The sequence below is a fragment of the Cynocephalus volans genome, chromosome 8 (assembly GCF_027409185.1).
Source record: "Cynocephalus volans isolate mCynVol1 chromosome 8, mCynVol1.pri, whole genome shotgun sequence".
Classification (NCBI taxonomy): Eukaryota; Metazoa; Chordata; class Mammalia; order Dermoptera; family Cynocephalidae; genus Cynocephalus; species Cynocephalus volans.
Genome location: NC_084467.1, coordinates 152,222,271 through 152,294,359, shown reverse-complemented (window position 1 = coordinate 152,294,359; position 72,089 = coordinate 152,222,271). Strand labels below are relative to the sequence as shown.

The 72,089-nt window shown below is 38.5% G+C and overlaps 1 protein-coding gene, 1 long non-coding RNA gene and 1 pseudogene across 2 annotated transcripts in view; 1 reads left to right on the top strand and 2 right to left on the bottom strand.

Annotated features, from left to right (window-relative positions):
* Positions 1–17,493: 17,493 nt before the first annotated feature.
* LOC134384430 (small ribosomal subunit protein uS12-like) lies at positions 17,494–41,161 on the bottom strand (annotated as a pseudogene).
* A 13,654-nt stretch (positions 41,162–54,815) lies between these two features.
* On the bottom strand, positions 54,816–58,113 carry RGS2 (regulator of G protein signaling 2). Its single transcript, XM_063105250.1, has 5 exons — positions 57,983–58,113; positions 56,836–56,937; positions 56,672–56,733; positions 55,932–56,098; positions 54,816–55,694 (listed from the first exon to the last, which is right to left on the bottom strand). The coding sequence occupies exons 1-5, from the start codon at positions 58,093–58,095 to the stop codon at positions 55,500–55,502; spliced, it is 639 nt and encodes a 212-aa protein (XP_062961320.1). The 5' UTR covers positions 58,096–58,113; the 3' UTR covers positions 54,816–55,499.
* Positions 58,114–58,581: 468 nt separating this feature from the next.
* Positions 58,582–72,089, top strand: part of LOC134382986 (uncharacterized) — a 13,824-nt gene continuing 316 nt past the window's right edge. The window contains exons 1-2 of the long non-coding RNA XR_010024167.1: positions 58,582–58,808; positions 71,808–71,999. This is a non-coding gene — a long non-coding RNA (uncharacterized LOC134382986). The remainder of the gene's footprint in view (positions 58,809–71,807; positions 72,000–72,089) is intronic.

The following is a 72,089-nucleotide window of genomic DNA, read 5'->3' as shown; positions in this document are numbered from 1 at the left end:
ATTTTAGCTGGTCTATAGGGTGTGATTCTTCTCACATAATTTCCTTCTAATTTTTCATATTTCATCCTAAGTGGCAAGCTCTACTGATAACACCACGCCCTGTTTCAGAACTGAACGGATCATGGTTCTGCTGCTAATATACAGCTCTTTATCCAGTATATCCCCTCATACATGCACAGCTTCAAAAATGTGATGAATGAGTAAAAGTAAAGATTAAAAAAAAATTCTGGTCAGCATGTTGTTGGCATAATTATTACTTTCAGCAGTTGATAACAGGTACTGATGAGTCGTTTCATCTTGCTGATTGTAGAACTCAAATTCTGAAGAAGAAAAAAGCTTCATCCATCACATTTTATTACATGAGCGATTCTACTTCTCTGCTTTATGTCTGGAAAATCAAATGTCATTTCCTTATTTCTAGCAAGCAGCTCACTTTCTTGACACATGGATCTATACAGCCTAATAATCAGTTTTTGATCCCCTTTCCAGCCTCAATAATAACTCAACAGATAGTGCTTTAACATGGATGAACTTAGAAAAAATTATGTTATATGAAATAAACTAGACACAGAAAGTGAAATATTGCATGTCCTCACTCATAAGTGACAGTCAAAAAAAAAAAAAGAAAAAAGAAAAGAAAGATACAATAAGCTCAATAATGTGTTTGACTTTCAAAAGGAGAGAGCAGAGCTGAGGTTGCCAGATGTGGAAAGCGGAAAGTGGAGTGTGGTTAGCAAAGGAATTGGTAAAGGGCCACAAAAACATGATTACATTGTATAATGTTGAAAATACTAACCATCCTGATTTGAGCATCACATATTGTATACAGGTATTGATATTCAACCCTGTACCCCATAGATATGTACAATCAATTATGTTTCAACAAAAAACAAACACAAAAAACAGATAGTGCTTTGTTTTAAAGTCTGTTAGAATAACAGAAGGATGTTTCATTTTTAATTATTGAAAGCATGTAACAAAATAAAGTTTAAATTATGTAATTAACCATTAACAAAAATCAAGTAAACAAATAATCTTACTGTAATCACATCTCCATTCTATGTATTTTAAATAGGTAAATGGTGTACCATTGTTAGGGTAATTTATTTGCCATTATACTAGCCACTTGGAACATTTTTAATGTGCTAGTATAATTTTGTCCTAAATTCATTTAAAATTTTGAATTTTATAAGTATTTTTTGTTTTATTTATTTACTTATTAAAAATGTATTAAGTGCATACTATTTGTCAATCTTGGGTTACATTGCTTAAAGACTTAAAATACGTTTAGTATCAGGTTCCAAGGAATAATGATATAAAATGACATAGTTCAGTGTTTACAGATACCTTTGTTATTTTATCACTTAATATCCAAGGCAATATTGAACATGTTTGAGTGGCTTATAAATGTTTAAAGGTCACCTGGGCTGTTGATAAACGATTGTATTCTCATTCACTCTGTTTATTGACAAGATATTCAGAAAAAGAATTACCATGTTAGCAAATAGTAACTAATATCACATTTTTCTAAGCCCTGGAGTAGAAAAATGGAAAATAGTTCAGGAGGAAAGCTAAAAATTAAAACCAGAAAATTCTCAGTACCTAGACTTTTTAATTTGAGTTCCTTTAATAATTTTGTCTATTAATTCCATTTTATAAATTAACCAAACTGGTGACCAATTGTTTAACCTGAAATTTCCTCTTACATGTGACAGTATAAGTGACTTTGACTTTCAAAGAGATTTCTAAAGGCCTGAGGCCCCATCACATCCCAGATCAATTGGATTCGAATCCCAAGAGGTGGAATCTAGGCCGTGGCATTTTGTAAAAACTCCCAGGTGATTCCAGTGTGCAGACAAGTGTGAGAACTGGTGATCGGAGCTCAGATGTCCTCATTCTTGTAGCAGTGCATTCTCACAGCACCTCCCAGGCTTTTCTTCCATATGTCACTGTTTCTCACTTGGTTCCCTTGAAGAGTTGTTATTGTTTCTGTCTAATGTCAATTTAATTCATTCGCTTTAGGATATTAGTGAATGTCTATGCTCGTACTTCCTTAAAAAAAATCTTGTTCTACTTTGTTACCTTCACTTGTGTTTTTTATTTTCTCTTTTTTGCTGTCTGTACTTCACTCCATGAATTACAACTTGGACAAGTTAGAGCAACTATACTTCTAAAACGTGTACAACAAACTACCAGTTAGTAATATTCCATGCAAGCCACAAATTCCATGTTAACAATAATATCAAGCTGTAAAGCAGTCACAATTTTAACATCCTGGTTAATGGCTCCTTAAATTTATAATCTCTCTTTTATCTCTTTAGCAATCAAATATTATTTCATTATAAAGGTCAAAATTCTCCAACATTTTTCTTGATTTTGGAAAATAACATTCACCTGACATTATGTCATGTATTGAATTACGTACCTAATTGTAATAATATTCATTTGTATTTCCAAAAAGACAATTTGCTTCAATAAATTAATTACCGAATGACACCAGTCCTGTAAACAACATTTATATTATGACACTTCCAACTGGAGATCCCCATTAAACTTTAGTTTAGGTCCTTTTAATTTTAAACTGCAATTTTTTTTAAAAAGACAAAATTAAACTGTAAGCCATTTAGATACAACTTATATCACAAGAAGAAGCCTGGGCAGTTTGACTCACTTGATTTGCTTGGCATTTACCTTAACCTCTCCTTAGAATTTTTTTTTTTGGCATGGGGATCTGAACCCTTGACCTTGATGTTATCAGCCCCGCACTCTAACCAACTGAATTTTTTTTTCATTTTTTAATCAGAGCATTCTGATAATTTCACTACTTCTAGTCTTCCTTCCATTATTCTCTTCTCTAATATTCTTTTTTCTCTTGCTTAGGTAACAAGTCACCAACTTCCATTTGTGTCATCATTTCTACCTGAGTTAGCCCTCTGTAAACATCCTTCCTCCTCAAACAATGACCCTTGCTTTGGATTTACTCTTTAGTCTCTGGAAATATTTGGATAGGAGTGGTGCCCGTGTGGTCGATGGAGAGTCTGGCTGGAGCACAGAAGGCCAGTGGCGCCTTGACTGGCTGCCATGAACTTGTCCTCTGCTTTGAAAGCCAAAGACAAACTGTCATTGGTGTCCAAGTTTAAACAGGTCTTGAGAGACAGAGTAGCTAAATCCAAACAAGAATTAAGCAAACAACAGAACACCAATTAAACTATTACAGGAGAGAAGCTAAAAACCTGTATGGTCAGCTCACGTTCTTCCTGTAGTCAATCTACATGGAAATCATAATCACAGAGCTCCTTTGATGAGACTGAATTCAAACTAAAAAGAAATTGCATCAATTTATGAAAGATCCCTCTGTAGTACAGTAAGAAATATTGATGCAGGTTAGGTAATGTGAACGAGTAAAATCAGCTAAGAGGGGAATCTGGAAACTGCAGAAGGCAGTTGTTTAGAGTTCAACTGGAGAAGAAAAAAAAGAAAAGAAAAAAGAAAAATACTAAAAAAAAAAGCAAAGTGGAAAAACAAAACAACAACAATAAAAGATTAAAATAAAGAGTTCACTCAGTTACTCTGATCCAGGATATTATTGCTCCAGTTTTGCCAGGGCACTGATTTTATGATAAAAGCCAAAAATCTGAATTTCAAAAAAATTACCAGTTGTGACTAAATCTTTTTCAGTTTGAGCATCAAAACAAATAATGAAAGAAAAAAATTATAGTCCATTGTAAAAAATGATAATCCATTGTAAAAATTTATAATCCATATATATATACACACATATGTATCATCAATTGATAGAGTTGATACTGATATATAAACAAATAAAATCACAGGAAAGAAGGCGAAGGTCTTCCTTGTAGTAGAAAGCCAACTAATAAATGGGAATGTGGGAAATGACCATTTGTCAGCCATCATAATCATTTATTCAGGCAGGAATCACCAATGAATACTAACATCAGTGTGTGAAAGTCTGAATAGTAATAGGATATTTACATAGTCTATAATAGCTCCCCACCAAATTCTTACTAATTACAAAGGAGAAAATAATGACTTTATAGTAGAGAAACCTGGCAGAAAATACTTTAAGACAGTGATCAAAGTTAACATCGCCAATAATAAGGCAAATTGACATTAGTGCCTTCTGACATTCACTAAGACAATAAGAACATCACTCTGATATTTCTACTGAAAATGCATAAATGTAACCTAATCATTAAGAAACACCAGAAAAATTCAAATTGAAGGCCATTTTGTAAAACTAGTGATGTAAGACTAAGAAACAGTTCCAGATAGAAGGAGGCTAAAGAGGGAAAATTCATTCTATTTTACGGAATGATGTGTTACCTGATTCTAGAATCACAGTAAAGCAAACTGAGATCTTTTAACTAAAAAAAAGAAAAAAAAGGAAGCTAAAGAGACTTGGCAACAGAATCTATGCTTGATCTGATAGTATTGAACCAATGTGAATTTCTTGATTTTTTTTTTTTTTTTTTCCTCTTTTGGTGGCTGGTAGGTACAGGGATCTGAACCCTTGACCTTGAAATAACAACACCATGCTCTGACCAACACTGAGCTAACCAGCCAGCCCTTGACTTTGATAATTATACCACGGCTAGATTAGAAATACACACTAAAGTTTTTAGCAGTAAAGGGATATTATGTCTGCAACTTACCATCAAATAGTACAGAAATAAAAGTACACACACACATATAACAGAGAGAGCGAAACAATAGAGCAAATGTAAAATACTAACTAACATTTGGGTAAAGAGTATACAGGAACCCTTTGTACTATTCTTGCAGCTTTTCTGTCATGCTGAAATTATATCAAAATGTAAATTTGGAAATAATCATGTTTTTGAATCAATGCTCTATACAGAGCTTACAACTAGAAGCAGAGCTCTTGAAGTCCCTTGGATGAATCTTGAGTCACAGTGTGAAAGGATGCAGGAGGACCTTCCTTTTTTTTTCTCTTCCTTTTTTTTCTTATTCTCTTTTTTAGAGGTAAAAATAGAGCTACCGATGCCACGGCTTTAAATACTGAGAGACCGCCAAGTAGAGCCACACTCTGTTCATGTGACTGAAGGAAAATTTCAGCTTCCTATTTACAAGTTACTGTTTAGGGCTGTGGCCACTACCTTTAGGAACAACTTCCACCTTTTGGTGTTAATTTCACAGTTTAAATTTTTTCAGAGGACAATCTCAAATTCCAAGTTTTAGGGTATAACTTCCAAATACTGACAATATCTTTACTTCTCTTCCCCTGGCTGTAATAAATACATGACAGCCTCAGCCCTGATTAAACTGCCTTAATATCTAAGACCCTGAGTGCCTTGGAATGAGTGTACCCCCAAAACTTGATCCACACTGTAACTATTTAGGGTGGGAAATCCTATCATGGTAATTGAAAGGTGGAGCCTTGAACAGGTGATTAGATTGTAGGACCATGCCATAGTGAATGGATTAATAATGGTGGTCATAGGCATGGTTTGGAGGGCTTTAAGAAGAAAGTGAATGAAGAGGTTAATCTCTCTGCAATCACTGCTTCCACCATCTCACAATGTGAGAAGCCTGGGTCACTGTGGCCACCACCAGATGTATTCGTAGGACATTGAACTTTTGAACCTCTGAAACTGTAAGCAATAAATTTCATTTTCTGTATAAAATACCTGGTTCTGTGTACTTTATTATAAGCAACAGAAATGGACTAATACACTGAGTTCCCTAAAGGTCTAAAAAATCTTTATTTCTTGGTTCCTTTGTCCTTGGCCTAGTCCTAAGCATATGCAGGGCTTCACCTTCAATAGTGTTTATTCCAGTCATGCTAGTAATTGCACATTACCCTAAAAGCAAATGCTTTCAGTGAACATATTAATGTACAACTCAGCAAGAGCTCTTGAATTATAATGCACATTTCCATTTTAATGAGGTTTGGCTAAAGTGCAGCAGTCTCTGCAAATTATCTAAAATGGTACAGTACCTGCATTAGAAATCCAGTCATGCCTATGTTAGGGAACAACAGCAGAGAGCTGATTTCCACCCCCGTTTCTCTTCCATTAAAGGAAAGAATTGCTGGATAAGCCACTTTCATAGCAGAGGAAGCAGCAGATTGATTTTTTGACAGGACGACTGAGGAGAATGATGAGGAGTGGGTGGAAGTGACTGAGCCAAAGGAGAAAGGGAAGATCATGTGAGGGGTCAGCCCGGACACTGATAGTGAGGGCTGGTGCAGATTAGACTAAACAGAAACGCTGCTCCTGAAATTGTTGGCAGGGAGGAAAACCACATTCAGGTGGATTCTCAAACAGAAGTAAATTTAAGGCTTTTCTATGACTGTCAGAGAAAACATTGTGGAAAACAAAATGTTCCAAAAGTCAAAGACCACCATGCGGGACACAGGACTTCACGCTGAGGATGTTGATGCGAAGAATGCTAGTTCATGCAGTTCATGTAGGTGGCAGAGAGAAAGACAGAACAGGTGCAGCAAAGCTCTGGTGCTGCTTTAGGAAAGACTGGGAGGAGCAGTCAAGAATACGGCAGGGAAAAGAGAAGGGAGGTTAGATGGAGTGGGGGAGAGGGCAAAAAGCACTTGAATAACTGGCATTTTAGAGAAACAGTTGTCTGAAAGAGTTTCCAAATTTGATGTGAGCAACAGTCACTGATATAAAGCTTAAAGCCCAGAACTGGCAAATAGTTCAGATTTGAATGAATCACGTGAAAAGGCTGAGAAAAAGAACCCAGGGGAGCGAGTCTTCTCCCACTTATGGTAGTGGAGGGCGACTCTGCTCGTTTGCCCTTTTTTCTCAGAATAAGGAAAGCTGTCTTCTCTCTGTTCTTTCCTAAAATATCTGACCCTGTTACGAGGCAGGAACAGGCAGGATGTCTCCAGCCAGGCTGAGGCAGAGTTATGGCCATATTTGCTGTAATAAAATGATGATTCTTCGGGTTTTGCAGAGACTCTGCTCAGCAGCTGAGAGCAGCTCTACCAAGGCTGTTTTGTCAATGGTCGTGTCGCTGTGATGTAGACAGACCTGGGTTCAGACTTTGGCTTTGTTCTTGTCAGCAAATTTCTTCATCTTCCTTCCCACGATCAGACTTACACCTCCAGCTACAGATGCACCTGTTTTCGGCTTCTTCCCCTTGTAGTGAAGGAGTGTCCCTCTTCTAGGAATGGCTATTCTCTGCATTTGAGGCACCAACCCCGTTTTCTCTAGGAATTCACACAGTGTTCTCCTTTCAGTATTATCTACGACAGACGATGCTCTTCTGCTGGATCATCTCATCAGCATCCGACAGGCTTTAATACCTCTTACGTTGAAAAGGCCCTCACATGCATACGCCTTTCCCCGTTTCTCGTCACCATTTCATAGTCACTTCCATCTCCTCACCTCCCATGGAATCTTCAGCTCCCTCCAATCCATCCCCAAAACTCTGTCACTTTCAATAGTGACGATATAGCCAAACCAAACAGCTGCTTCTCTGTCCTCAGTTTCCTCAGTTCCCATCAGCATCTGCTATAACTTACCAGTCCCTTTCTCTTGACAAACATTTCTACTGGCTTTCTTGATGTCACAGTCTCCTGGCCTTCCTCGGACAACGCTGGACGATTTTCTCAGCTCCCCCCACCCCAGCTTCTTATTCTTTATCCAAACGTTAAATGTTGAGGTTCTTTAAGGCTTTCCCTGAATCCTTTTCCCTTCCTGTGCCTGCCCCCACCTCACTGTAACCATGCTCTTGCTGATAATCTCCTCCACACCCAGCACTTTACATAGTGTCAGCAGCCCAGGGCTCTGCACTCACTTGTAGGCGCCAATATTCACTTCTCTACTTAATACTTTTAACAAAATTTGTCCGAAAGAGAATGCTTCATTCTTCCCAAACCTTTCCCCTTTCCCAATCTTTCAGTTTCCTTATCTCAATAAATGGATTCTCCATCTACCCAGCTGTTCAAGCCAAAAGCCCAGGAGTCAGCCCCTTTCCCCTCATCCCTTGCATGCATTTCATCACCAAGTCCTACGAATGCCATCTCCAAAATGTACACCAGACCCTGCTACTCCTCTATCTACATTCACGTCCCTTTATCACCGCTCTCCCTTCCTGGCTGCCACATGGCCCGCCCACTGGTCTTCCCCTTTCACTATTGCACACCGCCCCTCCCCCATCTCTGATTCATTCGCCACACTGCATAAGAATTATCTTCAAATGTAAACCTATAGTAATAGAACGTTGTGTTAAAAAAGAAAAAGAAAAAGAAACAAATATAAACCTAGTATGTCTTCTGTTTAAAGAGTTTCTGTGTCCCTGTACCAGCAGCCACCACCACCACCAACAAAAAAATCAAAAAAAGAGTTTCAGTGACTTCTTGTGGAATTTAGAATGCAATCTAAAATCCTTTCTTTGTGCTGTCAAGGTCCTGCATCATGAAGGCCCTCCCTGCTTCTTCAGTTCATCTCATCCCTCATATCCTTCCATCGTGCTCCACCAGATCAATTCTGTTTTGGTTCCTTGAGCATGCAAAGCAGTTTCCTGCCTCAGGACATTTGAACTTACTGCTCTTTCCTCAGCCTGGACTCTCTCCTCATCCTTATCCAATTCTTATTTCTTAAGTACCAGCTGAAATGATACTTCCTTAGTAAGTGGCTTTCCCTTACCACTCTATTTACACACTTACTCAGTCCCATTACCCCACTATTCTGTGGTTTAACATTGAGTTTCTTTTTTTTTTTGTACTTGCCACATTTTGCAATTCTTTTCTTTTTGCCTCTCTCTACAATGCAGATAAGAAGGATCACCTAGTATAATATACAGGGCAGGGAACACACAGGTAACGTACAATCACACAGTCTGAGGATGAATCATTGATGTGTTTCTCCTGGGTGTTATTTAACTTCTGTAAGCCTCACTTTTTTACTCTATAAAATGTGAACAATAATGCAGATCTCCCAGTGCAGCCATTATGGAAAACAGTATGGAGGTTCCTTCCTCAACAGCTACAGAGAGAACTGCCTTATGGTCCAGCAATCCTGCTGCTGGGTATATACCCAAAGGAATGGAAATCATCACGTCGAAGGATACCTGCACTCCCATGTTCATTGCAGCTCTATTTACAATGGGCAAGAGTTGGAACTAACCTAAATGTCCATTGACAGGCAGCTGGAGAAAGAAAATATGGTATATATACACAATGGCATACTACTCTGCTGTAAAAAGGAGTGAAATTCTGCTATTCATGGCAACATGGATGAACTTAGAGAAAATTATGTTAAGTGAAATAAGCCAGGTACAGAAGAGAAATACCACAAGGCCTCAGTCATAAGTGGGAGCTGGAAAAGAAAAAAAACAAAAAAAGAAAGATACAACAACACAATAATTCCTTGAACTTTCAAAAGGAGGGAATAGAATTGAGGCCACCAGAGAAGGAGAGTTAGGGAGAAATTGGTAAAGGGCCACAAAAAAATGTTTACATTGTGTAATGATAAAAAAAAAAATTGTTAAACCCACAACAACAACAAAAAGACCTCTCAGGGTTGGTGTGAGAAGTAAATTAGACTATAACTATAGAGTTATTAGCAAAAAGCCTGGTACGTCATGAACGTTCCACAGTTCTTTCCTGATTATTTTATTGTTCACTTTTTATTCCCCAACAGCTAATATAGTGTTCGGAACACAGTAGGGTCTGATCTAAAATATCTGTTCAATGATTAAACAGATATAAATTGCAGACTCAATATAACTCAGAGGGCAGTTTGAGGGAGAGACAAGGCGTATATGAAGTTCCTGGTCCACCGTGAGCACGCAGGGAAGCCTTATCATCAGCGCTCCGAGCTCTTATCTACAGCAGCCGTCATCTTTATTTGTCTCAGGTCCCACCCCTGCCACGTAATAAAGAATATGGCTCCTGAAATCGTCTCTCCTGCTCTTTTCTTCATTGTCCTCTCTCTACTGATCCCCACCAAGAAACAAAGCTGCGGAAACAGCTTTCCCAGCAGCGCTCCCTCCTCAAGTCTCACCGCCCTCCAGTTACCAAGTCCATGGCTCTTCTTCTCGCAATTACATTCCTTCAAGGCGGTGTCTGCAATTTCTGTCTCTGCCTCTTCTCCAACCAGTGCATTCCAATCACACTTTTTCCCGCCTCTCCTCAGAAACTTCCTTTGTCAAGGTCGCTAATGGGTTCCACGTTGTCAAATCAAATGTGAAATTCTTTTGCTCGCATCTTACTCGACCAATCAGCGGCGTTAACAGTTGCTCCCTCCTTTCGTTGAAACGTTCTTCACTTGGTTTCCAGGACGCCCTTCATTCTCGATTATTCCGCGTAACTAGCCTCCTTTTTTAGTGTCCTTTGCTGATTCTTCCTCACGTTCCCAACTTCTAAACTTTCTGTCAGTATTAGAACCTTACCTTCTTTCTCTGTATTCAGTCCCTGCGTAACTTCATCTAATCTCACAGCTTCACTTTTTTCCTGCTTTTTATTTATTTATTTAAGAAAAAAAAATTTTTTTTTTTCCGGGCTGGCCCCGGTGGCTCACTCGGGAGGGTGCGGCGCTGGTAGCGCTGAGGCCACGGGTTCGGATCCTGTGTAGGGACGGCCCGTGCGCTCACTCCGAGGCCGCGGGTTCCGATCCTGTGTAGGGACGGCCGGTGCGCTCACTCTGAGGCCGCGGGTTCCGATCCTGTACAGGGACAGCCGGTGCGCTCACTCCGAGGCCGCGGGTTCGGATCCTGTACAGGGATGGCTGCTGCGCTCACTGGCTTAACGCGGTGCAGACCATACCGCGCCAGGGTTGCGATCCCCTTACCGGTCAAAACAAAACAAAGAATTTTTTCCAATAATAGGTTTTAAATTTTAAATTTTTATTATTTCAATTTATTAATATTATTTTTTTACATTCTATGATGTTGCAGAGCAGTTGAGAGGGAGGTGGAGAGGGGAAAGGGGAAGGCAATGGGATGGAAGAAGGAGGCAGGAGGAGGGGCAGGATTGAGGCCTGTGGCCCCCTCCTCATTCCCACACGGGAGACCAGGGGGCTTCCAGTGGTGGCTTAGTCATTGCCAGGCTGGGTGCAGATGTCAGGGGGATGTGGCAAAAGCCCTCATCTCCCACCTCCTCAGCTCAGGAACCCAGGGACCTTCTTGCTGTGGCTTGGTGGTCATCACTGGGCTGGTTGCTTGTGTTGGGGGAGCCTGACCAAGGCCCAAGGCCCCCACCAACCTAGCTTGGGAGAGCCTGGGGCACTTCCTGCAGCAGCTCAGTGGTTGTTGCTGGGGTGATTACACTTGTGGTGGGGAGGGTTGGCTAAGGCCCAAGGCCCACACCCTGGGGACTGGTTGCAGGTGTCAGGGGGCATGGCTGAGGCACCCTCAGCTTTGTTGTCCTTTGCTTACTTCTAAAATGGGGGAACTTCCTGTGGGGACCGGTACTTGAGCTCTGTGGCTGAGCTAAATTGCTGCTTTGCTTCTGATTCCCTAGGGAAAGCTTTTTGTTCAGCTCAGGTTTTAATGGTTGATCTTATAGGTACTTACAGTTCTAGTGAAATCCGGCCCACCTGGGTCATGTAGAAATTCTGGTCTGGGCCTGAGTGTTTCAGCAAACTGCACCCCATGCAATTCTATACTCCTGACCAGTCTCCTCTGAGTGGTCCTGTGCTGGTTGAGGGGCAGATCAGCTGCCCTTGCTGTGCCCCAGTGTTACCCTAGTGGGCCTGTCTCCCCCCCCCCCCCCCCGCCCATGCTCTGAACACTTCCCATGGGACAGGCCATGCTCCAGTCCCTTACAATGACTCACGGGCCTCTGAGTGGCTCCTTTTTTTTTAGTTGTTATGGCTCCTCACACCTGTGTGGGTCCACAGGAATCCTATTAGTGGTCTTGCTGGCCTGGGGGCCACCAAGTCCCTCTTCTCCCTGCTGCCTCCAAGCAACTTCGTCTGAAGAGCACAGCTGTGGCTTTTTGCCAGCTCCTGCTCTATGTGCTCAGCAGCTCCAGCCTGGAAATGGCTGGGGTTTGAACAGTCAGAGCAGTTTTTTCTTTCTCTTATAGTGGCTTCTGCCTTCATGCACTCCATAGGTCTTTCCTCCTCTTCCCCTGATCTCTAGTGGCCCCAGCTTGGCTGTTGTTGCTTTTTTATAGTTGTAAATTGGTTGATTTGTGGGAGAGAGTGACTCTGGGACCGTCTATTCCATCGTCTTGACCAGAAGTCCCAATCTCATCACTTTAAATATCATCTAAATGCTGATGATTCTCAAGTTTATAGTTTCACCCTCAACCTCTCTGCAATTCCATGCACACAATTGGCTACTTGATTTTTTCTCTGAGATATCTATCAGGCATCTCAAATGTAGCATGTTCAAAACTGTACTCTTGATTCCACTCTGCTCTTGCTCCACTAGTTATCCTTCCTTCTGAGTTTCCCCATCTCAGGTCTGGCAACTCCATCCTTTCAGCAGCTCAGGTCAAAAATCTTATATTCTTCTTTGATTCTTCTACACTTCTTAGATAGCCATAAAGAACTCTTGCAGTCTATTTGGAAAATATATCATGAATACGACTACTCATCACCTCAACTGCTCTCCACTTACTCCAAGCCAGGATCACCTCTCAATTTGATTACTGTAATAGCGTTCTCTTTAGACTCTCTGCTTCTACCTTCTCCATCTATTTTCCACCCAGCTGCCATAGCGATCCTTTAGAAATAGCATGTCATTCCTCTACTCAAGCCATCTGATGACTTTTCACTGAGAGTAAAAGCTAAACTACCTACTATGTCTTGGGAGCTCTATATAGGGCAATTTTTCTGACTGCTCCCCACCGCCCCCACCAGCACCAGTTTCTCTCTCTGCTCAAGCAGCACCAGCCAACTTGCTCTATATAGAACAGCCCAAGGACTGTCCTTCCCTAGATGCTTGGCATTTGCCGTTCCCCTGCTTGGATCACACTTCCCCCAGACATATTTACATGGCTCATTCTGTCACCTCCTTCAGGTCTCCAGTGTCTCCTTTTCTGAGAGGCCTTCCTTAACCATCCAATGTAAAGTCACTCCCTTTCATCACCATTGCAATCACCCTTTATTTATTTTTCTTTATTGTACCAATCACCCACTGCCAGATGATATATTTGTTGTCTTCAACCTCACTAGCATATAAATTCCATGACAGTAGGAACTTTATTTTATTCTCTTTATTCCTTGAACCTAGAATGGTAGGCATTGAAAATATTTGCCAAACCAGTAAATGGATTACTAAATGTTTAGGGGGTCTAATGACTTCTTTTTATTATTATTATTATGAATATTCATGAGATACAAATTACCAGAAATTGCTTTTATACCCCATGTCCCCATCTAATGAATTCTAAGTTTTTCTATTTAAGTTAAACTTTTGCTTATGAATAGTAACCTGATAAAATGACAAAGGCTGTATTTACTGGAGTGATTTGTATTGTAGATGGAAAAGTGCTGAATTTTTTGGTGTCTCTCCTTGCTTCTGTGCATATGACTACCTATTGCCAAAGTCATACTATTTATGAAAGACTTCTGTTCAGCTTTAAATCATTCTGCACATTGCAATGCATTCAAATCATTATGGGATGACTCAGTACGTGGCTCCTAACACTCCCGGGCCCTCCTTTCTTGGCTCCTCCCAATCGCCTACTAATTGACTATTTAAAATGGGCACGGGGAGGAAAATCTTGTTTTAAGGCAAGCCTCACTGTGATTCAGAGGTGATAAATGTGCCTTTTGGCTTCTTGTCCTCCTAGAGGCACAGTGTAGCTTGTTGTTTAATCTCCTACTTGGTTTGTGACCAAGTGCAATCTGGTTTCCACTTGAAGCTAGTTGTGTTTACAATGTGATGATTAGGATATCTGCAGAGGGACCACTGCATCTTTCCCAGGAACAGAACAAAACTATGAAATATAAAGCCTTCCAAGTGATTTTTATTCTAAAGCCCAGCCTCTATATGTGGAATTTATTTGTGCAACTATGACTAAAAATGACAGCAATAAAACCCTCTTTAATCTCAAATATTTTTTCCCTTTTACTTTACTTCTCTTTTTTATGAACCAGATGCCTGGAGCCAAAATATCATGTTTGTCTCGATTTTTTATGTACCTTGCATATTAGATTAAGCCTAAATTCCCATTAAAACCTTTTGAAAAAGTTTCAGCATGTTATGATGTATCAGCAATAATAATTAATTTTTTTTTTTTGTCTTTTTCGTGACCAGTACTCAGCCAGTGAGCACACCGGCCATTCCTATATAGGATCCGAACCCGCGGCGGGAGCGTCGCTGCGCTCCCAGCGCTGCACTCTCCCGAGTGCGCCGTGGGGTCGGCCCGAATAATTAAAATTTTAAAAGATAACTTCCACAGAAAGCTTGAAAGTATTTTGTTTTGCTTCTTCCAGGAAAATTTTATGATTATAAACTGGTGGATATATGCCCTAGCACTTTCTAAATTTGGTAGAAATGTTTGGCAGAAACTTAGATGCTGCTGCTGATAGTAATTACAAACATTATAATTACATTTGTTTAGTATAACTTGCGTTCACATAGTCATGTGGTGGGTTAATTAATATGTGAGCATCTTTGTGAGTGCTGACTTAACTACCTTGTTGCCTTTAAAAATAAACCCATAAGAGGTGCTTAACTTCTAATAAAACAAATACAGAGTAGAGTTAACTTCCCTAATTCATAAGTGTTCTCCCTACCATCAGCCTTTCCACCATACATAGCATCTAGCTTAGCTAGATAAATCTTCTTAAGACATTGTTTTCTCATACCATGTCACTATTAAAAGCCTTTAATTGTTTCACATTTCCAATAAAAAGCCAACTCAGTTTAACCTTCCCCTCCCCCTCCCCCAGTACCTACCCTGTTAGAGGCAGTGGGCTGAGATAGCAGGAAACTATGAAAATAAAGATCGTTCCTGTCCTCAAATACACTTTACAAGGTTGGATAAGGGCTAAATTTGAAATCTTTATTTTCAATGGCTTTTAAAATATGGCCCTCACCTACTTTTCTAACCTCATCTCCTACTGAATCTTAGATGAACTCTCCGCTGAAGTTTAAAGTGTCTGCTTACACTCCCCGAGCATGCTTTGTAGCTCCTTGATTCTTACCTAGGTACATATTTTTTCTTACCTTTTCTCCACTTTTTTCTTTTAAGTTCTGCTCAGATCATACCTCATTTCTTCATCCCTAGTCTAAACAGATTTGTAGCCCCTTCACTTTGGCCTCATACATTGCTTTGCTGGTCAACTTTTTGTTCATTTATCTTGTCTTCCCAAAGTGACCTTGATCTTCGTAAGCACAGAACTATGTCTCGTTTATTTTCATATGCCTCACACATAGAAAATGTTCAATATTTCTTCCCTTTTAAGAGTTCTTAATTTTTTGTATTTTTTTATAAGTGAAACTTTTTAATCTTTTAAATTTCTATATATCTGGGCCTGCAATAAAAACAATCAAAAGTTTTCAGGTCCACTTATAAGGTATCACATCATATTCTTAGAGATTCCACTTATGTGAGCACTATTTGTGGTGTTTACAAATGTGCTAGATAATTCATTGGCATGTACTTAAAAATTAAATTGATAGTAGTAAGGCAGAAGAAGGGTTGGCAGTCTGGCTCAAGTATCATAAATGGGTATCTCTCTGTTTCCAGTCTGGATTTCAAGTTTCAGAAACCCATGTCCTGGCTGGTTAGCTCACTCGAGAGAGCATGGTGCTGATAACACCAAAGTCAAGGGTTCAGATCTCCATAGTGGCCAGTTGCCAAAAAAAAAAAAAAAAGTTTCAGAAACTCTTTATTGATTTGTGCTAAACAAATTCATAAATTTAGTAATTTATAACAGTTAATTCTGCTCAGGATATTCTCTTCCTGGAACTTTCCATTCAGGAACAAAATATTGTTTAGAAATTTGGTGAATAGAGAATAAGCAAAATAAGTTAAATATATTTAAGGCATCTTCTATCAAACTATGATATCCTGCAGAGTTTTCCTTCTCTGGATAGTACTGAAATCATTGTCTGGGATTTTGTCACAGGACTGACTAATTTCTATTTTTCAACTCTAATTTTCCTCTCTTTTGCAATTGCTATTTGGGATTTTCACGTATTAGAAGTTCACTCTTTCTCATTTTAATAAGTCATCATAACCTATCAGAAAGTCTATGTTTTAGACCAACCCACTTTTGACTGGTTGCTCTTCAGATGGTTTGCTCATCACTAACCACATGGTAGAGTGTGATCCTTCTGGACTGATCTTCAGGACGCAGGTCGTCTACTGTACAGGTTGAGGACTTCTATTTTCCTACCCTGCTCCAGCCTCTGGTGTATACTCTATTTTAGATCAAGCTCTTGACTAGAAAGAACATATTCTAAAAATTATCTGTACAGTTATTGGTAAGAAATATCACCTTTTTATAAGAAGTAAACTTAAGACTATTAAAAGCTAATAACTCGGATTGTATCCATGCTTCCTAACAGCTAACAGGGCATTTGAATTGTAGCATGTTTTGTAAAAAATAAGTCAGGATTTATAATTTCTAATAGTGAGTGATAATAAAAGGACAAGTTAAAACATGTAACTCTAACAATAGATGAAAATAGTTGAGGAGAAGTTGGGCTATGAGAGCAACTCTTGTCAGTGTTAAACTATGAGGACCATTATATGAAAGTTTTATAATCTATTAATTTCTTTCTCTAGGGACAGTGTCTATCACATTAAAACAGACCCCTACTTTGCTCCTTTTTTTTTTTCGGTAGGCCAGGACTGACTTGCTCTTTAGTGTAAGGGGAAAATTTTTCAGATGTTAAGATTTAATATAGAAATATTTATTGCTTTTGTTTTAATTGGACATTGTGTTACAACAGAAGTCACCTGTTTTAGAATAGCTTAGTCTGACCCTCCTCTAAACTATGCGTCATTGGCAAATGAAACAAAACAAATAAAATTAATCTCGAGGAGCTGCAGTAAAACAAAATCCCTCTAATATAAATAAAACTAGAACAGCATGTACACATTTAAAACAAAACAAAACAAAACAAAACTGACCACAATTGTTCAAAGCCAACTGAAAAGTTTGTTTTCACATTTTAGCGGGATTTCTACTCTGTTGCATAAGGTGTTTAACAGTATAACTAATGGAATAATATGGAAACTGTTACTGCTAATCAAGAGGCACTTTCTGTAAATGACACATCAGTATTAACTAACCAACATATACACCTACAGTTTACATATCATGTCGTTGAGTTTATTTGACCAAAAAGAAGAATCAGTGATATAAGGAGATGGAAAAAATATGAGATGCTTTTATCAAAAATAATTTTGATATTCGTTGTCATTACTCATTTGGCTGCCATTATAAAATATTTTATATCATTCTTCATTTTCTTGGCATATGAAAATTATAATTATTACTACTGTGTTGTCACCTTCAAAATGTATGATTTTAATGCTGTACCCCTCAGATATGTACAATCAATTATGTTTCAATTTTAAAAAGATTGTGATTTTGATCCTTTCTTCTTGCCTTCGTACAGGGCCAAAAGAGAGGCACTGGCTACTTTGGCAACCTTAAAGCGGACTCCAAGAATGTCCCCAAGAGCATGACCTTTTTGACCAAATCCAGCCACTGGAATTTCATCATTTTCCCCAATAAAGGTCGAGCAATCATCATCGGGTACAAAGGCTGTGATGTTTTTGCTGTTTTTGATGAGCTGGACCCTGATACACTTCCCGATGGCAGAGTTTGGCTGTTTGGCTTTAATCCATACTTTTCCCGGCACAATTCCCTTTGCATGAGAAGTTCCTCCAAAAGGGCTGGCCTTCAGGGCTCAGGCAGATGGGCTTTCCCGTACTGTTCATTGTGCCACTGCTGGTCCCTCGGTGACTACAGAGCTTCCTGCAAGTATGAAGGCCGCAACCCTTGCCTGTCCTGCTGGTGCCACGGGCCTGTGTGGAGGAGCAGTGTTCTCAATTGTGTCTTCAGAAAGATCTTATCTCATCAACCAGCTCATAAGCTCATTGAAAGATTTCCACAAATTTTACTTCTTTGTATGTCTCTTATGTATCAAAAAAATGCATTAAAAATTTTGTGTTTAATAAATGTGTTTTGCATTTTTGACTGAGGAAAGAGGTGTGTGGTTAAGAATATGATTAGAGACTACTTGGATTAGCAATTTACAGAAAATAAGAACATAATAATGTACACCAAGTCAATTTTAAACATATTTCAATGAATACTCAAGAGCCTAATCTAAATGTTACAGAGTACTATCATTTTCTATACTTTTTTTTTTTTTTTTTTTTGGTTTTATTAAAAAATAATTCACTGGCTTCAAATCAGGACAAAGCCAAAACAGAGCGTATATAGCTTAAGCAATGACTTTTTTCTCTAATAAATTTAGAAAAGGCCTTATCACTTAACCTCATGAAAATGTTACATCCTTTCTATTCTATGCATTCGTTTTCCTACAAAACCTACAAGTTGCAAGCACAGTCAATAAATATTTGTTGAAAGAATAATGAATGCATAAATGCATTATAATCATCTGTTACTAGTCCAGAACAAGCTAAGCCACGGCCATAGAACAGGTGCCAGAAAAGAAGATAATTTCCAAATTTTGACTGAATCCCTAAGGGGTCTTTCTGCCTATCTGAGTGATGCCTGAGTTCTTGAGCCGTGATATCACTTTATTTTCTTAATACAGATGTACTAGATAGTAAAGGGTTCTAATTAACTGCATAGTAAACAATAGGACTGATTTTATCATGCACATAAGCTGATGACTAATACATAGGCATTTGTTATATAGTCAAATTCTTCACAGCTCAAGAAGTGATAAATCACATGAGCATTAAATTAGGCAAGAGTATAGAAAACAAGTTGGAAAAAATTGTAAGGTTTTTTTTTTTTGGTAAAAATACCAGGGTGACATCAACGTTAAAATTTAACTATTTCAAGGAATTTTCCCCTTTTGTAATTTTTTGAAAAGACCATATAGTACTAAACAGAGAGTAAGGAAAAATGTTTTATTTCCAAAAAACTTTTAAAAAGTCCATTTTCATGGCTGTTTCTCCCTTAAAGCACAGTAAATTATGAGAAACAAGAAGCTTTGGGTGATGATACTGCATTACTGCATATTTAATAATTTAACACTGATAAATTACTTAGCAATAATTTTGTTTACAAGACCCATGGAAGGAACAGAAAATTATTGGAAATTCCCATCAGGGTGAATTATTTTATTGTTACAAATAATGAGAAATGGTGGTTTATAAATTACCATCAATACTTACTACGTTCATTCACCATGTTTGTAAAATAGAGACAATTTCACACTGACAAATTGAGAAGGAAGTAAAATAGACAATACATTTGGACTGAATGTACTGTCTTAATAAAGTTTTTTCTTTTCTTAAGTGTTGTTATCTGTATCTTCCTTTCCTTCTTAATTCGCTAAAAGTTTATAATAACCATTATGTGTGTGCGTGTATAAAATTATAAACTCAAAATTTGTTTAGAGGCCTCAAAACCCTCTGGGCAAACCTATTTCTCACAATGGCAATTAGCAGCAACATACTTAACTTGAACGACGGCTGATACATTTGGAGCATCAGGTTCATTTTACAGATGGTTCTTAATTTGCGGAAAAATGTTCTACATTTGTCCAAGCTCTGTGCAATCCCACAATTGTTCCTCGTTCTGCCTGTGCAATCTATCTCGTCCTTTGAAGTCTATATCTCCCTTCCCACTCTCCTTTCTCCTGTTAAATTTCCACAGTTTTTCAGGCCCTTAACCACCATCCTAGTTGTTTTATTTTATATCCCTTCAGCTTATCAAGACTGTCCTGGAATTGGACACACTTCTGGGGTGGTGTCTGCTGCACGTTGGTCTCATACTTTTCTTATTTTGGACTTTAATTTTCCCTTAACGTAGCCAAACAGGACATTTGTTTTTAGCAGCCACTTAACACTAAAACTTACATTACTCTTGTGGTTAATTAACAGTCATAGATCTATTTCTTATAAATTATTAATTTAGTTCTTATGTAACCTGAACTTATGAAGTGTGTATTTGAAACTCAAATACACAGCTTTACAGATACGTTTTTTGGGATTTAACATTGCCGATTCCTTTCTCAGTATCTTGGATAAAGACTTAGCATCTCTTCTCTCCAGTGCATCTTTATAAACTTGATAGTTCCATTCTGTTTATTTAAATACTCTGCCCCCCAAAACAAATAAGTCAAGCATTTTGGGCTGGTATTCAAAGTCCTGTGTAACAAGGCACTTTTGTGGCTTCCAAGTGCTTACGGAGAAGGCATGGCAGTGTGGAAAGAATGCTGGCCGAACAGTCAACAGATCTAGTTTCTAGTCTGACTCTGACACTTTTTGGGTGGTTGAATGTTCCCCCAAAACTAAATCCCCACTGTAACTGTTGAGGGTGGGAAATCGTATTATGGTAATTGAAAGGTGGGGTCTTGAAGAGGTGATTAGATTGTCGGACTATGCCATACTGAATGGATTAAAGATGGTGGTCATAGGCATGGTTTAGAGGGCTTTAAAAAGAGAGTGAATGAGGTTAGTTTCTCTTGCTCTCTCTGCACACCATTTTCGCAACATGATACCTTGCTGTCACTGAAGTCACCACCAAAGAAAGCCGGCACCAGATGTGTTCCCTGGACTTTGGATTTCTTAGCCTCTGAAACTGTAAGCAATAATTTCTTCTTTATGAATCACCCAGTTTCAGATATTTGTTATAAACAAGAGAAACAGACTAATGCAGTTGGTAACTTATAAAGCCACTGGAACTCAATTTCTTTATCTGTATTAAAATGGAGACAAAAAAGCCTCTCTGCCTACATGAAAGGTTTTGGGGACTTTACGAAAGATGATGCATGTGGATTTGAAGGTCTATAAAAATGTAAAGTCTTGGTAAGACAGAAAATGTCAAGTGCCCTATCATGCTATTGAAAGTCTTTTATGACTTCCCTGACCTGCTTTCCAATCTTGCTTTCTGCTGCTTGCTGCTGGCTCCTTTCCTGAACATCTAAATGCATTTTATTTTTCCTATATTCATGCTTCTATGTTTTTGCTACAACTTCCTGGAATATTTCCCCTAATCTTTCTCACTGTTTCTCTCTCTCCCTCACTTCCAGTGTAGAACTCCTATGCCTAGTTCAAGGCCAAACTTAAATGCCATCTCTTTCATAAAGACTTGATTTTCCTAGTCGTAATCTCTTTCTTCACAGTGATACTATAGAAGTACATCTGTGCCCTCAGTATTTCATTTTCATATTCTGTCCTGTATTCCAAGTAGTCTTATTCTTATTCGTTTGCCTGAAATGAGGGGCAGGTGCCCTGTCTTATACATGTTTCTATTCCTACACTACTCAGAGTTGTGTTTTATTATTATTTCCATTTTTATGGGTGACTCAACTAAGGCAGAGAGGCCAAACCATTTGCTAAGCTCCTGTTATCTTTTAAGTGGCAGAAAGATGCTTGTCTGCCTGATTTCAAAACTTGGGCTCTTTCTACAGTGCTGTGCGTGCTTCTATACCTCTGTCTTGAGGACTCTCAAAAAATGCTTGCTAATGTAACTTCATACAAATCTTTTCTCTTCCTTAGCCTCATCTCCCTCTTTTAGTGTCCCTATTATGCAATTGTATTTATCTTTGCTCAGAACTTTTGACAGGCTTTCATGTCATCTGGAGAGCATAGTTTACTGTGTTCATGTCGACCATCTTGCTATTAGGAATGTTAAGGTGATTTATTTTTTACCCATAAGGTTTCCATAATTCCCACATCACCCGTTAGTTGGCTCTTACTGGTCAGAATAAATCTAGAGTATGAACTCCTCAGTATTTCCTTTGTCTTCTAAAACATGATCTTTAGTATCACACGTTCTGCTCTGATCACATCATGTTAAACGTCTGCTGATACAGAAGCAATGCTCGTGTATGCTTAATACGAATCTCTGGGCACGTGCCTTCACTCTGCTTGCTTGCTTACCTTGCATGGCTTCTCCTGAGTTGGAGCTTTTCCAGATCTTCCTTGCTTCTGGTCTCCTACCAGTCCCTTGCCACCATGTAGCCAGATGTGGAGTCCAGTCCAGCCTTGGTCTTAGGGTGTTTATTACCCTGTGCTTTGACAACTAACCTCTAGTTTTTGAATCTGTGCCTGATGGATTTTAGGGCTCTCTGACTTATTGATACTAATGCCTAAAATTGACATTTATTTAGAGACTTATTAATAATCACTAAAATGGACATTTTTGTAGGGCTTACTCTGTGTTAGGTAGAGTTAAAAGTCTTACATATATTATCTCTTTCATCTAAAAGTATTCCCATTTAACACGTGGGAAAAATAAGGCTTATAAAGTTTAATTAACTTGCTTAAGGAGATATGGGGTTTGATTCTAGGCCTGCCTGGTGTCAAAACCCTTGGTCTTGAACAGGAGCCAGTCATTGTTGCGTTTTCTGATCCACCTGGGAGTTAATCATAAACTAGCACTTACACCCACATTGTTGAAAATCCTTTATTATATACAATTTATATGTACATATATATGTGAATTGTACATAGGTGACTTTTCATATTTTTCTAATTACAATAACTATTACACTAATAACATGCAAATTATCTAATAGCCATTAAAAATACTTGCAGTTACTTTTTATACCTGAACTTCAATATATATAAAAGCATCAGCCTTAATCATGAATTTTGCAATAATAATAGATAATATGTATAACAAATATTCTAGGTGGTCGATATTGTTTAAAGTTATTTTCATGTATTATTTCACTTATCAATAACCCAGTGAAGCAGGGTTATTATTATCATTAAAAAAAAAAAAAAAAAGGTGAGGAAAGTAGAAGCACAGAGATGTCTTTGCCCTAGATCCTTGCTGCTTACAGAGCAGCTGCGTTGGCAGCACCTGGGAACTTGTTGGAAAAGAAGAATCTCAAGCCCCACCCCATACCCATGGAATCAGAATTTGCATTTACCAAGCTTGCTGGGTATTGATGTACACATTAAAGTTACAGACACACTAGCCTCAATCACACAGCTGGAGAAGATGAAGCTAGGGTTCAGACCCATGCAGTCAGACTCCGAAGCCAGGATTCTCAAACATTTCAATGAGAAAGATTTAATTATTATAAATTAGTTATTATAAATTATTATTATAAATGAAATATTTCCACATGCTTAATGTGCCAATGGATTATGTGAAACGGATAGGATTTTATTTTATAAATCACTTTAAAAAATTTATTTATTACTATTATTTTTTTACATTCTAAGATGTTGTTATGGAGCAGTTTGCGGGGGAGGGGGAGAGTGGAAGGGGAAGGAAATAGGGTGGGAGGAGGAGGAAGGGGGTGTGTGGTCAAGGCCCATGACACCCCCCTCATTCCTGCAGGGGAGTCCAGGGGGCTTCCAGCAGTGGCTTGGTTGTTGCTGGGTTTGATACAGATATCGAGGGGGTGTGGCCGAGGCCCTGGGACCCCTTCCACTGGGAAGCCTCCCAAGCTGGGGCACTTCCTGCAGTGGTTCAGTGGTCATTGCTGGGCAGGTTGCAGATGTCAGGGGGCCATGGCTGAGGCCCTCGGCCCCCCATTGTCCTGGATTGGGGAAATGTTGGTCCCCACAGGAAGTTCTACCATTTTAGAAGTAAGCAAAGGACAACAAGTTAGTTGCAGTGCAGAGTTTGAGTGGTGGGGGTAGCTAATAATCCAACACAGAACTGAAAGAAAGCACAAAAAACCAATAGATCAGAGACAAAGTTCTGATATTAACCAATAAAGGTCTAACACCACCAAAGAACACCTATAAAAACCTAGAAGATCCAGAAGACCCCTGGGCTCCCAAGCCAGGGTGGGGGGATCCGAGGGCCTCAGCCATGCCCCTCCAATGTCCACATCCAGCCCAGTGACAACTGAGCCTCTGCAAAAGCCCCCTGGGCTCCTGAGAGCCTCAGCCATCCCCGCCAACATCTACATCCAGTCTGGTGATGACTGCATCACTGCCGGAAGCCCCCTGGGCCCCTGAGCTGGGGTGAGGGAGGCCAGGGGCCTCAGCCATGTTCCCCAATGTTCTCATCCAGCCCAGCGACAACCATGCTGCTGCCAGAAACCCCTTGGGCTCCCAAGCTGGCATGGAATGGGCCCATGGGCCTCAGCTGTGCCCCCACCCTCCAAAACCAGCCCTACCCCCACTCCCGCCTCCATTGTCCTCCCCCTACCCCTTCCTCTCCTGCTGCTCTGCAACATCTTAGAATGTAAAAAGAAAAAAATAATAAGTAAATAATTTAAAAATTAAAAATGAAAAAAAGAAATACTGGTGTAACCAGTAGTGCTAAAAATGACTTACCTAAAAGAGGAGTTTTGTAAAAAAAGTACTATGCAAGTCTCACTCAGTCTAAAAGAAGTTGAGACATCTAGGATGGAAAATTTGGATGATACATTATTTATTCTTCCTCTTAACTATCATTTAAGAATGTGCTAAGATATTAATCCCTGCAGCCCTTGTCTGGGATTGTCAGAGCCATACCGTCCTAATCACCGCAGACCTGGAATGGTCTCATGGAGAATATCCAATGGTCCAGGCCAAATAACACAATGTTTTCTGGTGTACCATGATATGAAAAATGTTGGTAAGCATTTTTGTAATGTATGCCTAAAGTTAACACTTATACATTAAGAAATATTTATTGAAGTCCTACTATATTCCAAGTACGTGATATTGGGCTCATTTTTATAAAGTTTTCTAACAAAAGAAAAACTTAAATTAACAAAAGTCAATACTTTGGGAATAAGAAAGCACTTATTAAGGAAACACATTGTTTTTAATTTAAGTACATCTTAAACATCTTTTCATTTTTAAGCGCAAATCATTAGGGGAAAAATAAGGTCTTTAGTATTTAACTTTTTAAAATAATTTTTCAAATATATCCTCAAACAAAGCATTTATTCAAATGTGTAGTGAATGAAGGAATAAGATCATCTCAGACTTGTTTATTCATTAATCCATCCATTGAATAAATATGAATGAATTTTACCTCTGAGACAGATACTAACTAGTATAGCTGTTGGGCATGTGAATAAGAAAAAATATTTTCGGCTCGAAAAGAATGCTGTCATCTCTGAGAACACACATGGAAATAACTGTGACAATGCACTGAGCTGTGCTTATAAGCACTGGTACAGAGTGTTTCTGTATCACAAAAGAAGCTCAGATGGGTTTCAGTCAAGCACTGAGGAGGAATTGGAGCTTTCTCTTGCATCTTTCCTTGAAGTCACCGATTTGAGAGTTTGCTTCTTTTCATATACATTTTCAAATTTGGAACAAAGTTTATACTCTGAATGTTTCATGTGGCCAATATCATGCAAAACATACTGCAGTGAGTATATACACTGTGAAATCACTGTATGATTTTTGTCTTAGTCTGTTTTGTTGCTGTAACAGAATACCACAAACTGGGTAATTTATAAAGGAATGAAATTTATTTCTCACAGTTCTGGAGACTGGGAAATCCATTATCAAGGTGCTGGAATCTGGTGAGGGCCTTCTTGCTGCGTCATCCATGGTGGAAGGTGGAAGAGCAGGAGAGCACAAGAAAGCAAGAGAGAAAGGGGGTCAAATGCACTCCTTTTATCAGAAACCCACTCCCAAGATAAGGTCCCACCTCTCACCACTGTTGCATCGGGGATTAAGTTTTCAATACATTTAAACCATGGTAGTCTTCTTAGCTGTCCCTTCTCTGGGAACTGCCCCATGATCCTACCAACCATACAGTCACACAAGAGGACCCTTGGGAGTTATTCTGTAAAATGTAACTCTACCTCATGACCACGGAGAGTCACCTGACCTAAACTCAATTAGAATCTCTTTCTTAGAATCCCGGAACTGAAACCTATAGGATGAGATTCATTTGCTCTGGGAACTGGACTTTATGTCTAGTTGGGAGCCACTGGAAGCCTTACTATGACACATAGATTTAAGAAGAAAGAAAGCAGTTCATACAGAGAGCACAAACCATATACACATAAAGGAGGAGAAATTTTTTTAAAAAGAGAAAATTCCAAGGACTGTGTACCTCTGGTTCTAAGCCCTTCTTGGTAGCATGCATGCCTTTAAGTCTAATGGTTTCTTTGGAGCCTTATATAAAGTTCCATTTTCTGCTTAGGGTAGTTAAAACTGATATCTGTAATTTAAAAAAAATCCTAAATAATTGTAGTGGTCCTCTATTGTTTGCCTCTTCAGAATTCTACTTTGATTCCCATCCACCTTCCTTCCCCTTTTCTGCAAGCATCTAGCACTTTCTTTTGGGGAACATTTTTGCATTTTTGAGGATGGAGTGGGTGGGACTGACTTCACCCTCAGGTCCAGGGATGAGCCCTCACTGCCAATCAGCAAGGCCTTTACTCTTTGCTCACAGTGATTGGTTTAAGAGTGGGCCTGTGACACCCCCCTAATACCCCCTCACCCCCTGCCCTTAAGTAGACAAAGTGAAGAGATGCTAAGTGAGAGATTCTGGAAAAATATTCCCACTCTCTTTTGAGAGAATGACTGGGAAAAATGGTCCTATCTCTTCCAGACACTGTGGCATGAGAATGTGAGGTTTGGAACTGCTGCAGATCTTCCTGTGAAGGAAGCCAGATGGAGGATACAGCTGGCATGGGAGGGGGGGGGAGCAGAACTAAGAGAACACAAAGAAACAGATACATGGTGGCCTTCTGGATCAAATCATGGCTGAAGTCAACGCTGATTTGGTACATGGTTTTTTTCCCCCTTAATTAATTAATTTATTTTTTGGTTTGAGACATTTGAGTCAGATTTGCTGTTATTTCTATATAAGAGCATCGTAACCAACAGTAATGCATTCAGAATATTTCCCCCAGGTCTTTGCTAACATCTTGAGGCCTGAAAAACCTCTGGCTTATAAACTTTGGATTTATAAATTCAGTCACCTCTGGGCTGTTTCTTGTGAAATGTTGATCTTCTGGTATTGCTGTTACTTACATGTTACAGTGAGACTTCATTTTGACAGGCCACAATAACAAATGAGGAACAGAATGTTAGAGATGAGATAAAAGAATGAGACGTACTCTTTTGATCAGGGATACCCGAATACAGTTTTATGCACTTAGGAATTTGAGTAAGCTCAGAAGCTTTAGTTTCTAGGACACTATTTTTTGTGAATATTCAACTGATATTTTTAGATTTTTAGGCTTAGCTTGAGGGTTGGAAAACTTTCTGGCAAGGCATTTTGTAGGTAAATTTGCATCTCCTGAAGCAGGCCCCTAACTCCATAAACTGTTATAGTCTTTAATTTAGAGAGCCATTTGTTGTGGAAAAGGGTGATAAACATTTCTGATAGCTTAAGACCAAACTTTCCCTCTAGAAGATGATTAGAGATTCTATAGTTGAGCTTGTTTTCCTGCCTGGCGATTTGCATCTGAGATGCAAGAGGGAGTTGTGTGTTCCTGTGCCAGCGGTGCCAGACTTCTCGAGTTTCCTGCAAATATAGATAAGTTAAAATTCTGTTCCTTTTCTTTCCTTCTTCCCTTTGTCCTCTCCCTCTTCCTTCCTTTCTCATTCTAACAAACCCTGGGAATATTTCTACTGGAAACATCAAGTTTAGAAAAGAACTCTAGCATGTTCTGTTCTGTCTGAAATGTGAATTGAATACATGAAATGGGAACTGAATGTAGCTGTCAAGGACCTGGACCCAGGCTACTTCACAGAGAGGTTTAGTGGCTTGTGCAAGGTCACATAGCCGGTAAGTGGTAGAGTGGGAATTCAAGTTCAAGTCCTCCTGACCCCGTAGTCTAAGTCCTGAACCACAAGGATAATAACAGCAAAGATTCACTGAGCACTTCCTATGAGCCAGGCGCAGCTTCACATGCAGTAACTCGACAGCAATGTGTCTTACTTCACAGTGAGATTCTTGACAGTGGGAATTATATTTTTTATTTCTGTATGTCTTGTGCTTACACAGTATGGGGTCTCAATAAACTTTAGTTTAAATGGACCCTCAATGGGTCTAAAAGCCAGGGTGAGATTTTGACAGAGGTGAGGCTGGGGATAGGGGGTTTGGGTGGAAAATGAAGGGAAGTGGAAATTTTTAATAAAATAACTGTCCTGCATCGATGCCGACTGTGTTCACGGTGCTGATGATTCTTAGCACGGTGCTCGTATTTCACAGGTTGTGGCAGAAGGTGGACGCTTTCTTCCCTTCTTCCATAACAAATCCCTTGGTTTTAGCTGGGCACACCTGCAGAAGTGGAATGTGTGACTTCCAGGAAGTGTTCTTAAAGGCCCTTCTTTTCTGCTTCTGTCCTTCTGCATGGAATGAGGACTGAATGTCTGGCGCAGCAGGAACCATTGTGTACCATGAGGAAAGCTTGGGGGTGAGAAAACAAGGGGTGAGAAAACCCTGGGTCTTTGATATTGTGAAGGGTCATGCCTCTCCCTGAACGTGAGAGTGAAGGAAACTTCTACCTTGTTTAAGCCACAGTTATTGTTTATTTATTTTGTTTGCTACTCATAGCTAAAATAAATCCTAACTAACACAGGTGTGTCATTTAATTTGATCCTGACCCTCTGAGGTAAGTACTATGATTATCTCCACTGGCAGGGGAAGAAAATGGGACCCAGAGAATCTAAGTAACTTTCTTGGGGTCACACAGCTAGTATGTGGTAAAGCTGGGGTTCTAACACCCCTTCTTAATCACTACACAGTGCCTGGCATGTGTAAGATGGGTTGTACAAATGAAACCCCACTGATCTTATGTCCTTAGTTAGTGGCCCATTTAGTAAATGAAGATAGCTGAGTGCAAAGACTTTGCCACATTCAAATACTTAGATTAAGATGTTTTTGACTTCAAGTTACTGAAAATTCAATTCAAACTGGCTTGAACAATTGAGAAACTTGTTAGCTTACATAAAAGAAGATTCAGACATAGGGGGGTTTTCGGGATGGGTTGATCCAGCAGCCACATGATGTTATCAAGAACACGGGTTCTTTTCACCTTTGCTCTGTGACCCACAGCCCCAGCACCATCCAGAAGTCTGTGGTCCAAGAAGGCTGCTTGCAGCAATCGGTATTACCCACCTTCTTATTTATGTCAAGAACAACAAAAAAAGGCATTTCCCTGTCTGTCTTTTAAAATTGAGGTAGAACTTTCTCAGAAGCTTTCTGCCAACATTCTCCTGTCCGATGGCAACTGGTCGTAGGTACAGTCTGAGGTGAGACATCGATATGTAAATGATCGTTGAATCCATGGGAGTGGATGAGACACAGGGCCACTACTGGCAAATGCATTATCTATGGTGTTTAGAAAAGGACACTCCCTCTCGGCCAAGTACTGTCATTAGAAATCTGTACTGTATTGCTCCCTCCCCCAAGGCTGCCCCTGCTCCTAAATTAGGACTTCAGTGGTGACTGAATTCCTCTCCCTTCTTGACTAGGTGACTTCATAAAGGACAGTCCCATCATAACCATGTGTGGCAACAGAGATGAGATGACCTATGGGTGAGTATAATGAGAAAAGAAGAGGGCCTTGGAAAGAACCCAAGGAACACATTTTCTTTTCATAACCTGCAGTCCAGAACTATAGTGACGCTTCTGCTACTACAGGTCCACAGCAGAGTGGGGCTATCACCTCCCTTATCCTAAATACTCTATCTCTGTTAATACAGCCTAATATGACATTAGATTTGGGGGGGGGGGCCACAGCATACTGTCAACTTATGTTAACTTAAAACTCCTAGGTCTTTTTCGTATGAGCTGTTCCTCAGATATATCCTTACCAGACAAAAAGGTTTGAAAGAGGAACCTGTATGTGAGAAAAAGAGACTAAGGAAGTGAGAGGTCAGAAAATGGCCAAGAGAATCAGATGCTTCAATCTTGGTGTTTACTAATGGTGTGTGTCTTGTCCCTGTCCTGTCCATTGTGAGTTAGAATCTTTTTCCAGCTATAGCTCTAGGGTATATTGATGTGTTGACTCCTGGCCCAATTTCCAGTGTCTTGAAAGTATTCATCAACAAGATTTTTCTGTATGGGGGGATTTCTCTTCCCATTACCTGGTCCTTTGTCTCACTGCAGCAGTGAAATGCATGGAATGCTGTAACTCTCTCCAAGTCCTGCTAGAGGGTCCACCTGCATTCCACACCCTCTGCCTCCCAATACTTCTCCGCCAGCCCCTTCAAATCCTTTCTTGCTTTCATCTTCGTTTTTTTCTTTTTGAGGGGGGAGGCTGTGGGTTGGAGGAGGTTGCAGTGTCTGCTTGTGCCTGTAAAGGGAGGTAACTGATGAAAGTACTGGGGAACAGTACCCTCGCAGCCTCAACAAGCAGCCTGATTTCTGTGCCTAGAGGCAAGTACTAGGGAAAGGATTAAAATATGTCTTCTTCCTCTCAGGCAGACAATTTTCTTCTTTTTCACTTTGTAAACCATGTGTCATCAAAGATTATGATTCCTAAATCAGCTCCATGGGTTGTTGGGGGAGCAGAATTTCCTCTAGAATCCGGCAATAGATTGCCTGACCATCATAGGTTTTCATGTTTTGAGTTATTCTTTTGAGATCCTCACGGGCACTTGAAGAGACACTGTGAGATACTGCCTCAGGGAGTGCTGGTCAATGGTTATTTAAAACTGGACTCTTGGCCACACTATTTAGGTAAGTGCATCTAGAAAGCTATTTAAAATAATTTTTCTGTTTACAAATGAAGAGAAGTTGCCATTACTGGTTTGCCTAGATGTCTATTTAAATGAACAACTCCACCTTGACTTAATTACTGATCTTCTTGCAGGAACTCAATACATAGTTTTTAAGCCAATACTTTCTCTGCAGCTCTAAAAAATTGCTGCCTGGCTCCTACATAAAAGTATCTCGAGTGACCTGCCTGTAACCATACTTCTTTGTCAAAGCCTCGCTGATGTCAGCACTCATTGCACATGCTATAGAGTTTTCTCTTACCTAGTAAATATGGACTTGCACTGCCAATCAATTTTTTAAAAGCACAAGAATTTATTTTATCCTCAACTATATTCCTCAAAGGCTGAAATAGTATTATATATATAATATATATAATACATATTTTCTCTTATTTCCATTTATATATACTATATATATATTTGCTTTTATTTCTTCCAAAATATTAATTGCCTTTTCTTCTGAATTTCTGTTCCTACAGTGTCATTCTAGTTTTAGTTTCATTTCTTCTTATCTGTACAATTGTAATCTGTCTTTCTTGCAATTTCTTCTCACCTTAGTCTATCTTACATGAAGTGGCCAGATCCGAATTGCAGAACAATTTTCATCTTGTTACTCTTTTGCACAAAAATGGTTAAAAAAATTTCCCCACATTTCTTTAACAATAAAGTACAAAATCTTTAGCCAGATATTTTTGGATACCCGAGGTCCAATGATCTCTTAACTCTTATGTGATATTCCTTTGGCAGTTTAAATTGTTTGACCTGAATTTATTTTTCAAAACTTGTTTTCCTCCCTTAACTTTTCGAACAGCGTTCTCCCTTGACTCTCCTACTGTCTCTGTTAATGCATCCTTCTCAGTCTTTTTTACTGGATCTCAATGTGCTTCTCAAATGTTAATACCATCTAAGAGATGCTTAACCTTTTCTGCTGTCTCTCCACTCTACAGACTTTTCTTGGGTGACCTTATTTATTCTCTCACATGAATTTGCACGTACACACTGAGGCCTCCGAAGTCTTAGATTTTCAGGCCTGACTTATCTACCTGATTCCAAACTTGCATTTTCAAATGCCTGGTGGAAAAAAACATATGTCTATGTCTTCCTTCAAAATGACTTCTTAAATGGCTGGAAGCAGTTTCATTATTAAGTTTAGAGACAAGTCCATTTTTCTGTAACTATAAATCAGACCTGCAACTGTAAGTCAAACTTCCACAATAGATAAAGAGGAAAGACGGTGGCAGGTGGGTTTAACTTTTGCCTTTGGTACTTATTTGCCAAATAACCTTGAGAAAGTAACTTAAACTTATGGGGTCTCAGTCTGATGTCCTTAAAATATGGGCTAATTTAGTTGAGGCAGCTGGCATAGAGGGAGATGGCCTAGGTCTGAAGTCTCATCTTGGATCTGTCCCAGATGAGCTAAGTAACATCAAGTCGTTTCATCTCTCTAGTTCTTTTTCCCTTATGAAATAAGAAGATCAGATTAGTTACTTTTTCTATTTAAAAGACCTATTCTATGTACCACTATCTTATCGTAAGATAGATACGATTGAGAAAGTGCTTTGTAAACTGTTAGGTATTATATAATTCTACTGTATTATTAGCACTATAATAATCAAGTGGTCACTAAATAATCAAGAATTACTAGGCTTCTGGGTTCTTTTAGGTTTTGTAAAGATCGAATCATTTGAGTTCATAGACATTTTTAAATTTGAAAATAGAATCACCAAATTACAATTCAGGATCAGTATAATTACTAATATTTATTGTGTATAATAATTTAGTATTAGTAATGTAATTACTGATAATATACACCTAATAACTTTCATTTTTATTTTTAACATTTTTTTCTTATTGGCCACATGGACTGGATATACTCCTAATAAGGTATATTGCAGTATACACTATACTTACTAAGAATATAGGTAGCAATACTCATTGTTTCTATTACTTCAAGCAGGCTGACTCATAATATATGTCAATGAGCTTTTTTATTTTTAAATGAATGATTAAAAAGATTCAGCACTGCAAATTGAACACAACTGGAAGGAGCATTTCAAATACAGGAAAGCATAAAAATTTGGTAAAAGATAAAGTGTCATTAGAGATCTTGTGATATGGTAATGAGGTCAGTTACTATATGATTCAGAATTCCCCAAAGCTGTATAGGAGAAAACAAATTCTAGCCACTGACTCTTATTTTTCTAGTTTTACTTAACTTCTCCATCCATGTTTTCTGTTCCATTTAGTCATCAGTCCAATGGTTAACCAAAGTTCACGTCTTTTTTTGTTGTAGGAGAGATTTGAGTAATCACCCTGTCATCCATTTCCAGTCTGACCCAGGAGGAACACACACCCCCACACACAGAATACAAGCTTGTTTCAGAATGAAATCAATCTATTGGGAAGTGTAACCTCTCTGGACAACTTATTTGACACTATATCTGTCATAATTATATGCAACTTGGCAACTCTATAATGGTAATCTTAAAACAACAAAGCAAGACGATTTTAAAACATTATCAACTACAAAATAAATATCCATGTTTTACATATGCTTTGCTTATAATATGTCCAAAACCTGTCTTTTACTTTATCAGAACTTTTCATTTACTTGAGATGTTTGCTTTAATTCAAACCACAGATATTTTCCATTTAAGCATAGGAATCAATTTATCAGCATTTAAAAATCTTTCTTTCTTTTTTTTTTTTTTTAATCTTTCTGGGCTAGGCAGAAAGTGTTTCCTCCGAGACATGAATCTATTAATTCCCCAATGGTTCCTACCTTACTGATGTAGAGTTCCAGACTGGTTATTCATTCATTATTGTCGTCAGCAGCCTCATTCACAGTATTAGCTGTCAGATTCACTGCCAAGATTCCTTTGTCATTGGCCTTAGTAAGACAACCTCAGGTTTATCTTTTATGACAGTTCACAGGCTGTCCCATATGCCCTGCCCAGAGTGGAGGTGTGGAATGTCATCTTTCTTTACAAGTTGTCATACCTGATATTGTGGACTATTTCGCAACTCTTACTTAGTCATTTCCTTTCAATGCCTGGGTAACGTTTGTTTCATTTCTTGGACTTGGTTGGGTAACTAGTTAACACTGAGAAGTTAAATGGCTTATTTTATTTCATCATTTGCTTTCAAGAGGCGTTTACCATTGAGGAGAGCTACACGGGTACAAGATTTATGAGACTGCACTCAAGATTTTTAGCTTTTTGCATTTCCAGACTCTAGTTAACTAAAGATATTACTATCAGTCATTCGCAGATCACTCTGGGGTTTATCTGAATCAATCTTGTTTTTAGGGTGATACTCTACAGACTGTTGCCCCACATTGTATTCACCTTGACCCTTAGGGTGGGGGTGGGGAAGTGGAGGAGGGGAATGGCATTGTTGTGATTGGACCTGGAAACCTTCATTAGCATATTTATGAGGAAAGATGCATGACGTCCATACCAGATGGTTTGTATGCATACATCTTGTCCAAGTTTGGATTAGTAGTAGTGGATAAATAAGAAGAAATTAAGAATGAAAGATGAAGAAATGACTAATGACATTTGTTTTAAATTATCTAAGAATATTTTTTTTCTAATTAAAATAGAAATACAAAAACATGAAGTCTTTGGTAAATCCTAATATATACTGTTTCACTATGAGATACACTTACTTATTTGTTCACTTAACAACACTCATTAGGTACCTACCATGTGCTTTATACTATGTTAGGCACTGGTAATAAAGAGAAAAATAAGACATAGTTTATTTCCTTTGAGAAATTCACGGACTAATGAAAGAATGGATATATATTTAATTGTACTGTGATAGTGGGCGAGCAGTCCTTCTCAAGTCCTGGTGTGTGGGCTTTACTTTCTGCTTCACCACTTCCCATCAGGATGACAAAACTTCCACCCCCAGTCAGAGCAGGAGGCATGCCTATGAATATTCTGGGCCGTTGAAAAGGGGATTTTCAGTATAGCACAATTAAGAAGGGGCTATCCTGGGAATGAAAAGCACACACCAAAGTGATGGGATGAATGGCTAACTTTGCTTCTCAACCAAGGTTTTGAGTTTCGAGGAAGTTCTGCGGGCTTGGGTGACCTAGGCAACAGCCTTACGTGGTGATGGATAGCTCCCTACTCCTCCACAAGCCATAGCCCTAGCTCTAGCTGGAGTTTCCCTTCTCCATGTGACCTGGGTAGGGTTGGAGACGGTGCCTGGAATTTGGAAGAGCCAATGTGTGCTCTAAAGGAGGGAGGTGGGCCAACTGCTTCATTTTGGAATATAATTCTGTGCTGCTTCCTTTGGGTCTCCTTTTAAACATTTTCTCTAAAATGGTGCTTCTGTGCCATGAACCTCTATGGCTGTCTGGTGATTCTCAGAATATTGTATATAAATGCATAAGTAAAACATCTAGGATTGCAAATGAAACAAATTATATTGAAATATAGTAATCAAAATATAAAAAAAAAAACAGTGATAGAGAAGACTTCCACTTCCTGGAAGATGAAATAGACATACTTTCCCCTATTTCTCCTACTAAAGGCAATGAAAAACCCTGCACATTATGTATGAGACAAATATAAAAAGACTCTCAGAGGTGAAGAGGAGTAGGAAGGACCAACTAGAGATGATATCGTGGTAAGTTCCCTAGATTGTCTTTTTGCCTTGCATATCGCAGACTTGGAGCCAAAAAGCTGGTAAAACAGGAATGCCAAGGAGTACAGCAAAAAAGTCTCAACAAAAGCCTTCATTTTTTCAGCTAAAGGACCAGGAAAGGGTCAAACTAGAAAGACAGATATTTTAAAATCATAACTGACTCCCTCTATCCAAGCCAGCAAAATCTGAAGGAGAGGTATAAAATTCCACTCTTGTTGAGCTGTGATCCAGGAAATCATCAGTGGAAACCTAATGCTGTGTTGAAATTCCCATTCCTGTCCAAAAGCAAAAAGGAGCTTCTCTCCCTGCCAGGTGACACCAGAGGCCAAATGCAGAACCTGGGTTTATTTCCCCCTTCTTCTGGAATAGCATCACATGAAGCCAGCTGAAACAGACAGTTTCAATAAGATCCAGGGTCACATAATAAAATACTCAAAATTTCCAAGTTTTAATAGAACACCACTTGCCATACCCAGAACCAGGCAAATCTCAACTTCAGTACAATCTATTGATTGTAATGGCAAGCAATAGATGCCAGCAATGAGGTGACAGAGATGTTAGAATTATCAGACAAATATTTTAAAAGCAGCCATTATGAAAATACTTCAATAAGCGATTATGGACACACTTGAAGCAAAAGAAAAAATAGAAAGTTTCATCAAAAAATAAAATAAAATAAAATAGAAAGTCTCAAGAAGATTTAAGAAACCGAAAAATTAAAAAGTAGAACTGAAAAATACAGTAATCTAAATGGAACACTCAATGAGTGTAACTAGCAGAAGAATGGATGGGACAGAGGAAAGAATCAGTGAACTTGAAGATAAAATAAATGTTACCCAATCTGAAAAAAAAAAAAGAGAAAATAGAATTGAAAAAAATGTACAGAACCTCAGAGACCTCAGAGACTACAACAAAAATACCTAATAATTGTGACATTACAGTCCTGAAAGGAAAGAAAAAAGAGAGCGGGGCTGGGAAAGCACTCACAAAAGTAATGGCTAAAAAATTCCAAATTTAGCAAGAGAACTGAACTTATGTATCTGTGAAGCTGAATGAATCCCCAAAAGGATAAACCCATAGAAATCCACAGCAAGACACATCATGGTGTCACTTCTAAAACTAAAGACAAAGAAAAAAATCTTGAAATCTATGAGAGAGAAATAGCCCTACCTGTAAGGGAAAAACAACTTGAATGACAGTAGATCTCTTGCTGGAAACCACAGAGACCAGAAAGAACGGCACGTTATTTTTCAAGTACTGAAAGGAAAGAACTGTCAACCCAAATTCTATATCCAGTGAAAATGTCCTTCAGGAGTGAAGGGAAATCAAGACATTCTCTGATGAAGGAAAACTAAGATAACTTGTCATCAGTAGACTGATATTAAGAGAAAGGCTAAAGAAATTTTTGAAACAGAAAGAAATAATAAAAGAAGAAAATTGGAATATCAAGGAGAAAGAACATTAGAGAAGTATAATCTGATCAAGAGGATGTACAAAACTTAAAGTGGGCTGGCTGGTTAACTTGGTTGGTTAGAGCATGGTGTTGATAAGAACAAGGTCAAGAGTTTGGGTCCCCATTCTGGCCAGCTGCCCAGAAACAAACAAACAAACAAACAAACAACAACATAAACACTTAGAGCTAACACTATCCTTAATGGTGGAAGATTAAATGCTTTCCTCCTAAGATGGAGAACAAGGTAAGGATGTTCACTGTCATCATTATTATCCAACAAAATACTGGAAGTTCTAGCAGTGTAATCAGATGGGAAAAAAAGAGGCATGCAGATCAGAATGCAAGAAATGAAACTGCCCCTAGTTGCAGATGACAATGATTGTCCATATAAAACAAAAACCAAACCAAAACAAAACAAAACATAAAACCCAAGAATCTACAACAACAACAACAAAATTCTGGAACTAATAAATGCATTCAATAAGTTCTGAGGATATAAGATAAATATACAAAAGTCAATTGTATTTCTATACACTAGCAATGAAATCATGAACACCAAAAAGAAAACTCCAATAACACTTATAACCACCCAAACAAACCAAAGCAAAACAAAACATAAAAACCTTAGGTGTAAATTTATCAAAAAGTGTTCAAGATTTGTATACTGAAAACTCCAAAATGCTGACAAAAGACATCAAAGACGAATCAAAATAGACGGACATACCATGTTCATGGTTGGAAGATTCAATACAGTAAAGATGTTAATTTTTCCTGAAATGATACACAGGCTTATCACAATTCCTACCTAAATCCTAGAAAAAGCTTTTGTAGCTATACAGAAGATTATTCTAAAATTATATGAAAAGCAAAGTATCTAAAAGCCAAAGCTATTTTGAAGAAGAACAGCATGGGAGGAATCAATCTCAATTTCAAAACTAATTAGATAGTTATATTAACTAAGACTGTGTGCTACCAGAAGAGGGATATAGGTATATATAAACCAAAGGAACAAAACAGAGAACCCAGAAATAGACCCACGCAAATGTGCCCAACAGGCATTTGACAGAGATGCAAAAGCAACTAGATAGAGGAATGCTAGCCTTTTAAAACAAATACTGCTGGAGCAGTTAGACATCCATAGGCAAAAAACTACACTTCATATGAAAATTAACTCAGAATGGATCACAAATGAAACTTAGGGGAAAAAAAATAGGAGGAAATCTCTGGGACCTATGTCTAGACAAGGAGTTCTTAGGCTTGACATCAAAAACATGATGCATAAAAGGAAGAATGGATAAATTGGAGTTCATCAAAATTAAAAACTATTGCTCTGTTAAGAGGATAAAGAAACAAGCTGTAGTTTGTGAGAAAATGTTTGCAAACTACATATCTGACAAACGACTTATATACAGAATATGTGAGGAACACTCAGGGATCAACAGTAAAATAAATGCTCCAGTAGAAAATGGATAAAAGATATGAACACACATTTCACCGTTAACACAAAATGCTGGTGAGGATGGAGAAAAATTCGATCACTCATACGGTGTTGCTAGTGAGAATATAAAATGGTACAGCCACTTAGAAAAAGTTGGGCAGTTTTCTCACAAACCTAATATACAATCACTATATGACTCGGCAATTGTACTCCTGGGCAGTTATTTTAGAGAAATGCAAACTTATGTTGACATAATAACCTGTACATGAATGTTTATAGAAGTTTTATTTATAATATCCCAAACTGGAGGCAATCCAGATGTCTTTCAGTGGGTCAAACTGATTGGGGTTCATTCTACCCTCACTAAGCAATAAAAGGAACAAACTACTAACACACAACGTCTCAGATGAGTCTCCAGAGAACTGTGCTAAGTGGAAAAGTCAGTCCTAAAAGTTTATATACTGTAGGATTCCATTTCATTTGTCATGTTCTAGAGAGGACAAAATTATAGAAATGGAGAAGAGATTAGTGGTTGCCAGAGTTTAAAAATGGGGTGGGCTGGAAACTGTGGTAAAGCAAAATATTTCAGGCCAAAATATACTTCTTTGATATATTTCAAGATGGTTAATTCAGGGAGTATGGAAGATAAGATTAGCTAGAAGGCTGTTTTTTCGTGGAGAGAAATTTACTGTATATGCAAACAGCCAGGCTTCCTCTGAGGCCCGTTCTTTGATTACTATGTGGTCTTTCTGAGAGCAGTTGCGAGTTTACCTGAAATATTTTCATCCGCATAAAGACAGTCTCTACTTAACTTTAACTTCTGACTTCCTTTTCTCACTTATGATGCCACCTCCCCCAGATCTCTGGAGAAACCTGGTCATTGTTCCGAGGCTTGTATCTCTCTCTCTCTGTCTCTCTCTCTCTCTTTCTCTCCCTTCCACCCTCCCTCTCTCTCCATCTCTCCCTCTCCCTCTCTCATAAACTCTGGTATATAAGCTTTGTAACCCACTGGGAAATTGGGAAATTACTCTGTTGCAATTCTCCCATGCTTCACCCTCTCCCAGCATGTTAAAATAATAAATGCTTTTTCTTCATGTTAATCTGAATTTGTTGGTGATTTTTATTAATGTACCTTTAGGGGTGAAGAGGAAGTTTGCTCTTGGCCCCTGTAGAAGGAAACACGCATGGCTATAAAAGGGCAACACATGGGATCCTTGTGGTGATGGATATGTTTTGTGTCTTGACTGTATCAATGCGAATATCCCATTGTGATATTTTAGCACAGTTTTGCAAGACGTTATCATTGGAGAAAACTAGGTAAAGAATACACAGGATCTCTCTGTATTATTTCCCACAACTGCATATGAATCTACAGTTATCTCAAAATAAAACATTTATTTTAAAAAAATTATGATAGAGTAATATATGTACTTCTTTATTAAATCTTTAAGCAAGATCTAGTGTAGATCTAATGACTATTGAAATTTGGAAGTAACAATGAATGTAAATAATATTTCAAAATATTTTCAATGATTATAGTGTGTTATAAAAAATCTGTAAATTCTATGTATGACAGAGTCACATGTACTACTACTACTGCTGTGATTTGTTGCTTAGATTCACGATGAAAGGAAATGTTACATTTAGTTGGGGATTAGGAAACTAAATATGTAATTTTTTCTTGTCCCAGCACAGAGACCCCCCTGAAAGGTCTGTGGATAGGTTCAGAGCCTATTTTAAGTGTTAAAAAATAATAAACTCACAAACTGGAACTGCCCAAGATCTAGAGTTCTTTTTCCTCCTCTGGAAGAATCTGGTTGGCAGAAGAAATGTCTTTACAAGCAAGTACAGAAAACATTAATGTTTTGAGATAGATGTTATCTCAGTAAAAATGCTATAATGAAGGTATGAATGAAATAACATGGGAGGTCAGAAGAAGGAAGTATTCACTCTGCTGGGGTTCATCTGTGAAATTCTGAAGAAGGCAAATTTTATCAAGGATTTGAATGAATAAGGAAATCTCAATTAGAGGAGGCGAGAAGGGCATTTCAGGCAAGAAAGTACATGTGAAGTTCTGAAGGCTCAGAGTTGCCTGAGAAGTGGGTGTCGTCTAGAACAGTGAGACGTCTGTCCTGCTGGCAGGCCAGAGTGCTTAGTGGAGGCAGGAGAGAATAATTTAAGAAACTGTAAAAGAAAGCTAGAAAAGTGAATTGAGTCTTAATGAGAAGAGCTTGTGAGTAGGTTTGGAGTTGATTGTTTAAGTAATATGGGATGCTGAGCAAGGTTTCCTGGGTGGGGAAATAACTGATCTGATTTGATTTTTAGGAAGGGAAAGGGAATTAACCAATTTAGATGTCTACTATGTGCCCAGAAAAGTGGTAAGTACAAGGCATGCAATGCTTCTTAATATTTCTTAAAACCATTTGCAAGGGCTGATACTAATAGTGTCCTCAATTTCCAAGTAAGAAAACAGCCTGAGAGAGGTTCAGTATTGTGTCAAAGGCTGCACAACTAATGAACGTGGTGGAATCAAGATGGAGATGAGTCCTGATCGTCTTTCTGATCCACATTCTTTTCACTCTGTTCTTCAGGGAGGGTGACCTGGAGCATGTCCAGTCTGGAGGGAGGAGAATTCTCGGAGAAAGTTGTAGTCAAGAATCCAAATAAGAGACAGTAATGACCTGCCGAAAGGTAGACTGCCTTTATGGTAATTTAACAGACCAGAGCTCTGAGAGGGATCTCAGGTTTAGTGACTCAGTACCTTTAAGTGACTGAGGTTTCTAGCTTTCAAAAAAAGCCTAGCTTGCAGCAGGTGTTTAGTCAGGAGGATGACATAGATGATAATGTCAGCAACGTGATAGGGCCCCACCAGGAAGAGAAGCATGTTAGGTGCTACCTGAGGAAATCAACCACTTAAATAATCAAAAGGACAAAGGTTACCTAGAAACATTAGCTGTGTATACCGTAATATAATAAATTATCCATATTTGGGTAATTCTAGTAGTCTTAGTGATCTGAGAAATACCTCAAGGCATTTTTATTTTTTAGGTCTCTAAAAATACTCAGTTTAATATGTTGGTGAAAAGATGAATCCTTTTATAGATTAAAATTATTTTGGAATTAATAAAAAGTTATGCCTTAGCTAAAACAACTTTTGTGTCCCTCCTATTCGAAGACGATTTGTTTTTGCAAAGCAGAACCAGACTTTAGTTTAGTAAGTCATTCAACACAAGTTCGCAGGGCATCTAACGACACTGTGCATAGCTAAAATGTGTTGTCCCAGACCACCTAGTCTCCTCTGTATCTCATCACTCAGCTTATTTCCCTCATAAGCATTTGTCATAATCTCAGGTTGTCTTGTTTGCTTATTTGCTCACTTGTTCATTATCTGTTGACCCCAGTGGAATGTAAGGTCCACAGGGGCAGGGAACCTGTTTCTTTTATTCAGCGTGGTGTCCCCGGTGCTTGCACAGAGTACACACTCAGCAAGTATTTGTCAAATGGAAGATTGGATGCAGAGACTGATAAACCGCTGTGCCATGGGAAGCTGAGTTGGGTCTTGAAGACCATATGTAAGATAATGGTAGAATAAGTGGAGTAGGGAGCTGATCCAGACAGAAAGGCAACGTGAGTGCAATGACGATGGTTTTGTTTATGATGGTAGGGAGGAGAGCAGACGAATTAAAACTGTGATTTTATGTGAGATTGTTTGGGGAAAAATTAAAGTTGCTAGGGAAAAGAGATTGACGGGAATATCCAAAACCAAGCAAGATTTTAGAGATGGAACAGATTTTAGAGATCCAGTCAACTCCCCTACAGCTGGACTAGCTGAGGTCTTAACATGTGTCGATCCCTAGCTTAGCTAGAAAGTTAATGTTAGAACCACAGCTTCATTCTGTTGATTTCTAATCCAGTGCTCTTTCTACACTACTTTGGAAATAGGAAGACAATGAAACTTTTTGAATGGAAGAAAACATATGGTGAAATTTGGTGCTTGTAAAAAATAATCTGGCTCCATATAGGGTGAACTGAAAAGAGGAAACTCTTAAGTCCAAGAGAACAGGCAGAAGACTATGAACACAAGACCTAGATAATGGTAGCAGAGGGGTAAAGGGCAGATAGTCGCTAGAGGACAAGCAGGCAGAACTAAATTAAATTGCACTATTTCTAAAATGTAACTTTAGGTGAGAAAACATTTAACTCTTATCCCTAGGATATTCAAAACAAATGTATATTATTGTCTAAGTAGTTGGAATACAAAAATCATATGTTAACATGTGATCTCCCTTAGGTTTTTAAGTCTTGTCAACCATAACTGCGGGCTCATAAAATAAAAAATATAGGATTGGGAACTGCTTTCCCCAAAACTTTTCTGTTTAGCATGTTATGACTTTGAATTTTTCTATTATTAATAATAATTGTAACCACACTATTTCTATTTTGCATTTGTATAGACCTTTAAGGCTTATGAATTTCTTTTACATGAATTATGTCATTTGATCATCACAGCAACTTGAGGTTTGGACATGGAGAGAATGAAAAAGCTGTGGCTTATAGAAGTGACATTTCCACAGACAAAATTGTAAGAAGTTGGAGCTGCAAATCGGATTTCTAAACCTATTCCTTATTTTATACTTATTTGCTCATTTAACACTTTCCAGTCATACTTGAAGTGATAAAGATAACGATTCATGCAGTCAGGATAAAAATCATGTGTATTCAAGATTGCATTTTACAGTGACCCAATTTGTGATATTATACCCAAGTACTTATGGAGTCATGATCCATCAGTTCAGTAATTTTAGAGTAATTACACAAATGCAACTTGCTTTTTTGCTGATTGCTTACACAGTTTCAGTTCCTCCTTCCTAACAAAACCCTAATTTCTTCAGCTATCCACCTCTTCTCTAGGCATAATCCCACTCCTGGACTAAAGAGTGGTACTGCATCCTGGTGATTCCACACCCTTTGCCAGTGGCCATTCAAAAACCCATTTGTTATTAAGCCAATGAGTGCATGATTTCTTCTATCAATTGCTACAAGTTGATCTAATCAGACTAACGAGAAAAACCTTTTTTCTTTTAATGGGAGAAACAATTTTTTTTGTTCCCATTGCTCCCCTTGCTAGTGCCAATCATTTTGTGACCATGATGGAAGCTTGTCAGTTGACAAAGCTGACATAGAAAGACCAAGTGAAAGGAAATCCTGAAAAACAGGGGAAGCCCTGATTGCATAGTGACTGGTTTTGATCCTACCTCTGACGTTTTCCTATTTTTCAAACCAGCTTGATTGGGGTTTTCTAATACTTGCTGGCAAAATCTTTCTAATGATAGATGTAAGTGAGGAAAACACAGAGAGGCAATCCACTGAAACAGAAGCTCTGTGATGGCTGAGACGTCTTGTTCACTCCTTAACTGGGTACTTGGCTGAATATTGTTAAATGCATGAAAGCAACACTCTAATTTTAATTCTAATGTCTAATTTGGGTTTCTCAAGAGAACTCCCTTGCTCATTAGAATTAGAATTAGAATTAGAATTAGTTTCATGTCAGGATTTTCTCTTTCTTTTCTTTTTCTACAATATTATTATTTAATCTAGAGACCTTATTTAGATTTTGCAAATTATCCTGATAATGTCCATTATAGCAAAATAAAGTCCCAGACCTTGTGTTACATTGAATTGTCATGTCAAGTGTCGTTAGCTTCCTTTAGTCTAAAACAATTTCTCAGTCTTTGTGTGACACTGACATTTTTGAAGAGAACGTGTCAGTTATGTTGTAAGATGTCCCTTGATTTGGGTTGTCAGATGCTTTTGCATGATCAAAAATTATGCATTTTTGACAGGAATACCATGAAAGTTATTTGTTCTCAGTGTATTATATTGGAGGACACATGATACCAGTTTGTTCCATTACTGGAGATGATAATTTGAATCGCAAGTTTCTGCTAGGTTTCTCCAATGCCAAGTTACTGTGTTTTCTTTTATTATGTCTTGTGCAAGTCAGGATTTTTGTATTAACTTAGAGTTAGTGGTTTCCCAATCAAGAATTTTTGCTGCTTTCCATCACGTCTAGGAAATTATACAAAGTGATGTTAATAGCTAACATGTAAATAAATAACATAAAATAAACATCATTTGCTAGCACCTGTCATAAGAAATTTACATGTATCAATCCATTTATTTTGGGAATATTAAAAAGAACCAAAAACCCATAAGAGAGTCTATTACTACTTTATTTTAAAGATTTAAAAAAAAATGAGAGACAGAGAGGTGAATAGTTTCCATAATCTGCCCATGATTTATCACATAGCTGGTAAGTGATAGAGGTGGGATTTGACCTCAAGCTTGACTGCCTCTATACAGCAACTAAAAGACATTTTTCCTCATTAAAGCAACACTGTGGTAAAGATTTTTTTGAGGACCACTGGCTATGAAGGGTATTTTGGGAAATGGAAAAAAAATAAGACAGGATGTATAAATTCATTCTGGTTTATAATTTATCATCTCAAACTCAGCCTTTATTACTGTGCTACCCAGTAAGATAGTCACTAGCCACATGTAGCTACTGAGCAATTAAAATATGGCTAGTGTGGATTTGGATGTGCTGCAAGTGTAAAACACACACCAGATTTTGAATACTTAATAATAAAAAAAAATTAAGTATCCTTTCATATTGGATATCCACATGCAGAAGAATGAAATTAGACGCTTATCTCACATCATATAAAAAAATCAACTACAAATGGATTTTACCCCAAAAGAGCAGGCAAAAAAATCAAAAATAGACAAAGGGAATTAGATCCGACTAAAAAGCTTCTGCACAGCAAAGGAAACAATTGTGCGAAGAGACAGCCTATAGAATGGGAGTAAATATTTGCAAGCCATACATCCAATAAGGAGTTAATATCCAAAATATATAAGGAACTCAAATAACTCAATAGAAAACAAAACAAAAAACAAACAAACAAAAAAAGGGCAAGGGACCTGATTAGACATTTCTCAAAAGAAGACCTACAAATGGCCATCAGATATATAAAGATGTGCTCAACATCTCTAATCATAAGGGAAATGCAAGTCAAAACCATAATGAGATATCATCTCACCCCAGTTAGAATGACTACTATCAAAAAGATGAAAAATAAATGTTGGTGAGGATGTGGAGAAAAGGCAAATCTTATATGCTGTTGGTGGGGATGTAAATTAGTACAGCCATTATAAAAAACAGTATGGAGTTTCCTCAAAAAAGCTAGAAATAGAATTACATATGATCTAGCAATCCCACTACTGGGTATATATCCAAAGGAAAGAAAATCAGTATGTTGAAGAGATTTCCGAATTTCCATGTTTGTTGCAGCACTATTCACAATAGACAAAATATTGAGTCAACCTAATTGTCCAACAAAAGATGAGTGGGTAAACAGAGGCCATTCTCCCAAACTCATTCTATGAGGCCAGCATCACCCTGATACTAAAATCAGACAAAAACAAAAAGAAAGCTACAGACCAATATCCTTGATGAACATTGATGCAAAAATCCTCAACAAGATATTAGCAAACACAATACAACAGCACATCAAAAAGAATATACACCATGATCAAGTCAGATTCATCCCAGGAACGCAAGGATGGTTCAACATACATACACAAATCAATAAATGTGATACATCACATCAACAAAAGCAAGGACAAAAACCATATTATCTCAATAGATGCAGAAGAAGCATTTGACAAAATTCAGCATCCCTTTGTGATAAGAACCCTGTACAAATTAGGTATATAAGGAAAATGTCTCAACACAATAAAAGTCATATATGACAAACCCAGTGCCAACATAATCTTGAATGGGGAAAAACTGAAAGCTTTACCTTTAGAACAGAAACAAGACAAGGATGCCCACTCTTACCACTCCTATTCAACAAAATATTGGAGGTATTAGCCAGAGCAATCAGGCAAGAGAGGAAATAAAGGGCATCCAAATTAGAAAAGACAAAGTCAAATTGTCACTGTTCATAGAAGACATGATACTTTATATAGAAAAATCCTTCACTTCTACCAAAAAAACTCCTAGAGCTTATAAACAAATTCAGTAAAGTTGCAGGATACAAAATCAATACATGAAAATCAGTAGCATTCTTGTACACCAACAATGAACAAGCAGGAAAAAAAATCAAGAAAGCAAGACCATTTATAATAGCTACCAAAAGAATAAAATACTTAGTAATAAATTTAACCAAAGAGGTGAAAGATGTCTACAATGAGAACTACAAAATACTGCTGAAAGATATTAAAGAAGATACCAAAACGTGGAAAGACATTCCGTATTCATAGATTGGAAGAATTAATGTTGTGAAAATGTCCATACCACCCAAAGCAATCTACAGATTCAATGCAATCCCCATCAAAATACCAATGACATTCTTCACAGAAATAGAAAAAAGAATCCTAACATTCATATGGAACAACAAAAGACCCTGAATAGCCAAAGCAATCCTAAGCAAAAAATAAATAAATAAGTAAAGCCAGAAGCATGACACTACCTGACTTCAAACTATACTACAAAGCTACAGTAACCAGAACAGCATGGTACTGGCATAAAAACAGACACATGGATCAATGGAAAGAATAGAGAACCCAGAAGTCAACCCATGTACTTAACAGCCAACTGATCTGCAACAAAGGCACCAAGAATGTACACTGGAGAAAGGACAGCCTCTGCAGTAAATGGTGCTGGGAAACTGGATATCCATGTGTAGAAGAATGAAACTAGACAAATACATCTCACCATATACCAAAATCAACTCAGAATGGATTAAAGATTTAAGTAGAAGACTTGAAACTATAAAGCTCCTAGAAGAAAACATAGGTGAAACACTTCAGGAGTTAGGACTGGGCAAAGAATTTATAAATAGACCCCAAAAGCACAGTAACAAAGGAAAAAAAAACATAACAAAACAACAAATGGGATTATATCAAACTAAAAATCTTCTGCACAGCAAAGGAAACAATCAACAGAGTGAAAAGACAACCTACAGAATGGGAGAAAATTTTTCAAACTATACATTTTGCAAGGATTAACATCCAGAATATATATGGAACTCAAACAACTTAACAGTGAAAAAAAATTAATGTAATTAAAAATGGGCAAAGGAGCTGAATAGACATTTTTCAAAGGAAGACATATGAGTGGCCAACAGGTACATGAAAAAATGTTAGACATCACCAATTATCAGGGAAATGCAAATCAAAACTGCTCTGAGATATCATCTCATCCCAGCTAGACTGGCTATTGTTAAAAATATGGAGAATAACAAATACTGGAGAAGATGCAGAGAAAAGGAAACTCTTCTACTCTGTTGATGGGACTGTAAATTAGTGTGGCCATTATGGAAAAGAGTGTGAAGGTTTTTCAAACAACTACAGATAAAACTACCATATGATCCAGCAATACTACTTCTGGGTATATACCCAAAGAAATGGAAGTCATTTTGCCTAAGGGATACCTACATTCCAACATTTATCACAGCTTTGTTTGCAATAGCCAGGTTATGGAGCCAACCTAAATGTTTATCGACAGATGACTGGTTAAGGAAAATGTGGTATATGTACACAAATGGAATACTACTCAGTCATAAAAAAGAACCAAATTCTGCCATTCACAGCAACATGGATGATCTTGGAGAAAATTATGTTAAGCAAAATAAGCCAGGCAGAGAAAGAGAAATACTTCATGTCCTCACTAAGGAAAGAAAGAAGAAAGAAAGAAAAGAAAAAGAGATGAACCACAATAATTGAACTTTCAGAAGGAGAGAACAGATTTATGATCACTAGAGATGAGAAAAGGGGAGAGTTAGGAGGGTTAGGGAGAAATTGGGTAAGGGACACAAAGAATAATTATAATTTGTAATGATGAACATGCTAATAATACGATTTAATCATCTCATATTGTGCACAAATACTGATAGTCAACTCTGCATCCCAGAAATATATAAAATCAACTATGTTTCAAGTGTAAAATTAAAAGAAAATGAAAATGTGGTAGATACACACAATGGAATACAATTCAGCCATAAAAAAACAATAAAATTGTGTTATTCATGGCAACATGGGTGAGCTTGGAGGACATTATGTTAAACAAAATATGTCAGGCACAGAAAGATAAATACTGCATGTTCTCACTATGTGTGTGGAAGCTAAAAAATTTGATCTCGAAGTAGAGGGTAGAACAGTGTTTCCTAGAGGCTGGAAAGGGTAGCAGGGAGGGGCAAAGGGAGAGGTTGGTTAAGGGATAGAAAATTACAGATAGATTGGACAAATAAGTTCTAATATTCCATAACACTGTAGGGTGACTATAGCAAACAATAACTTATTGCATTTTTTCAGATAGCTAGGAAGAGAGAATTTTGAATGCTTCCAACAAAAAGAAATGATAAAGATTTGAGGTGATGGATCTGCTAACTAGTCTGAATTGATCACTACACATTGTATGTATACATTGAAATATTACACTGTACCCATAAATATGTACAATTATTATGTATCAATTAAAAAATAAGTAAAACAATGTATTAATTTAAAAATAAATAAAATTATGTATCAATTAAAAATAATTTTAAAAACCCGCAATGAGATATCATCTCGCACCTGTCAGAATGGCTATTGTCAAAAAGAGGAAAGATACGTGTTGACGAGTGATACAGTTTCGATGTTATTGTCCCCCCAAAACTCATATGGAAATCTGATCTCCAGTGTGCCAGTGCTGGGAGCTGTTTGAGTGATGGGGGCGGATCCCTTCTCTCTCTCTCTCTCTCTCTCTCTCTTAGAACTTTAAGTTCTGACATTTAGGTTACAATGCTCAATGGCCACTTCCATTAAGAAATCACCCAATATGAAAATATGCTGGTTTGTGCCAACGCAGATTTAATATCATAAGCTTCCCTGCAAGCAGGGCAAAGTTCTACGAAGTGCCACCTGCTTTTCAAACCAAACCTTTGTATCTGGTCTTTCTCAGATGACACCATGTCTAATGTAACTGCATCTTTTTCTTAGTTCTTTCAATAGCGCAGTTTCAAAATACATTCATTGTAGATTACCTGTGGTTACATTTGAAGCTAAAGACTGAGAGAGAAATTTGGGATGGAGGTAGGAAAAGGCCTGTGAGATTCCAAGTTGCAAATGCATTAAAAAAATGGGGTCCCTCTTTACCCCCAAATAGCAGGAAATAGTTTCTGCTTTCTCTCCCTCTTTGTCCGTTTCTCTTTTCATTTACTTAAAAATTTTTTTTTTTATTTTGGTGTGACGTCTGTGCATGTCCATGATATACACTAGTTAAATAAACACACAGCTTCACTCCTAAGGGAAGTTTCCATATAGGTCAGTGCACTTTAAAACCATATAAACATCAGACTAATTTGGGATTAGAGAAAACCTAACATCAGGACCTTATCCAAGATCCACATAGTTTAGTTTTACTCTAAATTTGCAAGTCAAAAACGCAGAGCCAAAATGAAAAGCTGCAGAGACTCTTGGAAAAACTTTTTTTTTTTTTTCGCAAATGGATTTAACATATTTAAATGAAATCATTTATGTCATTGCACATATTTTTATCTAAGACATTGTAAATCTATCAATAAATCAATTAATGAGTTAATCAGATCAACAATGAGCAATGAGTACTGAGTATTTTCCATGTCTGGAACTTTACTAATTATGCTGAAAATTAAGTAGAATAAGTCAGAATAATCCAGTTATTGATAGTTTAGTTGGGAGATAAGAACAACACATTGAGACTATTTCTTGAAGGTGAAACTTGATCTAAGCCTTAATAAATAAATGAAATTTAAGGGAAGAGAGAGCAGTTCCAAGCAAGGTGAAAATTTTGGTCTAATAATAGGAGAACAATAGTATATGTCAGGGAAAATAGGAAAAACCAGTATCAAATGTTTCTGGTCAGTAGTACAAAATAAGGTTGGATGGGCAGAAAAAGAAAAAAAACAAATTGTAGAGAATTTTTAGCTTTAGGCATAAAAGTTTACCTTGATTTGGGTGACATCGAGTAGTTCATATACATTTCTGGGCATAAGAATAATGTGAAAAAATCAATGTTCAAATAGCATTTTAGGGTATTGATGAGCAACAGGACACAGGATCTGAGGTCTATTGAGATCTAGGGGAGAGGATGAGGACAATGGAGAGTAAGCTCTTGGCTATGGGAAGAGAGGGGAAGATGCCTGGGATGTGATGAAGGAGGATTTGATAAAGCTTGATAACTTCATGATGATGATTTATGGTGGATGATCTTACAGGAACCCATTTTTAAGAAAAATGAATTGTGGCTAGGGCCGGCCCGTGGCTCACTTGGGAGAGCCTGGTGCTGATAACACCAAGGCCATGGGTTCGGATCCCTATATAGGGATGGCCAGTTAGCTCCCTTGGGAGAGCGTGGTGCTGACAAGCGTTAAGTCCAAGCCAAGGGTTAAGATCCCCTTGCCGGTCATCTTTAAAAAAAAAGAAAAGAAAAATTGTGGCTTTTAATTGTGTTTTTGAGCTTCCAGCCTTTCTGTTCTCTCAACAGATGACTATTTCTTCTACTCTTTTACACCCTCCTTGCCCAGAGAAACCCTTCATAAATATTTGCCAAAAAATGAATCAATGGAATAGCCTTCAGATATACATCCCCATTAAAAACGTCTGCCTACAAAAATTATAGCACAATGCAAGATGTAATTCTGCTTTCCCTTCTCTTTCCCCTAGATTGTTTCTCCACTCTGAATACTCTCCCCTTTATTTTTTTTTTTATCAAATTCTACACATTTATTAAATACCATCCAAAATGCTGCTTCACTTTAAGTGCTCCTCGATTTATTCCAGTTAAAGGTATTTGCATTTCTCTTTTGACAATTAATCACCAATCATAGCCCACCTTATGTTTTAATTTTGTATACTTATTTCATCAGCTACCCCCACTTGGAGGACAAGAGATGTATTTCATGCGTCTTTCTATTTATTCCCTGTATGGCTTAGATCAGTGTTCTGCATGGAGTAGGTGATGTGTAATTTACATTGGATTATTTGGTGACACATCCTGGTTCAGGCAGGTGGCATTTCTCATCTGGGTGATTACTGTAGTCTCTTATCTCCCTGCCTCCAATCAATCCTTCATACTGTTGCCCAGGTTATTATTGAAAATATTAGTTGTGACTGGCATCCCATTGACTCAGAATAAAATCCCAAGCTTAGGCATTCAAGGCCCTCTACCACATGGTCTTGGGAAGAATCTGACTTCTTCCATTCCCATTCTGCACCTTATCCTCCACACATTGTGTGGTCTGCTTGTGCTGGATCATGGGCCCAAAATGTTTAACATCAGGCCTTTGTCTAATGTCATTGCCTTAGACTAGAATGAACTTCTTCCTCCTTCTGGTGAGTCCTTTTTTTTCCCTTTAGGTCACAGGAGAAGCTCTTTGGGGTTGTTGTTATCACCTCAATCAACTCCAAGCTGCTCCTCAGCTAGGATGCCAAAATTTAGAAAAACTTCATAAAAACTTAGAAAAGCCACTGACAAAAATGATTTTATCAAGTTGTCAAAATGCATCTAAGCCAGGCCCTGGGAGCACACACGTGCATGTCAAAGCTCACCACTCAATAGCAGCCATACTCTCTGTAAAGTCAGACTAAACTCCTTTAGCTTCATTTTTGGCCTAACACAGGAAAGCAAAGTAGAAACAGGATAGTGCCTGGCACAGGGCAGGCGCCTCGTAGTATCCACACTGTCCAGATGCACAATGAACTCCCGTGCACGGCATGTCTCATGACAAAGAGAAATTCACAGCCATTGACTCTCTCTACTCTCTAACCTCGACGTTAAGAATCACTGTCATAAGTAGTCAAATATTGTGGTTAAACCACAACAAAAACAACTCTATCAAAGACCTGTTTCCTATGAAATTTTGGGTGGTCACTTTAAAGCAATTTCATTGAAACTCATTTATTGTCTCTCTCTGCTGACATGACAGGTAACGTACAATTTTCTATTGCTTTCAGTGCAAACTGTATGAAATCACTATATTTTGAAACATCTCTGTTAAAATATAGAACAATAAAATATTATCAAAATGAATAGACCATGGATCCTAAAATGTATGAACCCTGGGTCTGGGAAACTGGAACATTAAGTAATATTTATTTGTGGAGATATGTGGTTTCTAATCTCAAATCTATTTCAGTCTGTTCCATGCTAGAGAACATTGGAAAATACCACCTGAATAAATCCTGTGCTGTTAGCAACTCTGAAAGTCAAAACTCTTGTTTTTTGTTACTATAATCTGACTACTTCTGCTAAAGGTTAAAAGTCATGAAGAACATGCCTTGTAAGAGATATTTATTTTTTTGCCAAAGGAAAAAGTTCTGCAGAAATTTTCAGACATTTGAGTCAGTGGGGCTTTTAAAATCTTGTCCTTATTTCCTTGTGCATTGGTAGATACTTCTTGTTTCATCACAGTTTTTTTACAGGATCTTTTAATACTCATTCATTTGACAATTGGCTATGTAGCTCCCGTTGATGGCAGGCACTACTCTAGGTGCTGGGATTCTGAGGTGAGCAGAAAAAGGCTAAGGGTCTGCAAATTTTGGCACCCACATCTAGTGGGGGAAGACATAGAATTGTCAAAATCAGACAAATTAATGAGAACTTGGAACTCTAATAAGTGCTTTAATAGAACTATGAAAACATCTAAAAGAAGATCTGACCTATGTAATGATGTTGGGGTAGCCTTCCCTGAGGAAGTGGCGATTGCATTGAAATGTGAATGAGTAAGAGCTAAAACTGCATTCCGTGCAGAGTAACTACTAGGTGTGAAGGCCCTGTGAGGCCAGTGGGCATGGCACCTACAAGGGAATGAATGCAGGCTGGTATGGCTAGCAAAAAGAGCTGGGGGAAACGTAGTGGAGACAAGGTTGGAATGGAAGAAGGGGTCAGGTCATGAGGTGTTAGGCCATGTTAGGAATATAGTCTTTATTCTATTTGGGAAAACTGTCAAGGGTTCATAAGTGACAGGAGACAAGATCAGGTTTGTGTCTTGAAAGGATCCAGGGAACACACTGGGGGCAGGGGGAAAGGGTAAAAAGAGTGTGGGGAGATGAATTGAGACTGTTGCAGTCACCCAGGCATCAGATGGTGGCATCTTTGATCAGAATGATGACAGACAGTAGGCTGAAGAGAGATTTGAAGTAAAATAGGACTTGGTGACAAATTAAATACATGGTATGACTCCTGGGCTCCTCTGTTGGCTAAAAGCTCTCCAAATTAAGGATTATGCACACCTGACATATTTATTCTCCAAAGAAATATGTTTCAATGACCTTTCAGGATTCATTTATTCAACCAATATTTATGGAACACCTATTATGTATTATTCAGGCTGTCAGTGACACAGGAATACACAAGGCAGTTTCTCATGGAGCTTGTGCCTGTTACTGCCAGAACGTCTGGTCAAGGTGAAAATTTGTGCAATCACAATGAAAACAGTATTTCAACTACTGGAGGTCAATTTTTCTTTTGGCAAATCAGAAATAAATGCACTTTCTAGTACTTTACAATTTCTGAAGTCCCTTACTACCTCACAGAAACCAGGGAGAAAGGCAGGAGAGCGTAAAATGAGGAGCTGGGAAAGACTGTGGGGACTGCCAAGGTCACAGAGTTGAGAAGTCAATATCAGGGTTCAGGTTTCCAACTCTAAGATGATGGTTCCTCCTATTTTTATAAAACCATAATCAAGGAGGTTGAAACAGCAGCCTGATGAAGAAGGAAAAGGTATTTTTTTAAATTTGCCAGTTTGAAAAGTAACAGATTCAAGGCCTTCCTCTTTCAGCTAGGAAAAAGCACATATCTGGATGAAGTCTAAGAAACAAGTCCACTTCTTTTGCTTTCATCATGACCTATAAAGTAACAATTGGATTCTTTTGTTAGCCAAATGAAGGCAGGAAAAATCAGGAAAATTGTGATATTTTGTATTGATCCATCTTGGAAGGGCATAACTTCAGGTATGTATCTTGGAAGCTCATGCCAATACCTGTGGGGGAACCTGGAACTGAGGGAAAGAAAATAAAAAGGCAGATCTACATTCACCTTATTTGGCTTCTCTCCTTATTTCAGCAGCTTAGTTGTGTGAATAGTTTTGGTGTTTGTCTCCATTTTTTTTACTTCTTAGATTTAGCTGGTCCTGAAGTTACTCATGAAGAGCTTTAGATCAATGTTCTTTTTTCATTAATAAGCTTGATTTTTACAAGATTATATTAGAAAGCTTGAACCCAGCCAGGGTGGTTCTCTAAGAATGTGATTTGACTTCCATAGACCTACATAATGCTTATAGGTTGAAAAATGAGACTGTCTTCCCTGCAATGATTATTTCTCAGTTCTGAGGACTGTCAATTCTCACTGGACAGGTGCAATAACCATACCTCTTCTATACTAGAAAGATGTTTTCCCTCCCATTTGCCATATTCCCAATTACCAAAATCAAATCACACCTGGACTCCAAGTGTTCAATAACATTATTTATCAAAATATATTTATTAAAGGTACTCAAAGAACACTTCAAAGTTTAGCTGCCTTCCAGACAGTTTTTGGCACTCCTAACAGACATTGTGGTTTTCTACACGACAGCATTCATTCTATTTCGCACGCCATTTAACAATTCAAACAGACCATTTCAGCTGCAGCGCTTCAGTATTACATGAAACAGTACTGATATGTAGTCATAAGAACATCAATACCCTTGTACATAGTAAACATTTTAATGTTACTTAGTACTAAAACACTAAAACTAAAACCACTATGTGGTGACGGGCTGATTTAGGGAAAGATGTACAGCCAGCTAGTTAAGGCCACATAATCCCAGACCTATTGATTTTAAATGCTTTTGGACCAACAGTATTACACTGCATCTTTCTTCTCACATTCTTGCTTTTCCAGTGTGAGACACACCACATTCAGAGCACGTATTCCCTCCGTGTTCTATACACAGTGACAGCAGCTTTTCTGATACAACCTTGTCCTAGACAATGACTGGCTTGCTGATTCACTACCCGACTCTGAATCAATAGTTCTGAATGATGTTTCCTGAACACCCAGGCTGAACTCAAGGTCAGTCTTTTTGACAGGTCACAGCCTTTCCTCTTAGGAAAAAGAACAAAATGTCCTCCACTTTAGCACTCCCCTTTTCATCTCATGTAGCATGGGGCTCTATGGTGATCTGTGGCTTTTTACACAAGTCCTGGTAGAATTCTGACTCCAAGAAGCGGGGATAAGAGTTGTTCTCCATCAAGCTGTATACCCTTTTCTGGGCAGTTGTAAAGCAGCCACTTGTAGCCTCTTGTATATTTTGGGCTATCTGAGTTTTGGTCTGAAAGTCTATGTTTATCTGAAATAAAAAAAAGAAAAGTGGTTGATTTGGTATGCAGGGTTCGAGACTGAAATTTAATATTCAAAAAATAAGCAAAAACTGTAATGTGTGATTAGCTTCACCAGCCAAATCACTGGAGAAACTTAATTGAAAGCTAAAATAGCTAGTGGCTTTGAAGTCTCTTCAATTCCTTTGTTTCACTTTGGTGCTAGAGGTGTCCAAATCATGTTAAAATGAGGAACTTTTTTTTCTTACCTCTTTTGGAGCTTCCTTTTCTATGAAGTCAGTATATATCTTCCTTGCTTTTGAGGACAGCTTTTGGGGTGATTTTGTTTTTTTGAAGTCTTCACAGGCCAGCCAGAATTCAATATTTTCTTCACAGAATTCAGATTTCAAAAATGCCCTGAATGCAGCAAGACCATCTGAATGAGGGAGAAAAAAAAAAAAAAAAAAAAAAACATGTAGAATATGAAGATCTGAGTGACCCTTGGATTTTTCTAGTACTTCTCCCACATACTTTAATTATCTCCAGATGATAGCAATGTTCTACATTTCAACTAAACCTGTAATCCTCAGAATTTAGCTCTTTAAGCACTAAGATGCCAGTACGCAAAATGCTTAAGTTGGCAATCTGCTACAAAAATATAAATACTTAACTTTGCCGTCAATGCAAAATAAATATTTACAGGGGAGTCATAAATTCTCTGGTAACTAAGCCTCTTGAAAACGTTGTATGCAATGGAAAAGCTAACTCAACTTTAACTAACACCGACTGTCACTTTAATTTTGAGGCTAATTTTTCCTCCCCACCTGGAGTGAATACAACATGCATTTCCATGGTTAAACACTGGGAAATAAAGGAGAGAAAAACAGGACTTATTCTATGACTGTCAAGTCTAAGGCCCCTCAGTGCAAGTTGCTCTTTTGCTGTGTGGACCCAACTTTTCCAGATTCTAGTGTTATAGCAATGGATCCCATTCAAGAGGTTAACTTACATTTACTGGCAAGCAGCTCATCGAATGCTTCTGACCACAGCTGGGCTTCCTCAGGAGAAGGCCTGCAAAGGAAGTTAAGCACATTAGCTTACGCACACCAGAGTTCCCCTTTTCAGTTCAGCAGCTAGCTATTTCTATTTGCAAATATGGGATTCTCCACTTACTTGATAAAAGTTTCCTGTTTGCTTTTCTTGCTGGTTTTGAGCTTCCCAGGAGTGGAGGAATTTTGCAAGAAGTAGCTCAAACGGGTCTTCCAATCTTTTAAACTTAAAAAAAAAAAAAAGATATTCACTAAGTGGCAAAGCTTGAATATGCTACTGCAGCTGAAGAACGCATTTTTACCAAAGTCACCCAAAAGCGACAGACCAACTAAATAAGACATAGTAAGAACTCTTCAAGTAACAGCCTTACCCTTGCTTATCATTTAAACCCAGCACTTAATGTACTGAACAGTTTCATCCATTCATCTGATCATACTAATGTTACAACTAAGAGTAAGACTACCTAAACACACTGATATTTTAATAAATTTAGCCAATGAACTTAGTTCAAAAGACAGATGCTATTTCTGGTCCACAAAATGCAGCAGTTTCTCTGCAAGGTTAATCGCAATTCGGAGACATTTCACATTTGATGAAAACGATAGTGGTGGAACTACGTTAAGGCCAATGCTCATCTCTACCCTTAAAGTAGGAGGTTCGAGATCACGCCAGAGGCTGTGTACAAAGAGGGATGTGTGTGTGTGTGAGACAGAGAGACTGAATCCCTCACGCTCTCCCCTTCTCCACCTACAACACTCCCTTTAAGCAGATACTGCAGAATAATTATTTGTTCCACAATCCTGACTGGGCAAGATCTGCCCCATAATTAAAAAAAAAAAAAAAAAAATTAAAACTATATTCAGAACCAGCAAAAACATCTCTATTCAGCAGTTTTTGTAAGTTAATTAGGACTCATAGTGCAACCTACGAATGCTGGGGACGCGCTTCGGCCGCAAGATTCTGATGTCCTTTAAAATGCAGGAGGACAAAAAGGCAGCCCGCAATTTCCTAGCGCATCTACCACCAGTCTCTTGTCAATTTTTTTTCCTCAGTTCCTAAACTCTATTTGAGCGCCCTTTACTCACACATTTAACCTTACTTAGCAAGTTAGCTTTTCCCATATATGTATTTTTTTCCTGCAAAGGCGCAAGCTACACAGTTTCCTAACGTCAGAGCCCAGCCCGAAAGCAACGCTCTTGCAGCAAACCCGGAGAGTCAGCGCTCAGGGAGCGGCGGGGGGTTCCGGGAGAGAGGAGAAAGCCGTACTCACAGGGTCCGTTTCATCTTTTCTCGCTTCTCCTCGCTCCTGGGGCCGCTGCCTGAGCTCTTGTCCATGGAGCCACAGTCGTGCTGCACAGCCAAGAACATGGCACTTTGCATCATCTCCTTCCCGCTGGGGCAACAGCTGGCTGCTGTCGGGCGCGCACCGCTCATTTATAAAGGACCGCGGCGCGGGGGCGGGGCCTCACGGCGCCGGCCCCGCCTCCCGAGGGCGCGGATTGGCCGGCTGCAGACAGGCACGTGGGCGGGGACGGCAGCGACCTGCGGCAGTTGCAGCCGCCGCCGAAGGGTCTGGAAACCGGCGTGCTGCTGACGTCGGCAGCCCCGGCTTCTTGCGCATTCGGGCCGAAACGCGACAGCCGCCGGGGGCCCGGTGTGGGAGGAGACTGAGACCTCGTAGCGTGAGCCGCCGCCGGCGACCTTTGCCGAAGGGTGGCGGCGGGGCGCGGCCCCCCGCCTCCTGCGGAAGGAGGGAGGCGAAGGTGGCCGCGGGCCCGGCCGGGCGCTCGTCCTCCCCTCACCCGCTGCTACGTGCCCCTGACTCCACAGGGCGCGTGACGAGAGCCAGAGTGCAGCGGCCTTATTTTGGGTTAAGAACGGGCCTTTTCTTTTCTGAGCGTCCCGCTCTGGGGATGTAAACGGACCGCGGGGTGGGGGCGGGGCAGCCTCGGCGCTTCCTCTCCGCGACTCCACTAATCTGAGGAGGGAAACGGTGTCGACGGCCCAGGGGCGACGGTGCGACCCGCTCGGCAGTCTGCCTGGCGTCTCGGAACACGTTTGAGAATGAACGTTAGCCAGGGAGGGAACGAGAGAAGGTGACTGTACCAGAAGACGGTGCTTGGCATTTTCGGTCGCTACTAGACGTGTGGCTACCTCTGTCAGTGAGGTTGCAGGGTTATTCCTCAGGAGGCCTTGGTTGCATCTTCTGCCAGCATAGAAATCACAGATCCCTTGATGGTGGGGGAGAGGGGGAGACACAAAGCTGTCACGGCTGCAATGCACTGGAATCAGTTTAGTTTAAGAGTGGGAAGAGTCAGGATTTCCTCATGAGTCATTCTCGGTGGCTTAGAATTTACCAGAACTCTTAACTTGTAAAAACTAAGGGAGAGGAGGAGAAAACAGTTTCCTTAAATAAGTTTTGTTTGTTAATTTTTCAAATATCATGTCTACTCCTGCAGGCTTTAAAACTTAATTGGCAAAGACAAATAGATTACCTCAAATACAAAGTGATTTGATTTGAGATAACATTACCAGACTATACAGTGGAATAGGAGTATTCAAGTGGCTTTCCCATCAAACCTCTAAGCAGACAGTAAGGTTAACAGCAAGGTATTAACTAGGCTGCACATATGCTTCCTACCGTGCATTCCATCTGTTAAAAGAAAATTGGAACTAGTCAACATATTCTTATGGTGAGCTGTTGTTGGAGCTGCAGGTTTGACTTGGAGGGCAAAATCTTCAGTTATTACCAAAGAGAATAGTCATTTGCTTCCCCCCACCATCCCAAGATTCTGGAAGGTTCTCAGGTATTCCATTTATTTCCTCTTTTCCATAATAGTTCTCTCCTTTAATTAAGCCATTAACCCCACCTCATAGCAAAACTTTGAAAAAAAAAAAAAAACCCACGAATTTCATATTTAGGGTCTGATTTTCAGTAGAAAAGAGTTCCAGCTCAGTGCAGCATGGAGTAAAGACAAGAATGGAGGTGGCCCATCCCCTCCTCTGCTTCAACAGAAAAATCATTCATGTCGAACCCAGGTCAGTGTGAGGAGAGATTTTGGTGGGCAGGTGTGGTCTAGTCTCCCCACATCCTCACATTATCCTAAAAGGAATGCAGACACATTCAGATACCAGTTGCAGAAAGGGAGAAGTCAACTGGTTTTGAAGTCACGAACAGGGGCTGTGAATGAATGTTATATTACTTGGTCCCACCCAGGTAGCTCTCTCACACTTCAGAAACTGTAGAGACGCCTCGGAGCCCTGGATACTGTTGCTGCTAGCAGCCCGAGCATAGCTCCCTCCTTTTCCTGTGTGTAATATTTCTACATCTATTTTCACTTTCTGATTCAGTATTTATTAAATATGTGTAATATGCAGACACTTGCTTTTTCTCACCAATATAAACCTAAATATATTTTTCACTTAGAATCTTGGATGTTACAATTCACTCATAGACAGTGAGGTTCACTCATTGTAGGCCAGGAGTTCTGACAAAGAGCAAGCAGGGAGTGAGCTGGACTGGTGTCTGTCAAGAGACCTAATTAGAGTCTGGGTTTAACCAATAAATGCTAAGAAACTATTCGGACAGTCACTTCACACCTCCTTGAGCCCCAGTTTCTCATCTGAGATGAGTAATGTATCTTTCTTACCAGCTTCATAGGATATTATGTGACTTGCACAAACAGCCTGTTAAAATTCTAAAGTACTATGCAAAAGTATTTGCATTTGTTTGGAAAATAAAATGTCCAAAGAATAGCTATTCAATATAGAAAAAATCACAAGAGGATTTGTTATAAATGTGTAAATACTAGTAAATATCACGATAATGTCACAGATTTGTAGAATATCCAGCTCATGATAGATGTTTAATAAATGTTCTCTGGATAATGAATAAATAAGGAAAATAAGCAAAAATTCAAACAAACTTTCACGGATTTCCAAGTCAGAGAATTTCAGTCATCTCAATATTGTAACAAAGCATGTAAGCAGCTGGTTTAAATATAGATTATCCTAAATGTTTTTGTGTTTAATATAATTATTCGCTTTTTTCATAAACTCTTTCAGATTAACAAGTGATGTTAGGTGGCAAAAAATTAATTTTTTCTTGAAAATTATGTGTTTGATTGATAAATATGAATGTAAATCAATTTATAGTTTTGTATCTATGGATGATTAAAAGAATTAAGGCAATAATTTACTGAGAAAACTTTTCCTCAAAAAGTGCTACGTTAATGTCTTTTTAAAGACAGGCCGACATATTTAAAGAGAAAGCTTCGATGTTTGATGACTTCCTTTCGTTGCTGTTGTTGTTGCAGTTGGCTTTTAGGTAAATGGGATTGCCACATGTTAAGATAATACATTTTCCATTCTGCTGTGGGTTGTAAAAGTTGCGCAGCAAAAACCACAGCTTTAGAGTGGCTGATAAACTAACCATACATTTCCATGTTGAATCTACCATGCCCTCTACTGGAGAGACTGTCTGATTGAGCGAGCACAGTGGTAGAGGTTCTCAGGATGGTTCTTGAACTTTTTGTGATTTTTAAAAAAGTTTAAATTACGGAAGAAGGCAACAAAAAACATAAGTTTCTAACAATCCCAAAAGGAGATTAGAAAGAGTAAAAATCACCCCTGGCATACTTTAATCTTCCCCTCCCACTCTATGCTGACCATTATTAATCAAACATTATTAATTACTATTATGTATAATAACTCTTATACGTATGCTTTAGAAATTTAGGAACCAAAATATATACTTTAAAAAAAACACAAAAGTTTCATTCTGTGTATTATCCTGTGCTTTGCTTTTTTCAGTCAATAAGATATTTTAGTCCCTAAAGATACTTAGTTCCTAAATTTCTAAAGCTATTACTTACCTTCTGAAATCTTAAATAGGTGGTAAACTAAAAAAAGAAAAAAAAAAAAAACCCTAGGAAATTAAGTGCTGTCTGGCAAACGGTATGATGAGTAACTGAAAAAAAATGAAGGTTTTTCGTGCCTTAGTTGTTGACCATATTTGAGGAAGTGACACCTTTTTTTTTTTGTCTAATTTAACTTTAGTTGGTGAAATATTCTTTTAACAGAATAAACCTATGACCCCCACAAAATTCTGTATTCTGCCCCTCACCCCTAATATTATCTGAGATTTAAAAATCATGATGAATTTCTTATTTTGGGGGGGGTTGCTAATTTCATTTTTTTCAAAGATATATGTGAATATGGTAATAAACCAAGTAGACAGAAGAGCAGGAGTCTGCAGTACAATCTTTTGGTCCTCATTTAACTTTCTGTTTTCTTCAGGTGGTTGCATACTAACATTTAGTTTACTCTTTTTAAAAAAAATTAATTTATGTATTTATTTATTTATTGCTAATATTCATGAGATGCAAAACTGATTGTCCCCCCTCCTGCCCATGCTGTGGGGACCAGATTCATACTGGGGGAATATCCATTACCAGAAATTACTTTTGTACTCTTTGTCCCCTCCCAATTATCCCTCAACCTCCCTCCTCTTCCCTCTCTCCCCTCAACTCCAATTTGTAGCCCTAGGAATGTTCCCTACCTCTGTTGGATCATGGCACTACTGTGGTCTTTCCTTCCTGCCTTCCTTTCTCTCTTAGCTCCCACATATGAGTGAGCACATGTGGTATTTATCCCTCTGTGCTTTGCTTGTTTCACTCAATATAAGTTTCTCCAGGTTCATCCATGTTGTTGCAAGTGGGAATATTTCATTCTTTTTTTTTTTTTTTTTTTTTCTTTTTCGTGACCGGCACTCAGCCAGTGAGTGCACTGGCCATTCCTATATAGGATCCGAACCCGCGGCCGCTGGGAGCGTCACTGTGCTCCCAGCGCCGCACCCTCCCGAGTGCGCCACAGGCTCGGCCCTATTCTTTTTTATGGCAGAGTAGTATTCCATACTGTATATATACCACAGTTTCCTTATCCAATCATTTATTGATGGACATTTAGGTTGGTTCCATATCTTGGCTATTGTAAGCAGAGCTGCAATAAACATGGGAGTGCAGGTATCTCTTCGACATGATGATTTCCATTCCTCTGGGTATATACCCAGAAGAGGGATTGCTGGATCATATGAAAGATCTATCTGTAGTTGTTTGAGAAACCTCCAAATTGTTTTCCAAAGTGGTTGTACTAATTTACAGTCCTACCAACAGTGCAGTACTGTTCCCTTCTCTTCACACCCTCGCCAGCATTTGTTATTCACTACCTTTTTGATTATAGACAGTCTAGCTGGAGTGAGGTGGTGTCTCAATGTGGTTTTAGTTTGCATTTCCCTGATGACTAGTGATGTTGAACATTTTTTCATGTACCTGTTGGCCATTTGTTTGTCTTCCTTTGCAAAATGTCTATTCAGCTCCTTTGCCCATTTTTTAATTGGGTCGTTTATTTCTTACTGTATAATTGCTTGAGTTCTGTGTATCTCCCTTGTCGGATGCACTGTTGGCAAAAATTTTCTCCCACTCTGTAGGTTGTCTTTTCACTCTGTTGATTGTTTCTTTTGCTGTGCAGAAACTTTTTAGTTTGAAGTAGTCCCATTTGTTTATTTTTTCTTTTGCTGTTTGTGCTTTTGGGCTCATGTTCATAAAACCTGTGCCCAGACCTAATTGCTGAAGTGTTTCACTTATATTTTCCCTTAGTCATTTTACAGTTTTGGGTCTTACACCTAGGTCTTTAATCCATTTTGAGTTGATTTTAGTGTATGGTGAGAGATGCATATCTAGTTTCATTCTTCTGCATATGGATATCCAGTTTTCCCAGCACCACTTGGTGAAGAGGCAATCTTTTCCCCAATGTAGATTTTTATTGCCTTTGTCTAATATCAGATGTCTATAAGCCATATATAAGGGAGTGATTTCTGGGTTCTCTATTCTACTCCACTGGTTTGAATGTCTGTTTTTATGCCAGTACCATGCTGTTTTGGTTACAATAAAGCTTTGTAGTATAACTTGAAGTCAGGCAGAGTTATGCCTCCAGATTTGGTTTTTTTTGGTCAGGATTGCTTTGGCTATTCGGCGTCTTTTGTTTTTCCACCACCAGTATTATTCTGAATGGGGAAAAATTGAAGGCCTTCCCCTTAAGGACAGGAACAAGACAAGGATGTCCACTCTCACCACTTCTATTCAACATAGTATTGGAGGTACTAGCTAGAGCAATCAGGCAAGAGAAAGAAATAAAAGGAATCCAGACTGGAAAAGATGAAGTCAAACTTTCCCTATTTGCAGATGACCTTCAATCAAAAACTCCTAGAGCTAGTTAATAACTTCAGTAACATTGTAGGATACAAAATAAATACCCCCAAATCAGTAGCATTTATATACTCAAATAATGAATTAATAGAAAGAGAAATAAAGAAAGTAAGCCCATTTACAATTGTCACCAAAAAAGTACAATACCTAGGGATCAACTTACACAAGGAGGTGAAAGACCTCTACAATGAGAATTACAAACCACTTCTGAAAGAAATTAAAGAAGACACAAAAAGATGGAAAGATATTCTATGCTCTTGGATTGGAAGAATTAACATTGTGAAAATGTCTATACTACCCAAAGCGATCTACAGATTCAATGCAATCCCCATCAAAATACCAATGACATTCTTCACAGAAATGGAAAAAAAACCATGATGAATTTCTTAGAATGTAATTTGCATTCCAAGAAGAGAGAAAATTAATGTTTTTTGTCAGGAATGAATCAGAGTTTAAACCTAATACATGACATGTATTATAGAGGAATTAATAATTTTACAAATTCTTGTATTGATAATTCCAGTTAGTGCACTTCCATGGTTCTGCCTTAAATTCATCCATTGTTTGGAGTAAGTCATACTTGAAATCCAGGAAGGGCCTACTTAAATTTAATAGCCTCCTCTTTACTAAAACCTCTGGATTCTCTTTGGAAAGCAACATGCAGTTTTGTTTTGTTTTAACATACACTGAAATATCTCTAATAGGTTTCTGTGGTTATTAGGCCTGTAAGTTAAAGGACAAAAATGTAAGTTCTAAATTAGAAGATTATTTCTAGTATATTCCTGTTGCTGCTTTCTTTTCATGCATGGAATAACCAGGGGGGAGTAGGTGATTATAAATGCTTTGTTATAAAGTAAATTACATAGATGGCATATTGTCTACAAAGTATAGAGGTGAAGCTAGGAATTTCTTTCTTGGCATTTCTTCTGACTGTAATTTTAATTTCTGTTCATGGAATTTTGCTAAACTTTTGTAGTGTCAATCAAGTGTCCCATTGACTACATTTTTGAAATTTTAGGACATTAGGTTAATGATATACAATATTTCAAAGGTCTATGTGATATCAGTCATGGATAGTCTTTTTTCCCTCCCTCTTTTTAAAAGTATTAAGAAGGGATATTTTTCATCTAGTGAATAAAAAATCTGTTTGCACTGGTCTTTTTTTTTTTCCTCAAGTATACTGACTATTCCTATATAAAATAATTAATCCCTTTTAGACACTGGTTTTCACAGGTCTTTGACTCATGGACTGCTTCATAATAACCTAAAATCTTGTGGATTTTCCTTTCCAAACAAATTTGAAGCAAAGTTTTGAGACAAAAATTCCAAAATCTGAACAGAATTAATTGGAAAAAAAAAAAAGAGATGCCTTTGAGATAAGAATAGTTGGCTGTCAGCAATTATTTCAAGTACTTTCAGAACATAACTTTATGAGAATTATCAAACCAAAAAGAAGCTGGAATTTCTCTTTTCAGTCCCACTGTAGGCCTTGACACAATTGTCATGTTATAAATATTCAAGTCTTAAATGCTGAGCTAATGCCACTAGTCCCCTCAAAAGTTCCCAGCTTTGAAAGACATTTTGCATTTCTTTTCATAAGGTACTCCTAGGAGAGCAGGATAACTGGAGGGGTTGTCCATAATTGGGACACTTGCCTTTTGTTCCTTGTTCCTGCCCTATTTTATTTTTTCCTAAAAATGTTATTTTTGAATTCATATGTTTATGGGGGACAGAGTTGACTATGAGTATTTGTGTACAGTATGTGATGATCAAATCAATATTATTAGCATGTTCATCATTACAAATCATAATTACTCTTTGTGGCCTTTACCCAATTACTCCCTAACCCTCCTCCCCTACCCCTTTCCCACGTCTGGTAACTATAGGTCTGTTCTCTCCGAAAGTTCATGGTTTTACTGTGGTTTCCTTTCCTTCCCTTCCCTTCCTTTCCTTTCCCTTCCCTTCCATTCCCTTCCCTTCCCTTCCCTTCCCTTCCCTTCCCTTCCCTTCCCTTCCCTTCCCTTCCCTTCCCTTCCCTTTCCTTTCCTTCTTTCCTGCCTCCCTCCTTCCCTCCCACTTATGAGTGAGGACATATGGTATTTCTCTTTCTGTGCCTGGTTTATTTAACATGATTTTCTCCATGCTCGTCCATGTTACTGTAAATGGCAGAATTTCGTTCTTTTTTATGGCTGAGTAGTATTCCATTTGTATATATAACACGTTTTCCTTATGTAATCATCCATTGGAGGACATTTAGTTTGGTTCCATATCTTGGCTATTGTTAATAGAGCTGCGATGAACATGGGAGTGCAGATATCCCTAGTTACAATCTCAACCAAAGTGCTTAGCCTTTCCCGTGCCTAGGCTTCTTAACTTTAGGGTGGAAGTAATTAGAGCACTCTTGGGAAGTTAAAAGAAAACAGAGTTGGGAATGCTGTGAGCAGCTTGGTTGATGATAGTATATAGTGCACAGGGTTGGCCTTTAGCAAAACATTGCAGTACAACTAGTCTCCTCTAGGTAACTTTTTTGCCCATTTTGTTACTGTTTTGCTAGCACACTCTTAGGGGCTGTGTGGCATGTCTCCCTTTCAGATGGAAAGGTTGAATAAAATGGAGATCTTGAGTGTCTACCAGTTTAAGGAGCACCAGGAGAGGTTCTCTCTTGCTTCTTTGGAGGACCTCATGTGTTAGGGATTGGAGGTGGCCTGATGCGGGGATCTTGCTTCTGTGGTCCGGACACTGAGGGGAATGCATCTAGTCTATAGCTGACACTGGCCCCAGGATCCCATGCCATCACAGTCTGGTACTCATCCTTTCTTGGCAATCTGTTCATCCATTAGGTTTCCTGGTGATCCTCTTAGGCTCTTCCAAATGCCCCATTGGGCACATTAATGACGCAAAGTTACTTTTTTTCAAAAGACTTTTTAACAGATTTAGATTCACAGTAAAATTGAAAGGAAAGTGCAGAAATATTTCATATGCTCCCAGTCCCACATGTGCATACTCTCTCCTAATATCAACATCTCCCACCAGAGTGGTACATTTATTACAACTGATGAACCTACATTGGCATGGGTTTAAACAATTGTATAATGGCATGTATTCACTATTACAGTATCATATAGAGTATTTGCACTTCCCTAAAAATCCTTCATGTTCTGCCTATTCATCCCTCCTTCCCCCCACCCCCTAGCAACCACTGATCTTTATCCTGTATCCATAGTTTTGCCTTTTCTAGAATGTCACTTTATAGTTAGAATCATACAGTTTATATCCTTTTCAGATTGGCTTCCTTCACTTAGTAATATACATTTAAGTTTTCTTGTTGCTTTTTCATGGTTTAACAGCTCATTTCTTTTTAGTGCTGAATAATATTTCATTGTCTGGATGTACCACAATTAATTTATCCATTCACTTACTGAAGAACATCTTGGTTGCTTTCAAATTTTGGCAGTTATGAATAAAGCTGCTGCTATGGGTTGAATTGTGTTACCAAAAGTTCAGAAATGGACTAATACAGCGGCTATAAACATCCATGTGCAGGCTTTTGTGTGGACATAAGTTTTCAACTCTTTTGGGTAAATACCAATGGGCATGATTGCTCAATCATAAGGTGAGAGTTTGTTTAGTTTTGTAAGAAATAACCAACCTGTCTTCCAAAGTGACATTTACACCATAATGGATTAGAGTTCCTGTTGCTCCATATCCTCTCCAGCACTTGTTGTTGTCAGCGTTCTGAATTTTGGCCATTCTAATAGTTGTGAATTGTTATCTCATTGTTGTTTTAATTTGCATGTCCCTGATGGCATATGATGTGGAGCATCTTTTCACATACTTATTGCCATCTGTGTATCTTCTTTGTTATGGTATCTGTTAAGGTCCTTGGCTCATTTTTTAGTGGGGTTGTTTGTTTTCTTATTGTTGAGTTTTAAGAGTTCTTTGTATGTTTTGGATAATAGTTCTTTATCAGATATGTCTTTTGAAAATATTTGCTCCCAGTCTGTGGGGATCAAAGAGTTGGAGATTTTCAATTCTTTAATAATGGCCTCCAGTTTTTACATTTCTGATAGTTTGTGGCCTGACTTCCATTAAAGTTGATTTGAGGCCTTCAAATTCCTTTTGAATGAGGTTAAACATGTCAATTTGATGTCTTTTCTCCAGAAGGCTAGTTCTCTGTTTTTACTTGCATTAGGTAGGTTTTTTAATTATTAAAAATCTGATCATGACTATAAGTAACACCATCTCCAACAGCAATCCATGGGGGGTCTGGTTTAAGATCCTCTGGCAGAGCTGTCACTGGCCGGTGCAGTGTCTCTAGAACCAGTGCAACACAGAGCATCATGGCCATGAGTAGACCCTCCGTGATCCCCTAGGCTATTCTGAACCACTTCAGCTTGTTTGGACTCTGATGGTCACATAGACCATCACCAGCATCAACACAGTGAGTATTCTGCCTGGAACCCAGCCAGTGCCTGGTAACTATGGTAGCCCTCAACAGAGGTGAGGAAGGAGGGAAAAATACAGTAAATTATTGGTTAATTCTTCTCCTCTTAAATAAGCTTTTCATTCTGTAGTCCTGGGTCTTATATTGTCCCCAAAGATCACAAAAACTTCCTATTCTCAGAGCCTTTTCATGTCTGGCTGGCCTTGAATATACATGGCGAGGGCTGAGGATTGGTAAGGGAAGGATTATGAAGGCCCAACAAATAGTTTCAACTTACTTCACCAATTTCACCTTTAAAAATGAAGGAAGAAATAAGTAGAATTTTAAAAAGTTTTCACATGTCAAGAATGTACGGTCCAACTATGAGCAAGGAAAACTTGATTTTCTCAAACTCTTCTTGCATGTGGTGAAATATTTGGTGATGCAGAAGCCCTTCAGGGTGCTTCTGCTCAGAATGATCATCTCTGGAGGTATTAGATGTTGGGTGCAGATTTCCTCACAGAATCTGATCCACAGACTGGGGGGGACCCAGGTTTTGTCCAGCTGAATTAACAATCTTGTTGACAGTGATTCTGTTTGTTGACTGGAGGCCCACTGGTTTTGGCCGGGCTGGGCTAGACTCACTCATGCATCTTGGGTAGGTTAGAAATTGGTCAGTTCGGCTGGGGTAGGCGAGGTGGCTCTGCAGGTATTTGCTGGACTTCCTCATGTGTGGTGAGGTCAGCTGATATAAGCTGGTGCAGCTCCATGCTTGACTCTGCCCCACATATTTTTCATTCTTGTGCTATAACCTGTGGGAAAGCCTGGTATTTTCTTCCCATGGTAATAGAAAAGGCACAAGAGAGCCATTGGAGAGCAGTTATCCAATCTGCATTTTCAAATGTTCACCCTGACTATGAGATGTCAACATCTCCTTTGATTGCTTTTTCATGAAGTCATCATCCCAGAGATAGCTACATGTATATTCCCAAATTACTGCACTCCACTGACCAGGTGAGGAGAAAATCTGCACAGCACATACTGTCCAGTGAGAACAGGGACAGCTTAGGTGTCCAGGATGTGGATGCAGCAGGACCTAGTGCTGAGCAACTGCAGGATTCCAGAGGAGCACTTCATATCTACAGGCCTCCCTCTGTAAAGAGAAAATGTGTAAACAGAATTCATATCCTGAATCTGGTGTGGCTCAAGCTGGTGTGAATACTTCATCTTTGGGAAGACTGAAATACTTCTTCCCAATAGAGTTTTTTGTTTGTTTTTGTGTTCTGTTTGCTTTCTATTAATTGTAGAGTTTTCTTGGAAGAATAAATCAACACTGATGTCAAGATAGCAAGGAATCGTGGACCAAATCATTCTTCCTATGAGGGTAATTCAAAAAGTCATGGAAAGGTTCGTACTATCTTTCAATTCTATTTTTCCACAAACTTTTTGAACTACCCTCTTATTGCCTTGTCCTGAACTACTAGCAGCAACTAAAAGATTCAGAATTTCAGTCAACTTGAAATTTTGCTCTTCGTTTCTCTTTTCCACTCTTCATTTGACTATCTTCTATAATATTCATCCTTCTACAGGTATTACTTTAAATGAAATTTCTCTCCTGGACACTATCTGCACACTTTTTCTCCCTCCACTAACTAATCTAGGTGAGGCACCCTTCCTAAATGCTCTGACAGCACCTATCAATTTGCTCATTGCAATGAATTGTAATTGCCTGGTTTCTTGTCAGTATCCCTGACTAGACTATTAGTTATTTTGTATATTATTGTATCCTGACAAGTAAATATTTGTTGAGGGGATGGATAGATGGAAGTATAAATGAATGAATGAATAAATGAATAATTACTTTTTCAGAGAGTCTGCCATCCATGTCAGTGTGACTTGGGTCAGAGGTTCATATGTTCATGATGTCTATAATTAAATTCTGATCATAACCTTATAAAGTTTCCATGTTAAGTTTTGTGTTGTTATAAATTATTTTTTTATTCTTTCTGTTGGTATGGTATTTTTTTCTACTTGCAATTTATGAGAGCCTATTTGTTGATTTTTTTTAAAGTCTGGAAACAGCAGCCAGCCCATGGGGGGCACCTCAGCCTATTCCCCCAAACCGTTCTCTCTCACTAGGATTCTGGACCTGTGATGGAAGGAAAAGACTCAAAGATCTCTGAAATGCCTTCAGGTCTTTCTTCCATTCTCTCGATAATTCCTCCTTTCTGTTCTGATCTCCTTAGCAAACTGTTACTGGGCTACATCTTTGATTTTCTCTTCTGAACATGCCTTTTTACTCTTTACATGGCCAGGCTGAGAGTTTTCCAATTTCTTATCCTCTGCTTCCTTTTTAATTGTGAATTCTGTCTTTACATCATGCCTTTGCTGCTGTAATTCAGCACAGGCTGTTACAAGTATCCATACAGCTTCCTGAACACTTTTCTGCTTAGATATTTTTACCACAAAATACTCTGGTTTCATCACTTTTAAGTTCCATATTCCATAAAACTTTTGGGCATGAATGGAATACAGCTAAGTTCCTTGCAATTCTATAACAAGAGTGAATCTTGCTCCAGTTTCCAATAAGTTCTTCCTTATTTCCATCTGATACCTCCTCAGAATGGCCTCACTGTCCATATTTCTATCAGCATCCTGGTCACCACCACTTAACCAGTCTCTAAGAGGTTCCATACTTTTCCATACTTTCCTGGTTCCATACTTTTCCTACTTGTTTTCTAGGCTCTCACTAGAATCTAGACTTTCTCTAGCTTGCTCCACCAAATTCTTCCAGCCTCTTCCCATCACCCAGTTCCAAAGTTGTTTCCATCTTTTCAGGTATTTGTTATAAGGAACAACCCACTCCTGGTACCGATTTTCTGTATTAGTCAGTTCCCTGTTGCTTAAACAGAATACCTGAAACTGGGTAATTTATAAAGAAATAGAATTTATTTCTTACAGTTTTGGAGGCTGGGAAGTCCAAAGTCCAGGGAACACATCTGATGAAGTCCTTCTTAGAGAGCAGCACAGGATATCACATGGTGAAAATAGGCTGAGCAAGAGAGCTAACCTCACTTGTTCTCCTTTTAAAGCTATCAAAACTATGCCCATTACTACCCATTAAACCATAAATGGATTAATCCATTCATGAGGGTATAGTCCTCATAATCTAATCACCACTTAAAGGCCCCATCTTTCAATTACCATAACAGGGTTTCCCACCCTTTTAACACTGTTACACAAGGAGATTAAATTACCAATATACGAAATTTTGGGGGACACATTTAACCCATAGCACTTGAAACTCTAAAAAAAAAAAAAAAAAAAAAAGTCTAGATTTCTGCTTATAAGATCATATCTTGAGCCTATGGTACTTATCTCTACCTCTCCCCTTTCCCTTCCTACAGTTCATTGAAAGAACCACAAATGCAAATGCAAACAAACAAACAAACAAACAAACAAATAAAATAATAATAAAAGGAAAACTGGACTGGTGTAGGACTACTGGAAAAGGTACCATTGACAGATGAGAAATGTGGAACTGAAATATGTGAAACGGGAGCAAATTGAAACAAAAACTAATCAGACTTGAATAATAGGTAAGCATGGAGCTTCTTGAGAAGTGGATGATTACCTCAACTTACCTGAAAAAGTTTACATTTTGAAGCAACAGAGGTTTGAACAAGGAT

Bases quoted from the DNA above. Each gene is read 5' to 3' on its own strand.
- RGS2 (XM_063105250.1), bottom strand. From the start codon at position 58,095: ATGATGCAAAGTGCCATGTTCTTGGCTGTGCAGCACGACTGTGGCTCC. The intron at 56,938-57,982 runs GTGAGTACGGCT...TTTTTTTTTAAG, and splicing joins GAAAAGATGAAACGGACCCT to TTTAAAAGATTGGAAGACCC. The intron at 56,099-56,671 runs GTAAGTTAACCT...TCCCTCATTCAG, and splicing joins TGAGCTGCTTGCCAGTAAAT to ATGGTCTTGCTGCATTCAGG.